The sequence below is a fragment of the Solanum lycopersicum genome, chromosome 11 (genome assembly GCF_036512215.1).
Source record: "Solanum lycopersicum chromosome 11, SLM_r2.1".
Lineage (NCBI taxonomy): Eukaryota > Viridiplantae > Streptophyta > Magnoliopsida > Solanales > Solanaceae > Solanum > Solanum lycopersicum.
Window position 1 is genome coordinate 23743820 of NC_090810.1, and position 72089 is coordinate 23815908.

The 72089-nt window shown below is 34.4% G+C and overlaps 1 protein-coding gene and 1 long non-coding RNA gene across 2 annotated transcripts in view; both read right to left on the reverse strand.

Moving 5' to 3' along the window:
- LOC138339313 (uncharacterized mitochondrial protein AtMg00820-like) overlaps positions 1–356 on the reverse strand; it is a 1941-nt gene extending 1585 nt beyond the window's left edge. Inside the window, exon 1 of the mRNA XM_069290905.1 lies at positions 272–356. Within this exon, the coding sequence (XP_069147006.1) occupies positions 272–356 (85 nt within the window). The remainder of the gene's footprint in view (positions 1–271) is intronic.
- Positions 357–30252: 29896 nt separating this feature from the next.
- On the reverse strand, positions 30253–49718 carry LOC104644594 (uncharacterized). Its single transcript, XR_011212469.1, has 4 exons — positions 49623–49718; positions 48903–49105; positions 46826–48330; positions 30253–30530 (listed from the first exon to the last, which is right to left on the reverse strand). It is a non-coding gene; the product is annotated as an uncharacterized lncRNA (long non-coding RNA).
- Between the last annotated feature and the right edge of the window lie 22371 nt (positions 49719–72089).

Consider the following 72089-nt stretch of genomic DNA (forward strand, 5'->3'; position numbering starts at 1 on the left):
AGACGGAGATGATTTGGTACGGGGCCAAGGATGGATGACTTGGCGAATGGAGAATTTTATTCATCAAAGCAAATATGTCAAGAAACATAGACATGTCCAATGATTGATCCAAACACGTCCAGAGTGATCTGGTTTGTTTGCATTTGCTTAACAACAGGGCTAAATGTTTCGTAGTAGTCGTGAACTTCCAGTTGGTGAAATATCCTTGCAACTAAGCAAGCTTTGTAGCGTTGTATCGCACCTGAAGAACTTTTTTACACGAAATACCCACTTGCACCAAGAATATTCCGTGAGGAATCATATGGAACCAAAGTCCAGGTGTCATTCTGCAGTAATGCATCCATTTCAGATGCCATAGTGTGGGAGGGGGTAATACATCTGAGGTAGTGGCCAAATTTGAAGACGGGCATATATCGAAGAACCATATGATGTAAATGCTGAGGAGGGGCTATGAGCTTAACAGAATAGGTTGGCGGAGGCAGCATAGTAGGGGAAGATTCTTGGAACATTTTGTTGCTTCTTAAGTCGACAACAAGAGGTAAAGCAGGGGAAGAGGTGTTGGGAACATCTTAGAGTGTAGAGTTGGTTGTGGAGTGGGAGCATCCAAAGAAGATATAGGAATAGCTATGGGAGTTGGACTGGTATTGTGATCGGGACTTGAAGAGCGAGAAGAAGGGTCTCCAAAATAAATATTAGGATGAGAGCTAGTGAGGGTGGAGGTGACTGAGTAGGATGGGGCAGCAAAGGAGGAAGAGATCTTATAGAAGAAGATTGATGAACTACTCGCGATGGAGGCATAGAAACTGGAAGGGAAAAAAAAGACATGGTAGACGGAGACTGATTTGGTACAAGGTCAAGGATGGACGGCTTGGCGAATGGAAAATCTTGCTCATGAAAACGAATATGTCAGGTAGCACACAAGGTTTTATTGAGAAATCAAACTTGTAAGGTCGAAGGTAAAGAAACCATAGACATTCGAAGACCTTAAGAAAATAATTTTTCATATTTATCTGTAAAACTAGTTCTCGAAGACATGCATCGCACGTGTATTTCATATCATTTAAAACTAAACGAACACACAATCAACTGTGAGCCTGTGTGCTCCAAACATAGTCCATGTCCAAATTTCAAAATTCAAATATGCAAAAGCATTCAGAGATCAACTTATATCTGAATTTGAGTTTTATTGCAACAAAGTACTTTAATAAATAAATATTATACGAAAAAAAGTGAACAACTTGAAAGCTTAACAATAATATAAAAAATGTTGGTCAATATTTGTAGCTGAATTAGTTATATTAGAATAGATTTACCTGAATTAGACTCTTTTTGAAGTAAAAATCTAACCAAAGAAGGCAAATGAGATAATTGGACAAACCCACCTTATGATACATTTTATAGAGTATTTAACAAACGTGTAAAGACTAATCAAAATAAAATCATTAAGAAGATTAAACTATGTACAACCAATAATAATAAAGAAATTTTATATTTTAAAATAGGAGTGAAGAATGTAAAAGAAGATACTATTGGAAGATGAAAGAACGAAAATTTAATGATTGAAATAATTTTAGAGTTCATACACACAAGAATTATAGGAATAGTAAATAAAAGTTTTTTTTGGTAAAGTTAAATTTATAGAACAAAATTACAGAAACATGAAAAGACACGTGAAAAATTGAAAGGTCAAATACTATTAAAATAAGTATAAAAAAGATAGAGATGAAATTTAACTTTAAAAGATACATGAATCCACTTTAATTTCTTGTCTTTAAAGAATAATTACTCATTTGTATTTTTTAAAACTTGTGAGAAATTTGAAAGGTCAAGATTTTGAAATGAGAATAAGAAGATTATATGAAAATTATAAAAGTTTTAATTTAGTGGAGGGGCAAAAGAGTAATTCAACTTTTTTACTTTGGAGCTTCCCACTTATAATAATACTAGTTTCTGATAACGTGCGTTGCACGTTTGTCCCTTACTATCATCACAAGTTTTTATTTATTTAGAAGTGAGTTATAAGGTATAGATATTGAAATTAATAATATTAATTTTATTATTTATTTTTATTCATTAAAAATAAATCATAAAATAGAATGATGCATTTGCTATCAAACCAGAAATATGTGAACCATGACTGTAAAATATGTTTATGAATTTATGATAGAAAAATAATAATAAATGTATGTAATGTCTTTAATGAAATAACAAAGGCGCGAGACAAATTTATCAGAAATATAAATTTCAATTACACATTTTACATTTTCTATAAAGAATATAAACATCGACGCTTAACGACAATACAATAAGGTTGTCTTGAGAATGCAATTACTTGTGATAAGTCCATGGGTCTATATGAAATATAGCACTATTTGTGTTAGTTTTTGATGATATGATGTTTCAGTATTCATGAAAAAATATCACTCTATTCAAATAGTAAAAATAATTAATATCTTTTAGTTTTCAAATTTAATTTTTAATACAGAAATGAATTAACAAAGTAAAAAAAAAACAGACAAACCAATAATAACATTATAAACATGCTTGTGATGAGTCATGTATAATTCGAAGGAAAAATATTACAAATTCAAACTAAAGAGAAAATAATATCCAAGACATACTAAGATTAAAATATATTCTCTAACTAAGATCTTAATCTTGAATCTCCCAAAAATTAAATAGGAGAAGGAAAAACTCTTGTAAGAGAAATGATGATGTATACAATTTAAAAGCCTATATATGAAAATAAGAGAACAAATGTATTGCATAAAAAAATTATAGCTGCGAAAAATACCATGTGTGAATCTCAAAGGTAAAATTATTTTACTATTACCTGTCAATTATATACTTTCATCATATTTATTGTTGAAATTTCACCTTTTCAAAAATGAAAAACAAGCTAAATATAAAAGTAAAAAGGGTAAAAAGGAACAAATAAAGACTAATAAAATAAAGAAAGAAAAAAACCAGTGAATATCCGATTGAAATTGCGTTATAGAAATACTCGGATAAATCAATATACCTTGAATTTCAAGAGCACTTCAAATTTCATCACATATAAATCTAAGAAGAGTCATATTCTACAATAAGAGGAGGGAGGGGTGGAGTGGGGGGAGGGGGGTTAGAAGAAAACAACAACAAAGAAATAGTGTTAATAATTTGAAACCTTCCTGTTTCAAAAAAGAAAAATGATGAAGGGAAGGGGTTGTTGGAGGACTATGAAATTTTGTAGGAACACAAAATCAGTTTCTCACCGTTGTCGCTGTCGAGAAATCACCGCATACACCACACTTCATATGTTCTTCATGATTGTCTTAAAGTCTTCGATTTCTTAACTAAAATAGCGTTCCTATATCTTCCATGCCTTTTGAAATGTATATGAAGATGAAATGATTTACTTAAAGAAGAAACATAATTTCTTTATTTACCTGAAAAAAGTCATTATTCACTTGGAAAAAAGATTTATTACTTTCAATTGCCTTTTCGTTTACCCTGTTCATGGTTATTTAAATGTAAGTTTTACTGTCTTTGCAATTATCCTAATTATTGTAATTGCAGTGTTAATTTATTTTCCAGGTCATTAAAAATGAAAATATTATGCTTTTGTTTTCATATAATGTTATATATATTTAAATAATGTTCAAGTGAAGGGCAAATTCGTAATTCAACTTTGAGCTAAAGGACTTCCCACTTATAATATAATATGATATGATACCTTGAATATTTAGATATATAGAGCCCTATTAATTTTCAATTTTTTTTATGTTTTCTGGTAAAATGCTCCAACTTTTATATAATAGAAAGTGCTAGTAATAAAAGTTCTTACTAATTTAACATTGAAGAAATAATAAATTACCTTCCCTAGCAAAAATATTGCATCCTTACTTATAAAACTGACCAAAAATATACTAAAACAACTATATGTATTTCAAATTCTGTTTTCATATATGAAGGAACCATCGATAGCTCACTTGTTTTGGAATTTAATCTTTTGATCTAACAAATGTTGAGATTTCATTCTTTCTCGCCTCATCCATTTGGGCTCTCACTCGAGTTGCTTCAATCTAATAGCCTATTGTTAACTAATAAAGATGGTTAAGCAAGCTATATGGTTGAGTTAGTTAACTAATCAGTAAAAAGTTAGTTAGAAAGATGCCATGTTGGCATGATTAGTTATTGGAATTTCTTGTAGTATAAATATACACTATGTACAAATACATTGTATCAAGTCATATTATACAATCAATACAATCCTCTCTTCTTCCTTTCTTCTAGCTATGGTGTTTAAGATTGAGCTATGAAGCTTACACGGTATCAGAGCCTAAGATCATAGAGAATACCTAGGTACTTCGATCTATCCTTCCAAAAAACAGGTGAATCAAAAGAGAGGTTTAGGACTCTCATGTATGGAGGTGCAACAGAAGGAGCTGAGAGTCAAGCAACCAGTACTGGAAGTGGTTCTCGCACAACCACATTTCCTGTCCAGGTAGTTCTCTAATCTCTATGCAATTAACGGATCAGAAATATATGCCTTGTGGAGTAGGTCATTTAAAATTGGTCTAGTAGGTCGAAGTAAATTAGGATTTGTAGATGGAAGATTCCATAAGTCTATGTTTGATCCTGAGCTACATGATCATTGGGAAAAGTGTAATACAATAGTTATGAGCTGGATTATGAATGCAATGAGACCTGGACTTCTTAGTTCTGTTGTGTATGTCTCTGATGCTTGAAAGGTGTGGCTAGATCGAAGAGAAAGGTTTGACACTGTGAATGGATCCAAAAAATTTCAATTACATAGGGAGATTCACTCTCTCACTCAGGGTACAATATTGATTGCTGACTATCACTCAAGTCTAAGAGACCTCCGGGATGAGTATGATGCTATAATTCCATGTCCAAGTTGTCCATGTCATGAGTCCAAAAAATTTGGTGAACACTGTGATTATCAAAGGTTTCTACAGTTTCTAATGGGGTAAAATGAGTCATATTCCCCTCATAGAAGTCAGATCTTAATGAGGAGTTCAACTCCTTTAAACAAAATTGTATGCAATATTGATTGATCAAGAGAGTCAGAGAAGTCTGGTAAGCAATAGTTCCAGTGGTTTAGGACTGATAGAAGGCACAACAATGTACAGTTACAGAAATCACACATACAACAATGGAGCAGGATCATCAAAAGTACATTCATCAGTGCATTCTCAGGTGTTGGTGATCATGGTGGAGGATACAACAATAGTACTAGCTCCTAAGGAGGAAGCTACAAGACTAGAAAGAATTTTCAACAATGTGAAAACTATGGATGCAAGGGACATTCTAGGGAGCAGTTCTACAAAATAGTTGGATACCCTGCAGATTTCATGTCCAAGAGGAAACCTCTGAACATAGGATGTATGCTAATCAGGTGGATCTTGATAGAATATATGCCTTCACTTATCAGTCAATAGACCAGTCCCTTGATACACTAACAAGTATAAACAGAAAGTAAATGCAGTTTAAACAACACAACAATTTTACGTGGAAACGTCCTTGCTTAAGGGAGTAAAATCAGGAACTGTCTCACGGGATTTTCACAGCTATTTTACTAATCTTTGCAAGCAAAAGTAAAACCAGTTACACAAATGTGAGAAAAAGTTTTTAATCTCACGCTCAAGCAATAATCTCTATCGCTTGACAAGCCTAAGTAGAAGTTAATTTACCCACTAAGCTATCGCTCCTAGACAACATAGAATTTCACCACCACACACTGATTCCTTTATAGATTTAGGAATAGTTTACAATGTAAGACCAAGAGAATATATTATTAAACAACTACACTAAATGCTCCAGAGATTTCAGTTGTTGTTTGAATAATTCTGCTATTTGATTTTCGATAGCCTTTGCAAGTGTTCTTGAAAATACTTTATCAAGTTGCAAAAACTCAAAAATAAGGAAAGTGACTTTTATCTGGACAAGTCCCTTTATTTAAACAATTGCCATTGGTTGGAGAAGTCTAACTTTACTGACACCCTTGGGAACTGTGCACCCACTTTTTGTACCTTCTCCAGCTGGCAGTCAACATACTAGTCACCTTGGGGAACCTGATATCTTTACGATGTCCCTGAGTTTGTTACATCTTCAAAACTCATGTTGAGAACCTGGTACCTTTACAAGGTCCCTGAGTTTTTCATATCATCAAAACTACAAATAACATTTTCCCCTTTTTTGATGATGACAAACAGTACTCAGGCACCAGCTTTTTAACTAGTTCCCCCTTAATTACTAGTCTATGCTCCTGAAAAGAAATTTTCCACCTCACTGTGTTCCCCCTCACACACACGTCTACCACTTATTAGTCAGTTATAATTCCCCCTTTTGGCATCATAAAAAAAGAGATATAGTAAACCAGCAATATCAACACTAATATCAAATAAGATCAGAGCTTGATAGCAATCAAACAGAAAAGAAAAGCATTCACAATAGATATTAGCTAGAACACCAGGGGAATAAGATAAATAGCATTCCAAGATAACATTTAGTTCATGAAAAACAAACTGATAATCCAAAGACACAAAGACAAGCCACACAAGGAAGACACAGGAAATGATTGGGACAGACTAAGAAGGGGGAGGTTGATGAGAAAGGGACTGGATAATGAGAGTGAGTCCATCATTTGCAGCATCATTATCCTTAATTGCCTTTTCTTGCAAGGCAGTGACCTTGGATCTCAGCTCTGCATTTTCCCTTTCCAGGGCTTGAATGACAGAAGTACCAGGTCCCTCAATTTGTGCAGTGAGTAGTTCAGCTTTGAGTATTGCAATTTCAGCATCTTTTCCACTCAACCATACAGTTAACTTCTCAACCTCATGCTTGAGTTGATTCTGATCGTCTATGAGTTGAGCCATCTTGATCTTGGGATTGACTTTCCTTTCGATACACTCACATTCGACCAGGGTACTCTCCGAAAAGGTTTATTTCACAGTCCCAACCATGCCAACGCTTTAGAGGAATTTTAAAATGTTTAAATACTTTAGTGAGAAAGTATCTGTATCCCATCCCATGAATGCCTTTCCTCTCAATGACAGTTTTGTACATGTGCTCAAGCATAAACCCTGGGAGATTCAGAGGTTCGAATATGCACAACATCTCCATCACAAATAAATTAGCAGAAGTAGCTGAAGTCCTCTTTTTAGTCCGAGGAAGGAGAGTTTTATTTACAAACTTGAACACCAACTGATACTCGATCTTCCTGACCTTCTTTAAAACCCCAACAACCTTTGTTGTAGGAAGCTTCGAAATCGAGGACACAAACTCAATCGAACAAGTTTTCCCAATGACAGACCCGGTTCCCTCTTTAGGTACCATGAGAATTTTTCCCAGCAGAAACTCATCCAGATGCACTGCAATATCATTTACTCTTGTGAGGACACTCCCATCTTCCTTAAATTGAATGTTGTTATAGAAATTCACGCACTTCTTCTTCGTAAAGGATAGGAGATTTCTTGTTGAATAGATGCATCCATGATTGAATTTCCACCATGTCATGTAGAGAGTCCATGCCGGGAAGATTGATTATTCCCATGTCAAAGACTCTTCCAGCCAGCACAGCCTGGGTTCTCAAGTTGTCAATAATTTCCTACATGTTGACCTCCTCTTCACCCCTTTGTTGGGTACCAGGTCCCTATGATCTCTTCCGTTTTCCTGTAGAACTCTTCTTCGTGGGTTTTGTTTTCACAACCTTCTTTGGATCCTTTGACTTTGTTTTTCCTGACTTTTCTTCTTGTTTTTCTTGTCCATTTCTTCGGCAGACACACTATGACAACAAATTCAGGGATTCTAAAGTTTGATACTTTGAAAGTTCTGGCACTCCTAATTTCAGCCGTAGATCTTGCACTAGCCTTTAAGGCATCAGCCATCAACTTCCTAGCATCAGACCTAGTAGTAGGTCTTCTTCTAGGAACCTCTTCCACTATCTTTTCTTTTCCCTTTCTTGACACCCCAACCTCCCTTCTTTCAACCTTCCATTTAAAGGGTTCCTCATCACTTTCAGAATCTGAGGAGTTAGAAGAAGGATACCTCCCAAAATCTTGAGTTTTATAGAAAATGGGTTGAGTGTCTCTTACCTCTTCACCTTGTAAAGGCTCATTTTGTTCAGCCCTAGCTTCTTCTCTCATCATTGCAAGACTTTCGATTACCAGTTCTTCACTTGCTGCCAAAATGTTTGACTCAGATGATTTATTTCTTGGTAAATCTCCTTCAAATAGATTGTCTGGTAATATCTCATGGTAAGGACCAGGTACAATAGGGATACTAGTGCTGTTCAGATCTATGGAATGGAAAGGATTTTCAGGAGGTTCTTGCTGAGAACTCGAAGGAACACTAGAGTTGGACTCTACTGCTGAAGGAGAGTAAAAAGCAATAGGTTCAATCTCACTGAGTGTAGTGAGCAATTGCTTAGAGGTTGAAGAAGGATCAGACATCTTGAACAGAATAAGAACAAAAACAGCTTTTCGAAGACAAAGAGAAAGGAATAAAAAAATTCGTCTTTAACTTTTCCCCTTTTTTTTGAGTGAAGGAATGTTGAGAGCCAGATGAGAAATTAAAAGGAGGAAAGAGGGTTTAAAATGGATTTGAAACGGTGCCAGGTCCTTGATTTGACTTGTCGCTTGAAGAATAAGCGATGGGACTAACGGTCAGAATGACCGATGACTGACATGTGGTATTATCAACAGTCATATTTTTCCAGTTTAAACTTAATGTACAAATGCTAACCTGGACAGGAACCAGGTCCCATAACATAGTTTTATCATCATTCCTCAGCTGTTCTAGCCATGTCTTTGCTAAGCTAGTCCTTCCTGAAAGTATACCTACAATAGGTACAAAAATGATCTAATCTAGATAATAAATTATTGACACAAAGGATACCTGTACTGCAAATTTAGCCATCAAAGGAATTCAACTGTTGAAGCTCCGGAATTTAGTTAGAGATCATCATGCCCAAATTTAACCTATTTCTTTCAAATTGATCTTTACTGAGAGCCTTGGTGAAGATGTCTGCAATTTGTTCCTCCGTTGGACAATATGTAAGCACAATGTTCCCTTTTTCAACACTGTCTCTCAAAAAGTGATGTCTAACATCAATGTGCTTTGTTATATTATGGTGAACTGGATTTTTTCCCATACTAACTGCACTAGTATTGTCACACATAAGAGGAATACCTTTGATATTTATACCAAAATCTTCCAAGTGTTGCTTGATCCATAATAACTGTGAACAATATGCAGCAACTGCTACATACTCAGCTTCAGCTCTTGAAAGAGCCACAGAATTCTGTTTCTTAGTTCCCCAAGAGATGAGTGAAGATCCAAGGAAATGAGCCATTCCAGAAGTACTCTTCCTGTCAACTTCATAACCAACAAAAGCAGCATCTGCAAAGCCAACTAGATCAAAAGTGTCACCTACTGTATAGAAAAGGACCAGGTCCCTTGTCTTCTTCAAGTATCTTAGAATACGTTTTTTAGCCTTCAGATGTAAATCACGAGGACACGCCTGGAACCTAGAACACATTCCAACACTGTAAACAATATCAGGTCTGCTAGCAGTCAGATACAACAAGGACCCAATGATTCCCCTATACATGGTTTGATTCACAAGAGGATCAGATTCCTCTACTACAAGCTTGGAGTTTGTTCCAATAGGAGTATCAATAGGCTTTGAGTCAAACATATTGAATTTCATCAGTAGCTTTTTAATGTATTTCTCCTGACTGATTGAGATTCCATTTGGTGATTGCATGATTTGTAGGCCAAGGAAGAATGTCAGTTCACCCATCATGCTCATTTCAAATTCCCTTCTCATTAATGATGAGAATTGTTCACACAATAGTTCTGAAGTAGCTCCAAAAATTATATCATCCACATAAACCTGAATAATAAGCAATTCTTGTTCTCTTTTTAATAAGAACAAGGTATTGTCTATTTTTCCTCTTTTGAAACCATTTTTCAATAGGAACTTTGACAGCCTTTCATACCATGCTCCAGGAGTTTTTTTCAAGCCATACAGAGCCTTATTCAATCTGAACACATGATCTGGTAGCTCAGCATCTTCAAACCCCAGGAGTTTGTTTAGCAAATACCTCCTCTTTCAGATCTCCATTCAGAAATGCACTTTTGACATCCATTTGATACAACTTGAACCCCATGAATACAGCAAAAGCTATTAAAATTCTAATGGCCTCCATCCTTGTAACAGGTGCAAAAGTCTCATCATAGTATATTCCTTCTTCTTGATTGTATCCTTGAACCACTAACCTAGATTTATTTATAGTAATCACTCCATTTTCATCGAGCTTGTTTCTGAAAACCCATCTAGTTCCTATCACTATTCTGCCAGCAGGTCGAGGAACCAGGTACCATACCTTGCTTCTTTCAAACTGGTGAAGTTCTTCTTGCATTGAGTTGATCCAGTCTGCATCACCTAATGCCTCTTTCACATTCTTAGGATCAATAGATGATATGAATGCTGAGAATGCAGCTAGATTTCTTGTTTTTGATCTAGTGTTAATTCCAGAGTTCAAAGGAGAGATAAGATTATCAAGAGGATATGATGAACTATGTTTCCATCCTGGTCTCAAAGCAGACTGGTTGAGCTGATCAACATATTCTTCTTCTTCTTCAATGATGGCATCATTTTCTGGAGAGCTTGAGGTACTCTGACTGGAATTCAGAATGGTACCAGGTACCTCATCACACTTTTCAACTTTATCAGTCTTTTCAGATAGACTATGATTGTTATTATCATAGTCATTTCTCAACTGATGGTCTGCACCAGCTTCACTTCCTTCAATTTTCTATGAATTGAATAGCTTAATCACCTCATCTTCATCATTTGATCCATTGCTTTTCAAATTTACATCTTCATTAAACACAACATGAATGCTTTTTTCAATACATTCAGTTCGTTTGTTGAAGATTCTGTATGCTTTGCTTGATGAAGAATATCCAACAAACACTCCTTCATCACTTCTAGGATCAAATTTTCCCAGATCATCCTTTCGATTGTTCAACACAAAATATCTGCAGCCAAACACCCTAAGATAGCTCAATATAGGCTTTCTGTTATTTACCAACTCATAGGGATTTTTATTCAAAACAGCCTTATCAGACACCTATTAGTAACATGACATGCTATGTTGACATCTTCAGCCCAGAAACTTTGAGGAAGATTTGACTCAATGATCATGGTCCTGGCAATGTTCACCAAGGTTCTATTTTTTCTTTCCACCACTCCATTTTGTTGAGGAGTTCTTGGAGCAGAAAAATTGTGACTAGTACCATTTTCTATACAAAATTGATCCAGTTTTGAGCTTTCACACTCAGTTCCATGATCAGATCTGATCCCAACAATCACTTGATTCAATTTAGTTTGAATCAATTTGAAGAACACTACCAATTCTTCAGGTGTCTTCTTTTATTCTTAGGAATCTTGTCCATGTGTACCTTGAGTAATCATCAACAATGACCAGAATGTATTTCTTACCATTTCTGCTTTGAACCTTCAAAGGTCCACATAAGTCCATGTGTAACAGCTCCAGTACTCTTGATGAATTTACTTGCTTCTTTGACTTGAATGATGATCTGATTTGTTTCCCTTTAACACAAGCTTATTTTGTTTTCACAGAACTTTAACTTTGGCAAATCTCAAACCAGATCCTTAGAAATCAGTTTATTCAATAAAGATGAGCTTACATGCCCTAGCCGACGATGCCAAAGATCAGCATATTCATTTTGAGCACTAAGACATGTCAGATCATCTCCATGAGACGTTTCTAAGTTGGCCACATATATCTTTTTACTTCTAAAGGCAGTGAAAATCACTTTCTTTGTGGTTAGACTGACTAGAGTGCACTTCCAGAAGTAAACTTGACTTCATTTCCCTTGTCACAAATTTGAGATACACTCAAAAGACTGTACTTCAACCCATCTACATGATACACATTGTCAATTGATTCTTCAAGAGACTTTCCCACTTTACAAACTCCCAAAATGTAACTCTTCTTTCCATCACCAAAAAAGACACCTCCTCTCTGAAGTGTCTTGAGTGAGAGGATATTTTTGATGTCACCAGTCATATGTTTAGAGCATCCACTGTTCATAGACCAACATTGACTGCTGCTCCTCTCACTCACCTGCAACAAAATTAACTTGTTAAGCTTGGGAACCCATTTCAATTTGAGTTCCCAGAAGGCAGACAAGGGAGTGATCAGATTGTATCTAGTCCAATAGGGCAGTTTTTGAATCTTTCTAACAAAGGACTTTGGAGCAGAAACAAATTTTTCTTTGAAAATCTATAAGTTGAAACATGTTTTGGAAGACCAGGTCTCTCTTTTGATACTCTTTGCCTTTCAGTATAATTAGAGAGTCTTTCATGAGATTTTCTCCAGCCGGTACACTCTCCCTTTAAATGCCCATTTTTACCACAGTGAAGACAAAGCAGATTGTCAGACACAAACACATACTTACTGTGAGGATTAAAGGGAGGAGTGATATTCAAACTTCCTATACCTTTCTTGAAATTACTCTGATTTGTTGCACTTGACAGCAAATTAGAAGATTTTGTCCACTTAAGAGATTTTTCAAGTTCTTCCTTAAGTTTGACAATATCCTTTTCTAAGTTGTTGCTCTTCTCCAAAGCCAATCCCAGATTTTTCTCAGTGGTTTTCAGTTTTTCTTCAGTTTCAACTTGTAAACCATTAGGCCTTCCATTTAGCTTTTCAGCTTCTTCATTTATCTGAGACAACTGTTTTTTAAGTTCAGTGTTGTCAGACTCTAGAGACAGCATTTTATCTTCCATTGTTGACATTTTCTCCTCCAATTTAACCTTATTTTTAGTTAAACTGTCAAGTTCAGCATTCATAATGTCTCTTTCAGAGGTTAACTCAATTACTGAATCAATCATAACATTTGCTAATGTTCTCAATTTTTTAAGAGAATAATTATTCAGATCATATTTCATATCAAGAAGAGTTACCTTGTCATCCTCTTCTTTATTTTATAGTATGAGCCATGAAAGCAAACATTTTATTGAATATGGTTTCCTCTTCATGAACCACCACCATAGACACGTCATTTGGTTCCTCAGGATCTTCTGAGTCACTTGAAGAGTCTCCCCATGCAGCAAGAGCCTTTTTGATCACATAGTCAGCAGCAACTTTGCGATCATTTGTACTGAGTACCAGGTCCCTTCTCTTGTCTTTGTCACCTCTTGGTTTTTGATGTTCTTTATTTTCAGTTTTGAGTAAAGGACACTCTCTAATAAAGTACCCAACTTTTCCACACTTGTAACATGTATCATTTTGAGTTGCAGTTCAAGGACCATTTGTTTCCCTTCTAAAGCCTTTGTTCTTTCTCACAATTTTTTGAAATCTATTGATGAGATAAGTCATATCATCATCACTGTCCTCATCAGATTTGTATTTCAGCATAAAGGACTTATTTTTTTTGACTTCCTTCTTTGACAGATCATGATTTCGATTCATCTCATGAGTCTTCAGATTTCCATAGAGAGCATCCATTGTCAGCACTTTCAGATCTTTTGCTTCATTAATGGCATCAACCTTGCTTTCCCAAGACTTTGGAAGAATTCGAAGCACTTTCCTGACTTGCTTGCTCATGCTGATTAGTTCTCCAAGACTTTTCAACTCGTTGGTAATGGAGGACAATTTTGTGAACTTCTCATGAATGGCTTCTCCTTCTTTCATCTTGAAATTTTCATACAAAGAAGTGAGCATATCAATCTTTGACTCTTTGACTTGTTCAGTTCCCTCATGAGCTGTTTTTAAGCAGTCCCAGATTTCTTTTGCAGCCTCTGTGACTGAGACACAATTGAAGTCATCTGGCCCTATCCCACACACAAGAAGAGTTTTTGCCTTGTAACCCTTTTCGATCTTCTTCCTATTAGCTTCATCATATTTTTGTCTAGGCTTTAGAACAAGTCTGGTTTTCTCTCCATCCTTTTCTTCTATCATCGGAATAAATGGTCCATCTAGGACGATGTCCCATAGCTCACTATCTTCAGCCATTAGAAAATCATGCATTCTAACTTTCCACCAACTGTAGAAGTGTCCATTGAAACGAGGAGGTCTGGTTGAAGATTGACCTTCTTCTAGATGAAGAGGAGCAGCCATTCTAGAACAAATATCACTTCCTTGGTGTTAACCAGATAGAAAGTGCCTGCTTTGATACTACTTAATAGAATATATGCCTTCACTTATCAGTCAATGGACCAGGTACCTTGATACACTAACAAGTATAAACAGAAAGTAAATGCAGTTTAAACAACACAACAATTTTACGTGGAAACCTTCTTGCTTAAGGGAGTAAAACCACGACCTGTCTCACAGGATTTTCACAACTGTTTCACTAATCTTTGCAAGCAAAAGTAAAACCAGTTACACAAATGTGAGAATAAGTTTTTAATCTCACGCTCAAGCAATAATCTCTATTGCTTGACAAGCCTAAGTAGAAGTTAATCTACCCACTAAACTATCCCTCCTAGACAACTTAGAATTTCAACACCACACACTGATTCCTTTATAGATTTAGGAATAGTTTACAATGTAAGACCAAAAGAATATATTCTTAAACAACTACACTAAATGCTCCAGAGATTTTAGTTGTTGTTTGAATAATTCTGCTATTTGATTTTCGATAGCCTTTGCAAGTGTTCTTAAAAATACTTTATCAAGTTGCAAAAACTCAGGAATAATGTTTAGGAAAGTGACTTTTATATGAAAAAGTCCCTTTCCTTAAACTCTTGCCATTGGTTGGAGAAGTCTGACTTTACTGATGCCCTTGGGAACTGTGCACCCACTTTCTGTACCTTCTCCAGCTGGCAGTCAACATAATAGTCACCTTGGGGAACCTGGTACCTTTACGAGGTCCCTAAGTTTGTTACATCTTCAAAACTCATGTTGAGAACCTGGTACCTTTACAAGGTCCCTGAGTTCATATCATCAAAACTACAAATAACAGATCTTCCTCCCAACCTTGGACAAGAAACCATAAGATGCAACAACAAAGGGAAAAATGCCTCAGGAGCAATTCCAAACACTGAAGCCTTTTTCACTTCTACTCAGTATCAATAAATTCTCCGACTGCTTTCCAAACCTGGTAATGAGAAAACTACAGTTGAGCCTTCTGCAAATATTTCCACTACTGATGATGCAGGTTTGACTCCTCCTATTACTTTATCATGTAATTATGCCAATAAACAATGGATAATTGATAATGGAGCGTCTCATTATATCACATCTGACCTTAGTCTTCTAGACAAAGTTAGAGAAGTTCATACTAATGGAGATATTACGGTACATTTACCCAATGGTAAATTTGCTGCAATTACTCACATTGGAAGCACTTGTGTACTAGCTGATCAGTCTATATGCAATGTGTTATTTCTCCCTGACTTCAAGTTTAACTAGTTATGGTCTCAAAAATCACAAGAGAGTTACCATGTATGTTTGTTTCTTTCCTGATTTTTGTCTTTTTCAGAACCTCTTCACCGGTCTGGTGAAGGGGATTGGTAAGGAGGAACATGGCTTATACATACTACAAGGGGACCAAGTCAAGATCCAGATAAGCTGGTCACTAGTAGTAATCACGTTCAGATGTCTAAGTCTGTTAATTTTGAAGCTCAATCTGAGACTAGTAGTATATGGCACAAAAGACTTGGTCATACACCTACTGATATAATAAAGAGTCATGAGTGTCTCAAGACATTAAAGAGTACTGATCAAATTCATTGTACTGTTTGTCCTCTAGCTAGACATACTAAACTTCCTTTTCCTTCAAGTACTCATATTACCAAAACATGTATTTGAATTGTTGCATTGTGATATGTGAGGACCTTACAAAGTTCCTACATATAATGGAAAGAGATTTTTTGGTGACAATTGTGGATGATTTTACTTGGGTGTTTTAAATTGGATCTAAAGATGCCACTATGGTAGTACTCAAACACTTTCTAATGCAGGTTCAGAATGTATTTTCACCCACTATGAAAATTTTGAGGGCTGATAATGGATGTGAATTCTTTAAAGGTTCACACATTACTAAGTGAACTTGGCATTGCTCATCAGAGTACTTGTGTTTATACACCATAGCAAAATGGTGTTGCTAAAAGAAAACATAGAACGATCCTTGCCATTGACAGATCACTCAGTTTTCAAGCTTCAATACCACTGAATTTCTGGGGTAACAATATCTCTATTGCTGTGTATATCCTCAATAGGCTCCCTTTTAGAGTCCTCCCATACAAGTCTCCATATGAAAAGCTCTAACATCATTCTCCGTCCTTATCCCACTTAAAGACTTTTGAGTGCTTGTGTTATGCTGCTTCTCCAAAATTAGTTGATAAATTCTCCTCCAGGGCTATTCTTGCAGTTTTTATGGGGTATTCATCTACTCAAAATGGGTATGTTCTATATGACATTCATGCTCATAATTTCTTTGTAAACAGGCATGTAGTGTTTGATGAAGAGTAATTTCCATTTAAGAACATGCAAGCTTCCTCAGAACCTATCTTTCCAGTTCTTGATATTACAACACCTGCTGATGAGTGTGCATCTGAGTCAGTAGTACCTCCTTTTGAGCCTCTTATAGCATCTTCTGAAGTATCTTCATATCATAGTCCAATACCACCTCCTTCAACATCGCCTCTCCCAGTTGTTCAATATCAGGTTCCTGTTGCTTCTCCTAGAAGATCAGGCAGACAAAGTAGACTACCTCTATGGTTACAAGACTTTGTTACTAAGCCCAAAACCAATACTTGTCTTTATCCACCAGAAGATCATCTCACTTAGTCTCATTTGTCTCCGTCTTATTATAGACATGATCTGCATGCTTATTCATCTATTTTTGAGCCTGCATCATTTAAATGGGCTGTTGATGATTGTGAAAGCTATAGATCTAGAGATCGTAGCATTAGAAGCTAATAAGACTTGGAGCATTGTTGACCTCCCTCCTGGTAAAATACCTATTGGATGCAGATGGATCTATAAGGTCAAATACTTGGACTTAGGAGAAGTATAAAGATTCAAAGAAGGACTTGTTGCTAAGGGTTCAGTCAGAAGGAGGGTCTTGATTATGGTAAGACATTTAGTCCAGTAGCTAAGATGGTAGCTGTCAGGTCTATGGTTGCTTTGGCTGCCTCTAAAGGTTTGTACATTTATAAGATGGATGTGCACAATGCTTTTCTTAATGCCTCTAAAGGTTGGCTGCCTCTAAGGTCATATTGCATAATATTTAGTAAAGTTTGGAGATGCTTTAGGGTCTTCGAAATCTATGAAGTAAGAAACAGTGTCAAGAAGTTCAGTTGAGGCCTAATACAAACAGAGATTACTTGGTTTATTGGCTTATACAAAAAGTTGGGAGTATGTATAAATCTGCATGTACATATGATGTCTGACAGTAAAACAACTATTCAAATAGCTGTCAATCCAATTTTCCATGAAAGAACCAAACACATAGATATTAACTGTCATTTGATGAGGGAAAGAATTTGTCAAGGAATGCTGAATACAAAACACATCAACACCAAACATCAACTAGCCGATTTGCTGACTAAAGGGTTGGGAAAGGAACAACACAACTGGTTATGAGTAGACTTGGAATGACAAATGCTTTTCAATCATAAGCTTGAGGAGGAGTGTTAACTAATGAAGATGGTTGACTTAGTTAACCAATCAGTATTAAGTTAGTTAGAAAGATGCCATGTTGGCATGAGTTAGTTACTGCACCTGCTTGTAGTATAAATACAGACCATGTACAAATACATTGTATCAAGCCACATTATACAATAAATACATCCTCTCTTCTTCCTTTCTTCTAGTTATGGTGTTTAAGATTGAGCTATGAAACTTACACCTATCTTTCGGATATCAAATAGAAAAGAAAGTTTTCAGATGAACATATCATTTGATATAAAATTGATGCAAAAGGGAGAAGCGGATATTAACAACTTTGAAGAATCAGCGAAAACAATATACTGAACTACAAATACAATAATTGAATAATCAGGAAATTAAAATACTATATGCTAAACTAATAAAACGTGTAAACATTTAAGCTATAGAAAAAAAAAAGGCGCATATACCACGAGCATCTTCTTCAGCTAAAAAACTAATGATCCTTAGGTTTGAAAATATTTGAATCTAAAGGAAGTTTCAATTAAGGACATAAAGTTTATCACATCAAAACTTGAGGGAAATGAAATCCTTTTTATCTCTTTTTTTGGATTTATTTTCTGTTTTTGAATTGATAATTTTTAAGAACTGAAAGTATTTAAGTATCATACCCAATTATCACATCTCCTTAAAAACATACATTAAATTATTATACATTTAAGTAAATTGAAGATGAAAAACAGAAAAACTTTTCATTTCTTATAATTGTTTATACATTTTGCCTATAAATTAAAAAAGATTTGAGCATTCATAACCAACAACGAATCCATGATTTCACTTCTTCTTCTTCTTCCATTTCTTCTACTTCTTCACATTTACCAGTTCAAACCAAAATTAAAAATTGATGTCTACACTTTTGTTAGAAGTGAATGTGAACATTTGATACTACATATCTGTTCGCGTACATAATTCTGAACTCTGCAATCATGTATATATTGTACCAAGAGTAATATAAATAGTACATTATAATGGGGTCCCATTTGTCATACATTAATGACATATTCCATTAACACGTGTATTGCTCTTAATTCATCAACAAAAATATAGTTGTGTTGTGATTTTCTATTTGATTTCTCACGTCCCTTGAGATTCATATTTTCTTTTCCACTGGTAGTATACGGTTTCCTTCCACTGTGTGGAACCTAAGCGGACATCGATTTATTTAATTTTATGTTATTTTTGTTTTGCTTTTAGGTCAATTTTTCATTGGATCAGTTTGAATTTTCTTTCAGTTTTGTTGATTTATTGGGTATTTGCGTTTTAATACCATTGCATGCACTATAATATTTTAGAGTCTATTGCAATTTGTAGCACTGGTCCTCCTCTTCGACATGTCTATTTACGAATTTGTATATATAAAATTTCTGATTTGAATAAAGATTGTAACAACAAATTTCTTATGGGGTGAGTTCACTATTTTGTGATCTAGTACACGAGTTACATTCTGATATCACAACTTATGAAGGTGCTCCAAAACTTCTTCTTTTGTCGTGATTTTAGAATGGTGAAAAGTTGAGTACTCAATTGATGATTATAGCTCTTATTTACAAGAATCATATTGTGCACTTAAGTTATTTGATGAATATTACTTGAATTGATCTTTCTTTTTTGTACATGCATTCACCATTAGCATACATCATGTATTAAAAAGATTCTTTCCGCTTCTTTCTTATTAAAACATGGTCAATTGAGAGCGAGATTTTTATTATATATTCCATCTAAAGCTAATGGTTTATTTGCTTTCGTTTTCTTTTTCTACATTGATTTTTCAAGCCTAAGAAAGAAGAAGTTGAACCCTTCTACTGAGAATTTTGTGTAGAATGTAATCTCTACATTGAGACATTATGATTGAACTTGTAAGAATTGAAACAATACTTGGAATTAATCATTTTTATGCATGGACTACTTTACTTGACAAGCCCTTTGTATTTCAAATAATTTCTCTGAATTCATTAATTTATGCAAATGTTATTAGAATCCTTTAACTCTAGATTTTGTTGATTTTGAATGTACAAGTTCTTTACATGTATTATTGTGTCTATATAATACAATCAAGTATATTTATGTATACAAATATACAAATATAGAAGTGCATATATAACATTTAGGTTCAAATAAAACTATGTTGTACTTGTGTACTCAGGAAGAGGTGTGCATCTTTACTACAAGGGTCTGACTGCGAAAAAAATAAAATAAAAGATCAACTTATTTGACATAGAAGAAGACCGAAGGCAGTAGCACTAGCTCAGATATTTCTTTCTCTATTTTATGTTCTTTTATGCAAATCATATACTGTAATTAGCACGGACTAGAAAATATTATTCAGAATCTAGTTTTATCTCTCGATTACTTCAACAAATTCGAAATGACAAGCATGTTATACCAATTGATGTGTAAGTATCCCACAATATTTTGATTGAAGGATAATATTGACGTACTAGAATTTGTAGTTCATATTTGTAGTTCATATATCTATAATGTTTAGTTCATCATATTTCCTATTTATTTACTGTAATAAAAATATCCAACCATGCACATATACTTCAATAAAAATATCCAACCATGCACATATACTTCAATAAAAATATCCAACCATGCACATATACTTATTGGTCACTATATTTATTTAGGAAACTTTTACATATAGCCACTTAAAAATAATCTAATTAAACTTCATAGCTATTGTTTGATAATTACAATTCGTAATTACATGTTATATGGAGGAGAGAGACGAGCGAGACTGGGAGAGAGAGAGGAGAGATACAAGAGAGGGAAAAAAGTGAGAAAAAAGTGAATTATATATGTATATCAGTTAGATAATTGTATATTATATATATGTATTTGTATATATAGTAAGCGAGATTGTGAGAGAGAGGAGAGAGGTGAGCAAGACTTGGAGAGGAGAAGAGAGGCGACCGAGATTAGGAAAGGGAGGAGAGAGGCGAGCGAGATTGGGAGAGGGAGGAGAGAGATGAGAGAGACTTGGAGAGGGAGGAGAGAGGGCAGAGAGTGGGAGAGTGGTGAATTGCATATGTATATCGGTTAAATAATTGCATATTATACACATATATATTTATATATTATGGCAAATTATACATATACAAACGTGACTAATTATTCAAACTCGAAGTCAACCCACATAATTAATGTATAATGTTAGTAGTGAGTGGTAATTTAGCGAACTATAACTATGATGACTAATTAAATAGTATAAGTTTGCTTGACCGCGTAATTTTTTCATTTATTTATCCTTCCATATAAAAAAGTTTATCAAACTTGAACATGTTGCCAAGGGTCTTCTCCCATCTAGTATATATATCCCCTTATTTAGAAGAGGGAGTTGTGAAGGACTAACACATCTCCAAAAAGTTGTACAGTTCTATAGTAAGAACTTGTACGAAAAACAACCCAACATGTAGCCTTTCACAAAGACACGTATACATAAATACATGGCAGTTGGCCAAGGATATTGTAGGAGCTTGTGACATACATTTTTCCATTATGATATATTCCTATTCCTTTCAACAAGGAGCTTTAAGAAAAAATGCCAATGAAACTCATGTTAACCTAGGTATCTAATTCCGCTTTCTTTCTTTCTTTGTTCTCATTTTAGTTTTTGTCGATTTTTTTTATTTGATGGGTTTGGATAATCGTTTTTTCAATTTTGGTATTTGGGTCTTGGTAATGTTGCAGGCATAAAATTTAAACTTGATCAGATGTTGTTGTTGTCGTCATTGTCTCCTTCTCTTCTCCGTCGTATCCTGTTTACATTTTTATATTTCGATTCTTTGTTATTGAAGTGTAGTGTTTCTTATGTAGATGTTTTTTCATTTTGTTAAGTTTTTCAAGCAGGTCTTTGCATGTACCTGGAGAAGAAAGTAATTGAAAGAATTTGAACTGATGAGATACTGGGAACATCGAGCTCTCTCTACTCTCTTCATTAATTTTATATATGTGTAATTTCCTTTGCTTTGGATAAATTGAGCACCAATTTAGGTTACTTTTAAAATGGTTTCAGCATGATTTTGATTTTATATAAACCTGTTTCTATAAATGATTCTAACAAAGGATCTTTTATCTTTGAAAAAATATTATTATACCTCGTCTCGCTAAATACAAAGAAATACTCAAAATTTACATGTCATATGTGGGTATGTCAATAAAGCAACAAATCCATATAGAAATGACAGCGATAGTGGTCAAATGACATTATCACTTGCTATTCTCTCCAATGGTTGAATCAGATTTGGGAAAATCACTTCAATTCGGCATAATCAACCATTTTTTGTGCGAGAGACAACTCTTTGTCAGTTGAGTGTGTCTGCATAACACACTCTACAAGAATATTGGAAAGAAATTGAAATCTTACCAAGTGTTTGCTAAGTTAAATATTTATATTTTCTATGTAAAAATAGGAAAGCCATATTGCTTATAAATATTTTCTTGCTTCTGTACTCCCAAAAGCACATTCGAGTATATACATTGTTGTATGTGAAGAACCTTTTTTTTGGTGATCCATCAATTGAAATGTGTGTTCATTTCTCGAATGATTGATTGCCTCTCTAGATTGTTTGACATGCCTCCTGGTTTTGTTAAACCTTTTAGCCAAATGTCTGTCTTGTGTCATGAAAAACATAACAAATTGAAAAAACACCCACATAAAAATCAAAGCACAAGAAACACTACATTTCAATAACAAAAAATTGAAATATAATGTTGTAAAGTTATTAGGCTTCTTGCACTGTTGGAGCAATGCAATCGTAAGTCTAATACTTGATCTATTTAATTGTCAAATGATACTGCAGTCTCATTTGTTTAATTGATGGTGATAGTGATAATTTTGTATCCTTATTGTCTCGCCATTGCAAAGATGTGCAATGTACTTCATCTTACTCATGGATCATAAAGTTCTCCACCCTTACAACCTTTTCGGTTTTTTAAATTTATTCATTATTCATTCATTAGATTGCATACATATCGTTTCTCTATAAAGGCTACATTTGTGCATGACAGTTTAGGTTACATTTTATATTGTTTACCTTATAAAAGTTTCTACAATTCTTACAATTTGGCCTCAGATCCTGTACATCAAATCAAAAGTTGGCTTAAACCTTGAAAATTTAGGTTATACAGAACAATTCACAAAAACTCTTATTTGAAAAGCTCAACTTCTTCAAGTGCCTTATAAAAATGACAAACTTGATCAAAATGGATGAAAATCTTAGAAAAATAATTCAGCCAGAGATATAAGTCAATATGTGGTATTATTATGCATTATATTTGCCTACTGTATTTTTTCATTACAATGATTTCTTAATGATGATTACAATATCAACTTTTTGTCTACTTTGTATTATATTTCTCCGGTTGTAAACTTGAATAGTAGTTTATGATTTCTCTTTATCTTAACAGGCTATATATGTGTGCTTCTCTGTAGTTTATCCTTCTTTTAGTAAGATTTGCTATAGCTCACTTTGTTTGTACTTAAATAGATAATAGTAGTGAATGAACTCTTAACGGTTATCTTCAGATTCCACATTCAAATCATAACCACTACATTTCTATTTCCTGACGACTCAGTGAAAAAATCTAAATTCGTCGTTATATGCAATTAATCACTCAAACCTGGAATGTTTGATAGAAGCAAGCTATGAATTGAATCGTACTTGGTAGTGTTTCTTCAACTGGACACTTAAATCATGGCCCGGTCCTAAACCCTTCCCTGGGTACATGTATAGGCCTCCGTAGTTGAACTAGGACCAGCCGTCAATCCTCTGTATTTCTTTTGTCATGCTATTCTCTATATTATGATTCATATGCACATGACATATATTTTGGATCGAAAATGAATACCCATTTAGTTGAATTGAGATCTCATTGAATTTTGCCACATTTGCTTATTTGGTGTTTGAATGAACCTTAGCTGAACTATTATACAATGATTCAATTGTATTGAAAAGTTGAGGCTAAATTTGATGTTTTTATTGGGTTTATATTAAAATCGTGAGTTTGAGCTATAATTTATCCCATCTTTCGTTATTCTGGTTGCTTAATTTTGCTTTCCTTATACTGGCTTCTTCATATGCATGTCCTTTCTATTAGTCTTAACAGGCTAAATATGTGTTCCTCTGTAAGTTACCTTCATTAATATGATGTTGTTATAGTTCAAATTTTTTTTGTACTAGAACAGAAATTATAGAATTCTCTCATCAACCATGTACCATTAACGTTAAGCTATATTATTCATTCTTCAAATGCACATATAATTTCTTGGAGTTCAGTGAGAAAATGGGCGACAGTCAAAGGAACTGCATATTCTCCCAATATGTTGGTGTCTCATATTGTGAAGTAAGAAATAAATTATAATTCTTATCGTAATATTTTCTTGAAATATTGTTATTATTCCTGGCCCAAATCCACTATATTTTTATGAAATTCTTTGATTTTTGCAGGTTTATTTGCTTTTGGCTACTAACAACTCTTGATATATTGTTGCTACTCCTAGCTCAATTCACTATATCTCTGATTCTCTGTGAAATGGTTTGAATTGTAGGCTTCAAGTGATTTACTGATACATTACATGCGTACATTTTGGTATCTTCATGGGAAGAAATTAGGGTGATCGTTCTTTTGTTTAACCAACAACTAAGATTATCAATTTCATTTTTATTGTGAGCTCTCAAATATTTAACCTATACTCCTATCAAAATGAAAAGCAACAAGCGGAACATTGGTATTTAACTTTGTGATAAAGTCTGCTGACTTTCAAGTTTTCTGAATTTGACTCCTTTGTGATGCAAATACGTTTGAAATGATTACCACTTAGTACTTTTGGATAGGTGCTCACTTTAGCATTGTTGTTGAGTGAGGTAAATGACTGAGCTAAAAACAGAACAACATGTTAAATCATGAAAAATGATTGATTTCAGATTATCTGATTTTCATTCCTTTAGGTACAATTTTACATTGCTAAAGATGAAAATTGATCTTGATAAACAACAAAAGATACTTGTTTTCGACTGTTTTTGATGTGTTCTCTTTTCAATAACTTGTAGGAACAAGTAGTACTAATGTATGAGCGCGGAGAAGTAGATATATACAAATAGTTGAAGAGTCGATGTTCTTCATGACACATAGATATGAATGACAGGACGCAAATGTAAAATATTTGCAACAACTTTGACCATGCCTGCTCTTACTTGATTATCTCTTTCACTGATATACCCACATAACTTGAATAAATTCTTTCCTAGCAATTTGTAGTTTATCTAACTGAAGAACTTTCAGCGTTCTTTATTACTTATGAAGGACAAACCAAGCAAGCTCCTCTCTGTCAACATGCTTGTTTGGCATAGGGGCATTCTCGGTATTTGATGATTATTTTGCTACAAATCTATTGTACCTTTTTCAAGACATGCAAAAAGACTAGACTCCTATTTCATTCTCTGTGCACTTCAACTTTATCTTCAAAGTATGGGCCCTACTGCAGTTTTAATAAAAAATGGGCTAATCCATTGGTGGCCCCCTAAAGTTGGTACCATATTTCACTTAGACACTTTAACTCAATGATGTTCATTTTAGATACTTTAGGTAGGATTTCGCTATATCATTTTGACACCTTTTGCTTACATGGCTTAATGAGTGAGATTAACCCAGTGACTAGTGCATAAATGATATTTAGTTAATTTTTTATTATCTTTTTTTTTCTTCTTTCCTATTTTTAAGTCACCATTTTTCCCATGTTAAATTTCATTAATTATGAATGAAGGCTTCTAAAAAAAATGACGGTGTGAATTCGTTTAAATTAAGCTAAAAGATTTTCTTGAATTAAAAAAGATCTTCCATTCTCTATCAAATGACCAATTTTTTTTTTTAAAGTTTCAAAAACAAATTTTACCTGTTGAATTGGGAAGAGTAAAAAATGACATAAGGAATTAAATCACCAAAAAATTAAGAGCAAAAGTTTTAGCTGTTGAATACTCTGAAACCCCATCCAATATAGGAGATAAATATTTTTTCTTTCCGAATACAGGAGATAATTTTTCTTTTCGAAAACAGGTGATATAACGAAGGTCATTAGTTCTTGTTAATGTTAGGTAATTGGCCTAATCCATTGGTGGCCACCTAAAGTTGGCACACTTAGACACTTTAATCAATTTTTGTTCATTCTAGACACCTCATGTCATGCCTCGTTGTGTCAGTTTGACACTTTTTGCTGACATGTCATAGCGAGTGAGATACATTCACTACTAGCGCGTGAAAAACTTATTTATTCATTTTTGTTTTTATTTTTTTAATCTTTTCCCCCATTTTTAACCACCATCTCCCAAAACTTAAATTCCTTCCATGGAAAAGTAGATTTGATTGTGTTAATTAGTTAAAACAAAAAAATCATTATAGTAGATCAAGATATAATTAATTTGATTTATGAAAAAACATAGAAATAGTAGAGAAAAAAAATTGAGAAAGATTAAACAACAGAATTTTGTATCTTAGTTCTTAAGAGAAGAACTAATTATAAACTTAAAAGAAAGGATTTCACCAATAAAACGATTTGAGTAAGGGAGTGGAGGGAGTTCGAGGGTTGGGGCTGATGGTGAAAATAGTTTGGATGGGGGAGGAGTTTGGGGATCGGGTGGGGGGAAAGGGGGTCGGTAATTGGTGGTTGTGGGGTGGGGGGGGGGGGGTGTGTGTGTGCCATAGAAGATAATATATGATAGTTTTTTTAAAAAAAATATATAAGCTTTAAAAATGACATATGTCAATTGAGTGACTGCCCATTTTTTAAAATTTAAAATTCATTATTGAAATATTATTTTTGACATTTATGTCACATATCTTTATTTAATTCGTCACTTTGACATGTCATCAGCGAGCGTGTTATACATACCTTACACATTTGGCTGATTTTTTGAGAAGAGTCAAAAAGATATTACGGGGTATGACATGAGGTGTCAAAATGAATAAAATCTAATTAAAGTGATAAGTGAAAATCTCTGTCAACTTTAGGTGGCCACCGACGGATTACGCCTAGATACTAAAATCAACAGTGCACTAAGATTAAGTACAATATTCATGTTATCTTACAACAAGATGTTCAATGAATTGTGAATTCTCATTTTAACAAAACCCCAAGAAGAAGTTCAGATATTTGTTTGTATTAGGAGGGGGTTTTTTTTGGGGGGGGGGGGGAAGATTTGGTGTGTTTGAGTGGTTAAAGAAGACAACCCGCGGTGGCGCTGTGGGCTATTTTCTGCAAAAGGAATAGGGTAGGAAAAGACAACGTTGTGGCTGGGGGTGATTTTTTTTTATTGATTTAAATTTTATTTTTGGGTCATGAGTCCTTAATTTATTGGTTAATTTTTATTTTTACTTAATATTTAATAAATTAAAATTACTTTTGACAGAAATGACAAATATCATTATTTAATTTGTCACTTTACATATTATTTGCAAGTATAATATATACATTGTATATTTTAGTTGATATTAAAAAAGTATCAAAATAACACACTGATACTTTAGATTAGGTGTTTAAAATGAACATCACTTAATTAAGATGTCTAACTGAAACATCATGCCAACTTTAGGAGCAACCGACGAGTTAGACCTCAATAAAGCTGCTGCCATGTTTTCTCTTAAACTTTATCTTCGATTTTATGGGTCCTACTTCAATTTTAAAGTAACTTATCATTATGTTAGCACCAATTAATTATATGAATAAACTAATTCTATCCAAAAATGTAAGAAAAAATCAGTGTACTATACAAATTTCCATTGTTAGTAAACACAAGAGATAATTGTATAGAATCGCAAATTCATATTATAAAATAAATATAGTAGCTAGTGTTTGATTTATTTGTGTTCCATAGTAAACTGTTTGTCAGTCCCTTTTTCCCCATATCCTCGCTCGCCATTCTACCCACTCGCTCGCTTCCTTCGCTCGCCTCTATCGCTTTATACAATAAAATTGTATAAATTGTGTAAAGCGAGAGAAAATTGTATATACACATGTAAATACATAATTTTTCGTCTTATATACTTGTAATTATACAATAAAAATACTTCCCTGCTCAAGTCTCTTTTGTCTTTCTCTCTTTCTCGTTTTATTCAAATTCAAATTGTATTTTCTTGTTTTATACAATTAGATTCAATTGTATATTCCCTGCCCAAATCTCTTTTGCCTTTCTCCCTTTTTCGTTTATACAAGTTCAAATTGTATATAATCGTCTTATACACTTATAATTATACATTTAGTTTTATAAACTTCTTTATATATATTTCTCTTTAGAAGTCTCTTTCTCATTTTATACAATTTGCTTCAATTGTATATGTATAATGATTTATACATACATACATACATTTGCTATGGAGCACAATCATACAAACTTTGTTATAACATACAAATATAAATTTTATGTTTTCTATATGTAAAAGTTTCCCCAAACATAATGAAATATTTTTATGGGCCATCAAAATTTAATTATTCTATATTTTAAGAATGAGTTATATATGATTTACTTAAAATAAGTAATATTAGACAAATAAATAAAATTGAGAAAATTTTATTATACTAATAAAATTTTAAAGACTTAAATTAGATGACAACCTCAAAGCAACTAAGCTCATACTTAAGGGATAACTTCGTTGAGAGACAAATTGTATACGGATTAACATTATAGATACTATTGTAAAAATCAAACCAATTTAAAAATTATTGTTGCATAAATTAGTAATGCAACAATATCTATATTTTCGGATAACTTACTTGATTTACGAGAAAAACAACCAAATCAATTAACAATTATTATTTTTATATATGTCTTTCAATTTTAGAAAATAAAGGACTTTTAAGAAAAACAAGCATGATGTTTTACTGCTACACAAATATCTATAATTTATTTTATATTTAAAAAATTAAAATTATTTAATCAAAATTAATAAATATTATAAAGTTAATAATATTTATCCAGCATTTATATTGTAATATGGACGTCTACTACCATATATATATGTACTCCCTCCGTTTAAAAAAGAATGAGCTCCTTTCATTTTTAGTCAGTTAAAAAAAGAACGTCTTCTTTCTTTTGTAACATTTTAATTTCAGCTTTCAACATGACAAGATTAAAGGGCGATTTTATTATTAAAGGGCGATTTTATACATTTGATATAACTTTAATTTAGGACCATAAGATTCAAAAGTTTTCTTTATTTTCTCAAATTCCATACCAAATCAAACTGAACCATTCTCTGTGAAACGAAGAGAGTATAATTTATTCAGATTTAAAACTTAAAATCATTAAAAAGGGAAAATATTCATAAAGTCAATATTTTAGTACTTTGTAGGAGTCCTTAGCCACACTTTCAATATTTATTAAAAATGTCAATATTTTAGTTTATTATATATCTTATTTATGTTTATATTATTTATTTTAATTGAAAGAATACAAATATTTATTAACAGAAAGAAGAAATTTAGGGGAGAGAATACTTTAAAAAAGGAACATTTCACTTAGAATTGTAATCAGTTACAAAATAAAAAAATGCACACAGTGCAACATCCCCTAGTTGATGAAAATTTTCAATATCAACTTTAGAGTTTCAATTGATAATACTCAATCTCTAATGAAGTGCATTCGCTTCAATTATTTTTTTCTGTTTGGGAAGAAGATTCAAACACAAACAAGTCCAAAGTTCGTTGACAATCAAATTTGTAGAATGAATTTGCCACTGGAACTTTGATATAATCGGTGACATACAAATAATTTTGATAAGGATACAAATATTTTAGCGTTCATATAATACAATTATAATGACACATATATAATTTTGATCAAACAGTTACAAGTAGAGTAGCAAATACAAACATTTTGTAACTTGAATACAAATATGGTTACGAAACGTAAAACTTAATGATGTGTTTAATATAAATTTAAGGTATATTATTGTGATAATTGACTAATTTAGAAGAAATACAAAGTTCTATGATTTAAAAACTGAATTTCAAAACAATCAAATACATAGAATACAAACCTTGTTTGTATATTGTTTGGATGAATACAAAATCAAAAAGAACTAACCCTTTTTGACATACAAAGTTAAAACTTAAATACAAGATGAACAAATGAAATACAAAACTATTTGATATACAATTATGATGAACTGGAATCCTTTTTGGCATACATTGACGACCCCAACTTGTTTTAATTTATTTTCAAACCATAAAACCAATTGTAATTAGTACTCTAATGGCTTCGGCATCTTTCTTCTACTGTCCATAGTTTCAAAAAAGTGCAGCGAATTTTGACCATATAAATACTGCATTGAAGTTATCGGATAGATATATGACTGAAGCATGTTTTTCAACAAAACTATCTATATTGATGCTCGAGAGATGATCACTCAAACTGTCACGACTCAGACCTTCGTGATTGACACCTACACTAACTACTCAGTGGGAGAAGTGTTACTACCATCCAACCTAAGCAAGAAATTTAAAACTAAGGCATTTAAGTTGCGGAAGCAAGCTAAATAACTAAGTCAAGTTCCATTACTTAATCAAGATCTAACAACTAACTAACAGTGCAGAAAATAAACCTAGAATCTGAAATTTAGTGTACCAAAACTAGAAACAATAACCAAGTCTATCAAAAATTCTATTGAACTTACTAACACAGTAGTCTAAATCAAGAAACCTTGGACATAGACAAAGAAAATTCCATGGTAGCCCAAACTAAGTAGCTCACCCTTGAAATCGAATTAATCACTGATCTTCTAAGCGAGGTCTGTCAGCAGTCGCATGAAGATGTGCTGTACTCAACAAAATAAAAGCAAGTGCAGAATCAGTACACAATCACCGTGTACTGGTAAGTCACATAGCTATCCCACTAGTGTAACACAAATAAATCAAACAACATTTTAATAGCATGTATATATATTAGCATATTCAACATCATCATAAGGAGTCAACAACACTCTTCACATGGTAAATCACACAATTGGTTCTCTCATGAAATTCAAACCCAAACTATTAGCATGTCAGAACGTGGCAATCTGGTCCAACTGTTAGCATGTCAGAACGTGGCAATCCGATCTCAATCACACATCACAAGAACACATTTAAGTCATGATTTCATTATTCAACATCTATGATCAATATTGCAACATCCATATATATATACGAGTATCACAATGAATAACAACTCTCCCCGGGACGAACAGTAAAGGCACATGAAGGTATTGGCTCTTACTATCGATCGGATGGAGCTCAAAACAGGCTTGGAACCCTAACAAACATGATCCTTCCCCTTTCGGATATGTTCCGTTTTTTCTTGGTCTACAAACAATCAACAATATACGGGAATCAATAATTTACTGAAATTCTAACAAATTCATGAACCCTAGGTCAAACCCATGACCTAGACTAGCCAAACTGGCGTTGTTCCCACCATGAATTCTATCAAGAAACACTTCCCTATCAACTATGACCCATTCTAAAACGTTCTACGGATCAAAAAACAAAAACGGAGAGTGAATAACTTACCTTTAGCCTTAAGAATGGTGGAAAATGAGTTAAAATCGCCCAAGAGTCGTTCTTTAGCTTTAAAAGTCAAAAAGTGTCATCCCGTTACAGTGACACCCATCCCAATGTAGTTGTGTCACTGTAGAGTCACCAATTTCACTACTGCGGCACATTTTGAACCAGTGAGCTCTGTATTGAAAACGCCCAAAAATATTACAAATCCAACCGCGTCTCATCTTCTACAGCGACACCTATCCCACTGAAACGACATAAGGGAGGCAGTGAGCTCCTTAAGGGAGTTTCAATTCTCCCTTTTCACAGCACACTCTTAACTCACTATACTAAAAAAATATCATTAATGGTATGATAGATACCCAAAGATGTATTTATCCAAATTCAATTTCATAAAGTTGTACGAATTTCTTAACGTACCGATTATGTGATAATTGTTACGAGATTTTTTAATACCTTGATGACTCTGATTTTCTCCAAATCTGGACAAGGTTGGGAAAATCATAATACTACGAAAAAGTTTTTGCAGCCGAATTTTTCACCGTTGACGTTTCTATAACGACGATATTCGGTCATTACAATAGATGCCAATTTACCCATCACTCGTTCCCGAGTGATCAAATTAGTATATGTAGGCCAAAAAGGAACATAGTACCTGATTCGACGAACAATTGGGGATATTTGTATCGCATGTCCTTTTCAGTCTCCTAAGTAGCTTCCTTAATTGGACGATTTTTCCATTGAACCCTTACGGAATCAATCTCTCTGGTTCTCAACTTACAAACATCACTATCAAGAATAGAAATCAGTTCCTCCTCATATTGGAGATCTTTGTCTGGTAATACTGAGTCCCACTTAATGATATAGTCACCATCGCTATGATATCTCTTCAAAATAGACACGTGAAATACGGGATGTACACCGAAAAAGTTAGGAGGTAGTGTCAATCTATACTCTACCGGTCCTACACGTTCAAGAATCTCAAAGTGTCCAATATAGCGCACACTCAACTTGCCCCTTTTACCAAATCTCATTACCACTTTCATGGGTGATACCTTGAGAATAACATTCTCTCATATATGAAATTCTTTATCTCTTACCTTGTGATTTGCATATTTCTTTTGTCTACTCGTGCGGCTAGAAGTTTACTTTGAATGCTCTACCTTATCTTGAGCATCTTTCACTAAGTCCACCCTAAATTTTCACATCTCTTGACTCAAACCAACTTATGTGTGATCAATATCATCTCCCATATAACGCCTAAATGATGCCATATCAATGTTTCAGTGATAATTGTTATTGTAAGAGAATTCACATAGTGGAAAAACTTATCTCAGTGCCCTTAAAAGTAAATCACACAACCTCTCAACATGTCTTCCAACACTTGAATAATCCTCTCCGATTGTCCATCCGTCTGGGGATGAAAGAGTATACTAAAGGTGAGTTGCACGCCTAATTCATCATTCAACTTCCTCCAAAACTTGGAAATGAAAAGGGTACCATAATCTAATATGATGGAAAGGGGCACACCTTGCAACTTCATTATCTTCTTTACATAAATCTTAGCCATTTGTTCAACATTGTAATCTACCCTAGTAGTTGGTACACCATCCGCATCTAGAGTAGTTCCTTGAGACCTACTTATCACAATCTTTGATATAATCTCATCTAAATATCCATCTTCAAATTGCTTGAACTTGATTTCTTCCATGAACATGGACTTATCTTTAATGCTAGCTAACAACCCACCTCTTTCGAAAATGCCCAATTGCATGAACTTAGACTCTAAGTTCTGAATTTCCTTAGCCAAAAGGTGTTTTGTTCCACTCATGTAAGCTAAGATATCCATACTTACCGCTTTCCGATGCAAAGCATCTATCATAACATTTGCCTTACCCGGATGGTATTGAATGGTCACATCTACTGAGTAATTACATCCATCTTCGCTCTTTCAATTCAAATTCTTATAAGTGAAAACATGTTGCAAACTACGATGATCAGTAAATACCTCACATTTAATGTCATAAAAATAATGTCGCCAGATCTTAAGATCAAATACCATCGCTGCCAATTTTAGATCATGTGTCGAATAATGTCTCTTGTGCACCTTTTATTGACGCGAGGCATAAGATATAAAATTCTTATCTTCCATCAACACAACACCCAAACCAGAATGTGAAGCATCACAATAAATAATGAAATACATACTCAATTGGTAATGCTAGGTAGGCGCGGTGGTCAAAAGAGTCTTAAGCTTTTTGAAGCTCTCCTCACATTTTTTAGTCCATTCAAACAATACCTCTTTTTTTGGTCAGATTGTTCAAGTGAGTAGCAATTGAAGCAAAATTCTTAAAAAATGGCATTAGTAACTAGCAAGTACCATAAAACTCCTAACTTTAGTCACCGAACTAGGTCGTACCCAATTCTCGACTGCTTCAATTTTTTGGAGATCTACCCTTACTCATTCTTTTGATACCAAATTCCCCAAAAATGCAATCGACTTCAACCAAATGTCATACTTGAAAATTTTGCATTTAAGTTTTGCTTCCCAACAACACCCAAAACAGTACGGAGATGGTTAGCATGTCCCTTTTTGCTTCTCGAATAAACCAAAATATCATCAATAAAATTATCACAAAGGAATTTAGAAATGGCTTGAACACCCCATTCATCATGCTCGTGAAGGCTACATGCGTATTAGTCAATCCAACGAAATAACCAAAAATTCATAGTGTCCTTAACGAGTCCTAAATGTTGTCTTGGTACATCTTCTGGCCTAATTTTTAAGTGATGATACTCGAATCTTAAATCAACCTTAGAGAAGACCGTCGCACCTTGCAATGGATCTAAAAGGTCATCGTAGTGAGATGAAAATGGTTGTTGAAGGAAGTTGGGAAGTCTGACCAAGTGTGGGACTACAGAAGCTCATGACGCACCGTCATAGCCACGAAGGTCCATCCTGCATATTCATCGTGGTTGTCGTAGAGTAGTTCCAGTACCCAATTTCAAGAATTTTTTAAGTGTTGTCGAACGGAACCCCTCGACGGACCATCGTGCTTGCAACGGTCCGTCATATCTGTCTATCGAGGGTAAAAGAGAGTTTGATGAAGAAAGCAACAGAAAATTATGCCAAGTATGGAATAACGGAGCCCACGACTATCCGTCGTGTCCATGATGGTTCGTAGTATGGATCGTCAATTCAGACGCGTTTTGGACAGATTTGCGTTAAATAGAGTCCTTCTTTTATTAGGTTTTATTTTATTATAAATAGTTCAAAAAACCTTGTTTTTGGGGTTAGACTTTTGGATATCTTTTAGTTCTGTTGTTTAAGTATTGAACTCTTGATTTTGGTATTTGATCATACTTTTCTAGAATCAATTGTTGGTACTTTTGTAAATTATTTAAGTGAATTTCTGGATTTTCTTCATTCTTATAAAACTAAGTGCATGAATTCTTATGTTATCAATATGAATTGTATGATTATTAGCATAGGTAAGTAATATTAGCATAGGTAAGTAAACTCCATAACTAGGGTTGTGGGAACCATGGGTAAATAACAAGGTAAAATCTAGCTAAAATAACAATTCTAGAATAGTGTCTTGCATGTATTGCTAATTCTTTTGCTTAGAAAGTCTTTTTTAACGGATGGCCAACGTCAGAACTCGCCTTATTGCTACTTGCCGGACCAAGGAGATAGATTATAGGAAAAGAATTATCAACATAGATATAGTGTATACTATCTAATAGGCTAGTGTCGGTTGGTACAAAGTAACAACTTAGTCAAATATTGAATATGATGCTTAATATGAGGTAAAGATAAGGTTTAATAAAGCAACACACGTAACCGGACCAAGGTGCGGAGTGAGATTCTCTAGATGCTGGACCAAGGATTTAGAGATACCTAACTTATCACTTTGCAAGCAAGATACTAGGAAAGGATTGTTATAGCTAGAATTACCGAGTTAGGAACCTGTTGGGAACACTTACGTCCTAGTTACACTCACTACTTGATTAAACTCCAATACTTGAACCTGTCACTTGTTTACTTTAATTTAGCTAATTATTAGCTTATATTAATCAAAACTCCCTTTAAATATTTATTTTTGGAAAATAATTGACTAAATAGAAGTAATAATAGAATAAAGTTAAGTCGAAACCATTTTCCTCGTGGGAACGATCCCAACCTCACTAGTTGGGTTCTTTACTCGATGCGATCGCTTTTACTTATATACAAGAAGTAAATTTGAGCATATCAAATTTTGGCGCTTGCCGGGGAAAGTGGCTTTAAGATTAACTTAAAGCTTATTACCGAAGTTTACTTTATATTTTCCTAATTTTACTTTTTATTTTTATTTTTGTCTCCTGCATGTATAACTTCCTTACATGCCAAACACACAGAGCAGAAGAATACTTGTAATTGAACGTGACCCCGAACTAGTTTGTACATTAAGAAGAATGAATCAAAATTTGGGCATTCAAGGTGATGAGGCCGACCCGCAAATATCACCATTGGTTGACGCTTGTGACCCTATAATACTTGATATTTGTGGGAAAGGTGAAATACGGAGACAACCTCCCGCTCCACGCCCTCAAGGGTACTATAATGGCTATGAAAATATCACAGATGGGCCACTCGTCTTTCCCCCTCTACCACACGACCACATTTTTGTGGTAACTAGTAGTCTGATGCAAATGCTCACTACCAGAGGTTTATATTCAGGGCTACCTTCTGAGGATCCACATGCCCATGTAGCTAAGGCAAGGGTAGTGTGCAAAAGTTGTGTAAGGAGGCCCAATTTGAATATGGATGTAATCTGGCTAAGAGTTTTTCCTCTCTCACGGATGCGAGAGGCTGCTATCCAGTTTACTAATCTCCCCTATAACTCAATCTTCACTTGGAATCAACTGAGGGATTCTTTCTTAGCACTCTAGTACTCGGTGTTAAAGAAACTAAACCACAAAGACAGAGTGAACAACTTTGTGGCACTACCGGGAGAGTCAGTTAGTAGTTCTCGGGATAGGTTCACTTTATTCTTGCGAAGTGTCCCAAATCACCGCATAGATGATGAGTCTCTGAAGAAGTATTTATATCGGGGACAGGATGATACTAACAAAGCGGTGTTGGATACAATAGCGGGTGGTTTATATGGGGAGCGTGCTTACGCCGAGATTGTTAAAAAGTTAGAGAAAATCCCCCAAAATAATAAAGCTTTGAGTACTAGGAAGTCAGATACTGGGAGTAACACCTTCATAGTCCAGTCGGCACACAATTCTATCGCAGATTATCTTCGTGACGATATGGCTCAAATGAGAACTGATCTTGGGTTGGTGTTGAAACATGTTGTTGGGGGTGCGGAAAAGGTAAATGCGGTGAACTACTTGTCTAAACCACCACCACCAAGTGATGAATATTACTGTGAGGAGGACTTCTAATGTAGTGAATAATTAGACGGGGGGGTTTTCGATCGAACGCCCAAGGCTCCAATTAGGAGAATTGGCGCCAAGGTCAAGGAAACCAAGGTAGGAACTTATAACCACGAGGGTCATTATGTCTGAGATGGGAATTACAACCACGACAGAAACTTCAATCGGGGTAACTATGGTAACAAAAATGATAGGAGTGGACCCTATGTTCCACCTCAAAATCGAGAAGTTGCTCCTAGGGATGGTGGAGGTAGTGTGGCGCGAGTTGAGGATATGATGCATAAAATGAGGAGGAGGTTCGATGCTAGTGATGAGCACACTAAAGAGTTAAGTAATCACTTAGCAAGTATAGGGCATAAAGTTGATACACATGCAATATCGATTAAGCATCTTGAGCTGCAAATGGCCCAAATGTCTGCAACTGTGAACACACGGCAACCCGACACTCTTTCTTGCAACACTATCCAAAATCCAAAAAATGATGGTCATTGTATGGCAATCACTACTCGGGGTGGTAAGCAAATCATTGATCCACCTAAGACGTTTGGTGTAGAAAAGGTGATAAGAGATGATGGTACAATGGTGAAGGTTAGTTGTGAGTTAGAAGATAAACCTATAAAAGATGTTGAGATGCCCCAAAAGGTGACCCCCATGCCTATACCACCACCTTCTTTCACACAAAGGTTAGTAAAAAAGACCAAGGATGGTAAACACCAGCGTTTTATAGCGATGTTATAATAGCTTTCTATTAATGTCCCTTTGGTAGAAGCTCTTGAACAAATGTCGGGTTATGCCAAGTTCATGAAAGATTTGGTTACAAAGAAAAGATCACTCACTTTTGAGGATGATGATAGAATGCAGCACTGTAGTGCCATTGCTACAAGATCTCTAGGGCAAAAGAAAGAAGATTTGGGTGCTTTCACCATTCCTTGTACAACCAGGCTGTTACATTTTGCGAAAGCATTATGTGATCTTGGGGAAAGTATAAATCTTATACCCATCTTGATTTACAAGAAGTTGGGTTTGGGTGACCCAAAGCCCATTGAGATGCGGCTATTGATGGCTGATCGAATGGTAAAAAGGCCCATTGGTATACTCCACGATGTGCTAATAAAAGTGGAGTCGTTCATATTTCCAACCGATTTTGTGATTCTTGATTGTGAGGCCAATTTTGAGGTGCCTATTATTCTTGGGAGGCCATTCCTTACTACGGGTAGAGACTTGATTTATGGAAGAGGGGCAGATGAAATTCTGGTTGAACAACGAAGAAGTGACCTTCAATATTTTTAGGTCCGTGAGGTAGAGTGGTGAGCTCCAATCGGTATCTACTATATCCTACAGAGTTGAAGAGTCATCTGAGGTACAAATTGAAGAGCATCTGGGTGTAGAAGCATTGGCAGCAGTGATCATTAATTTTGATAGTAATGGCATTGAAGAATATGGGTCATTGGTCGTGACACTTGATCGAGGTAATGTTCATTTTAAACCAAAGAAATTTGAGTTAGATATGGAACATCGTGAATCTCCACGCACGAAATCGTCTATTGAGGAGGCTCCAAAATTAGAACTTAAGACTCTACCACCTCATCTGAGGTATGTATTCTTGGGAAAAGATGACACTTTGCCGGTTATTATTGCATCAGATTTGTATGTGCATCAAGTTGAAAGTTTGGTAAAAGTGTTAAAAAAGTTCAAAAGAGATATTGGGTGGACTATTGCGGATATTATTGGGATCCCTCCCGGTATTTGTTCTCATAAAATCCAACTCATGCCTGATCTTAAGCCAAGTATTGAGCATCAGAGACGTCTAAATCCACCTATGCAAGAGGTAGTGAAGAAGGAAATTATTAAGTGGTTGGATGCTGGAGTGATATATCCAATCGCTGATAGTAGTTGGGTATGCCCTGTTCACTGTGTACCTAAGAAAGGGGGAATGGATGTGGTCCCCAATGAGAAAAATGAGCTTGTTCCAATGAGACCGGTGTCTTGTTGGAGGGTGTGTATATATTACTGGAAATTAAATGCATGGACCAAAAAAGACTATATTCCTATGCCCTTCATGGATCAGATGTTGGATAGACTTGCTGGAAAGGGGTGGTACTGTTTTCTTGATGGTTATTCAGGGTATAATCAGATTTCTTTTACACCCGAAGTTCAATAGAAAACAACCGTTACTTGTCCATATGGGACCTTTGCGTTCAAGAGAATGTCGTTTGGGTTGTGCAATGCACCAACCACATTTCAGAGATGTATGATGTCGATATTCTCCGATATGTTGGAGGACACTATTGAGGTGTTTATGGATGATTTTTCTATGGTTGGTGACTCCTTTCAACGGTGTTTGAGTCATTTGTCTGAGGTTCTTATGAGGTGTGAAGGCTGCTATCTAGTACTAAATTGGGAAAAATGTCACTTCATGGTGAAAGAGGGTATATTATTCTGTCATCAAATTTTAGAGAAGGGTATAGAGGTTGATCGAGCTAAAGTCGAGGTAATAGAAAGACTTCCCCTACCTATCTCTGTCAAATGTGTGAGAAGCTTTCTTAGGCATGCAGGTTTTTACTAGAGGTTCATCAAGGATTTTTCAAAAATTGTGCATCCTTTGTGCAAGTTGCTTGAGAAAGAGTGTAAATATTATTTTGATGAATCATGTCTTAAGGCATTTGGTGAGTTGAAAGAAAGGTTGGTGTCTGCACCTATCATTATTTCTCCGGATTGGAGCAAGCCATTTGAGGTAATGTGTGATTCTAGTGGGCTTGCTCTTGGTGTGGTATTGGGGAAAAGAAGGGAAAAAATCCTTCACCCATTTTCTATGCTAGTAAACCCCTAAATGAAGCCCAAAAGAACTACACCGTGACTAAGCAAGAGCTCCTTGTAGTGGTCTTTGCTTTTGAGAAATTTTGCTCCTATTTGCTTGGCACTAGGGTTATAGTTCATACTGATCATTCGGTTTTGAGATATTTAATGGCAAAGAAAGATGCGAAACCAAGGTTGATTCGTTGGGTATTACTATTCCGAGAATTTGACTTTGAGGTGATTGATAGAAAAGGGACCGAAAATCAAGTTGTTGATCACTTATCTAATTTAGAAGATGAAGCAATGAGAGTGTTGGGGGACAAAATTGAAATTGATGATACTTTCCCCGACGAGCCTGTATTGGCCGTCTCTCAAGACTTGATTCCATTGTTCGCAGATTTTGCAAATTATCTGGCTAGAGATATCATCCCACCGGACTTGTCCTTTCATCAAAGGAAAAATTTCATGTATTATCATGTGAAAAAGTTCTTTTGAATTGAGCCATACTTGTATAGAAGTTATGTCGATGGGCTTATTCGGCATTGTGTGCCAGAAGTTGAGATGTTGAGTGTTTTGGAGACATGTCATTCTTCACCCGTAGGTGGACATCATAGTGGTATCCGGACCGCTCATAAGATCTTACGACGTGGATACTATTGGCCAACTATTAATCAAGATGCTCATGAGTTTTCCAAGGCATATGATAGATGCCAAAGAGATGGCGGCAATTCAAGAAAGCAAGAGCTCCCTTTAAATCCCATTCTTGTGATTGAGTTAATTGATGTGTGGGGTATTGGCTTTATGGGCCGTTTTGTGAGTTCTCATGGGATGAAGTACATTCTAGTAGAGGTTGATTATGTGTCTAAATGGGTAGAAGCTATCGCACTCGCAAATAATGAAGGGAAGAGTGTCACCGTGTTCTAGAAAAAGAATATATTTTCCCGATTTGGCACCCCAAAGGCTATTATTAGTAATGGGGGATCCCACTTTTGCAACAAATTGTTTAAGGGATTATTGGAGAAATATGGGGTTCGCCATTATGTGTCCACTCCTTACCATCCTCAAACTAGTAGGCAAGTTGAGGTGTCAAATACAGAGATTAAGCAGATTTTTTTGAAAATGGTGAATGCTAGCAGAACGGATTGGTCAAGGAGACTTGGTGAAGCTCTTTGGGCCTACAGGACAGCATACAAGACTCCTATAGGTATGTCCCCATACCAACTTGTATATGGGAAGGCTTGTCAGTTACCGGTTGAATTAGAGCATAAAGTCATGTGGGCAATGAAGAAGTTGAAAATGAATTGGAATGAGGCTTCAGAGCAGAGGATAAATGGGTTGAATGAGATCGATGAATTTCGCCTAAAAACTTGTGAAAGTTCAGCTCTCTACAAAGAAAAGATGAAAAAGTACCATGAACAAAAGATTGAGAAACACGATTTTATGATTGCGGATTTGGTGATTTTATTCAATTCTAGGCTGCGCTTGTTTCCAGGCAAACTCAAGTACAAATGGACTGGCCCTTACTTGATCACCCAACTATTCCCTCACGGAGCGGTTGAGTTGAAAAACAAGGAGAGTGTGCGGTTTAAGGTGAACGAACAACGAATCAAAATCTATCTGGGGCATGTTGAAACAGCTAATGAAGTGATTGAGGCATACCATCTTGATGAAGTTTGAGTAATCAAGTGTCCTCCATCGTGCCGCTATGTAATATCAAGTGCTGGTTGGGAGGCAACCTAATTTGTATCCTCTAAGCCAACAATAGGTTTTTTATGACTTTATAGTAATAATTGCATTTTCGTTGATTTTCTTTTTTTGTTAGAAGTATTGGCTAGAGCGTAGTTTAGGGTCCGTTTCCAAAAAGTGTCCAGATGATACAAAAAGAATAGCTTCATGGGTGTTAAATTTGCAGGTAGCACATCACCAGAAAATTGGTCTGCAAAACTCATTGACGGACCCATCGACATATTGTCACGCCTGCGACAGACCGTTGCAAGCATCCATCGTGCCCAGGTAAGTTTTTCCATTTTTTCAAAATTATGTCACTCATGATGTACCGTCACACCTGTGATGGACCCCATGACGGACCATCACACCAGTGACAGACCTTCGACGGGGACTTGTCGGATCATTAACCGTAAACCCGTCCTGACCTGACCGGCGAATATTAAAAGTTTTTAAACCTTTTAACTTACCACCTCTTCATTCTAACCAATTCTTTCCCTTAGTTCCCCCATTTACTCCCTCTTCAACTCCCTAACACGGTCTTCCTCTCCCAAAACATTAGATTCCCCATCCCTTCCCAAATTCCCCTAATCTTCCCTCTTCCAATCTCCTTGATTCTTAAAGTAATCTGTCGGTCGGAGTCAACTATTCTTCTGCTAATCACCAGAGTTGTGTTCCTTACTTTGTTTTCATCTTCTCCAAATATCAGGTATGTGGTTCTGATCTCTAAATCATCTACATTTCTTTGTTGTTTTCCCATGTTACATGCTTGATTCTGAATGTTGGATCTTCGAAATTTGACCCCTATTGCATGCTACGAACTCCCCCACGTTAATCCTACATGCCTTAAGACCCTTCACATAGTAAACAGAATGGGGTGTTGTATTAAGTAAATAAAATGGGGGTGTATGTTTCTGATAATTGTTTCTGACCTAGGTTGATAATCCTCCAAATTGGCATGCTAAAACTCAAGAAACTATTGCCTTACAATTGCTAGTATGATGGGTCATTGGGTTAGAAATTGTGGTTTCATAAGTATTCTTTCAATTAGAATTTTAAGGGACGATTGAGGCATCCCAAGTTATATCACTGAAAGACATAAAGAGACCCCATCGATAGACCGTTGTGCCCTCGACGGACCATCATGGGGTCCGTCCCACCAATTCCTATGTATTTTCTCTAAGTGTCCATCGACGACCTCTACGACGGACCGTCGTGCCCTCAACTTTCCATCCCGTGCAACCGCCATGGTTGTCAGAGACCCTATTCCTAAAGGTCTCAAAATTTTCTCCAAGTGTCCAACGACGGACTGTCGTGCCCTCGACGGTCCGTCCGGCACAACCATCATGGTTGTCAGAGACCCTATTCGTAAGGGTTTCAAAATCATTTCTAAGTATCCTACGATGGACCGTCGTGCTCTCGACGGTTCGTCCTACACAACCGTCATGGTTGTTAGAGACCCTATTCCTCAGGGTCTCAAAAAATTTTCTAAGTGTCCATCGATGGACCTCTATGACGGACCACCATGCTCTCGACGGTCTGTCCTGCACAACTGTCATGATTGTTAGAGACATTCTTTAGAGAGTCTCCAATAAATTTTCTTAAGTATTTCATGACGGACCATCATGACGGTTCTTCATGCTCACGACGGACCGCAAACTGGACCGTCGTCCAGCACAGAAACTACAACAATACCATTTCAATTTTGGTTTTCCGTTTTTGTTTTCTTCTATACATGTCTTGTTTGTTTCTACTGGTACTGATTGTTGTTCTTTAGAAGTACTAACATTTATGGAACCAAAGCTAGATTGCGTGTACGCACGAGGTCTCTCAAAGTTCGTCGCCCCATCTGACCGACTGGTCATTGGCTCTAACGATGAGTGCAACCCCGAATACGTGCCCCTAGGCAGTGTCACTCCTGCAAGGGCTACACGTACCACCAGAGCCACCCCCACTAAGGTGGCGCCCAACGTAGTCACTGCCTCCTAGTCTGAAGAGGAACACATACTGACCGTCACACCTTCTAAGTCTGATACACACTCCAGATGCTTCCGGCTCTGAGGAAGTACCAGGTTCAGAAGAAGTCTCCAGTTCTGGGAAGGATTCTGCTCCAGCCACTACATCTTAGTCAGCCTAGTCTGATGAGGCCGATGATGCTGATTCCACTCCAGCACCACTAACTAGAGTCCCTGCCTTGGTTGCCGACCAGAACAACCGATGGTGTGTTGAGGGAAAGTTTCAGGTGTACTCTGACGCCAAGCTGCCGAATGATAAGGGGGTTATGACTCGGACCCTTACACTGGAGAGGCGGATCCTCACGGGGAGTCTCCCCACCATGCCGGCAATCCATGCCCTCTTCACCAGGCATCAGCTAGAATGGACGGTTCGCGATGTGGGACAATACAGTAAGGAATTGGTCAGAGAGTTATATGCCTCGTATGTGGCGACTCTCCAAGCCCAGATAGACAGGTGGACTGCCCCCGCCAAACAGGCCCCGCTAAAGCACATCCGAGTCTACGGCAAACGAGGTTGATGCCAACTGAACTCCTCTCAGTGCTGAGTTTCACTGCCGGTGGAAATTGGTTAAAGATGGATAGTTCCTGTGTGAGCTAGAGTTGAGAGAGACCACCAAGAGGTGGATTGCCCGATACTTATCTGTTGATGGAGAGGCTGCTGATTGGGTATTTGAGCCAAAGGGAGCCATAAAGAAGGATAACCTGACCTTCACAGCTAAGTTTTTGTGGTTGATAGTCCGCCACTGCCTTTGCCCCCAGTGCTACAGAAAATTTTGTCACTTGGGATCAGTTCTGATGGCGGCGATGATAACAGGGTTTGGTGGACTTCGCTTGGCTTCTTCAGGCGGTCATGCACGAGAGGGCCTTCATGATCACTACTACTTACCCATTTCCATGCATGGTGTTTGCTTTGTGCAGGTCCGCAGGTGTGCCTATTTGGCACATTGATCAGATCAAGACCCCGTTGGATACTCTTGATATAGGTCTTATCAAGGATGAGCTCAATGAGTTGTCCCCAGGCAGAGGGCCCCGCCCGAAGGTAACTCTGCTTAGTGAGAACCTGGCGGACATTATAGAGAAAGCCCAAGCGGCTACCCAGGTATATTTAAGCCTACTGACACCACCCCAGTTGAGTCTATCCGGGGTGGTAGCACCGCTCTACGCTCCTCCCGCTCGACTCCCTCCGCCACTCTGGTCCCACTTGCTAGGTTCCAGAAACTTCAAGCCCAAATGGCCACTCTTTTGCATCACATCCAACCTTGGATGGAGAGGTCTATTGCTGAGGCAGAGGAGCGTATGGAGCGGAAGATGGCCCAGCACACGGAGAGGAAGATCATAGTGTTTCATCAGCTTCTGGATGCTTTTGAGTTGCGTGTGCTAGCCTGGGCAGCCCTTCCGGTGGACGTGTAGATCCTTGAGGATGTTGTAAAGAGTCTGAGAGAAGACCTGGAAATGATTCTAGAGGCTAGGGTGCCCGAGTCTGAGGCCCCTTCTACATAGCCCGCAGAGGATACTATTTTAGAGGCCTTATTATCCACTGCTGCAACAGCACCACCTCCACCACGAGAGCATGACAAGAGGCGTAGAGGTCATAATGAGGATGAGTCTAGGGCACAGAAGAGGGAGCGCTGAGAGTTGGAGGCTGCGAGGAGAGCCTCATTGCTGATGAGGAGGCCCGTCAGTTGAGGGCTATTGAGTTGGCTGCTGGGGCGTCTAGCTCCAGAGTTGTTGAGGTAAAGAAGATCACTACTGATGGTGCTGTGATAGTTGGGAGAGGCATTTCTGAGGATGTTGTTGATGTTGAGGACACTACTGAGGGTGTCCAAACTACAGAGGGAGTGGGTTCTGGGACACCAGACCCACCAGCTTATTGATCGACTGCGCTTTGTGCCTCAGGTTTGCTTCACCTACCACTCTATTATTTTTTATTATTTTATGCATTGGGGATAATTGAATATCTTTTTGTTTGGAATAGGGTAAATGGAGAGTGAGTGCTAGGGTTGTGGAACCATGGGTAAATAAAAAGGTAAAATCTAGCTAAAATAACAATTCTAGAATAGTGTCTTGCATGTATTGGTAATTCTTTTGCTTAAAAGTCTTTTTAACGGATGGCCAACATTAGAACTTGTCATATTGCTCTTTGCCGGATCAAGGAGGTAGATAATAGAAAAATAATTATCAACATAGATTTAGTGTATTCTATCTAATAGGATAGTACTGGTTGGTACGAAGTAACAACTTAGTCAAATATCGAATATGATACTTAATATGAGGTAAAGATAAGGTTTAGTAAAGAAACACACGTAGCCGGACCAAGGTGCGGAGTGAGATTCTCTAGATGTCGGACCAAGGATTTAGATATACCTAACTTATCACTTTCCATGCAAGACACTAGGAAAGGATTGTTATAGTTATAATTACCGAGTTAGGAGCCTGTGGGAAACACTTACGCCCTAGTTACTCTCACTACTTGATTACACTCCAATACTTGAACTTGTCACTTGTTTAATTTAATTTAGCTAATTGATTTTATTAATCAAAACCCTCTTTAGTTATTTGTTTTTTGGAAATAAATTGACTAAATAGAAGTAATAATAGAATAAAGTTAATTCTAGACCATTTTCCTCGTGGGAACGATCCCAACCTCACTAGTTGGGTTCTTTACTTGATGCGACCGCTTTTACTTCTTTATGAGAAGTAAATCTGAGCGTATCAGACAACACGGGAATGGACCCAATGGATGTAGCTTCAATCTCATTATCCCTAACATGAGTTAAATAAGCTAAACAACCTTGCTCTACTAGTTTACTAGCCTGGATGAAAAATATAATTTTAGCTCTGCTTAGGCTTGTACCCCTTTCCATTCTAATTTTTCTCTTTCCCGAATTCCAGGAGTTACAGACTTAGTATTACAATTAAATACAACATAATAAAGAGAAAACCAAGTTTTGACTAAGATAATATCAAAATCAACAATATCCAAAATCACCACAAATCTGAAATCCCATAAACAAGATAGGGCAAACACAATAGAAATACAATCAATATTCTTAAAAATCATGAAATACAAAATATAAAGAGAATATTAATAAAGTAATATGTAACCTGGAAACCGCACAACACAAATACAATAAATGTACTATAATGAATACAAAACATCAAATAATAAAGTATAATACAACTGATATAACACCAACAATGTTAAAAATGAATACATCTAGATAAAATAAATATGCATCTTTAATTGAACGAATCCAAACAACACTCTACAATGTTCATAACTAGAAAAAAGAATATATATATATATATATATATATATATATATCCAAATATGTGGTTTAATATAAAAAAATAACCGTCCACAAACATAAGCAGAAAAGGAATAAGAAATATAATACCCACATAAAAAATGTCATATAATCCACCAACAGTAACCACACTATTTTAAATCAATACGCATACTTTTTAACTTTTAATACAAAGACAATTGTTACAGATATTTTACTCTAATAGAAATTTTGAATTTTTTTTAACGATTTCAACTGAACATGCAAATATTGTAATGATAATATATTCAATAAACTTAAAATTTCACTAATATAATAAAATACCTTTTCATCAACTATTTGGTCTTCGTCATTCTTTTTCAAGTTCTCCACTGATAGACGAAGATCCTATCGTCCTGTTCTGAACTTGAGAAATATTTTGCATATGGATTGGATCATGTATATACTTAAATCATCTCTCTTCCGTCATTTCAGTCGCCGATTCAGCATTATCTATCATTTCTTGAGTAATAAATAGATTAAAAGATGTAAATAGATAGACAATTGATGATTAAGTTGTATACAATCCTTTTAGATTAGGCCATTAGAGAGGGATCTCCAGGTTTTTAATATCCAAAACCCTAATTGAAAACCCTAATGAAATTGCAGAAGTTACTACTCAACTAAACAATAAATTTTTTGAAAGATTTAAACAAAATCAAAATCAGCAAACAAACCTCAAAATCAAATAAATATGCATACCTTAATTAAAAGAACTATTGTGCATATCATTGGAGATATATTTTTCAATTTCTGAAGAAAAAAAAGAAGAGAAAAGAACACAAGACAAAGAATCACGGGTCGAAAGAATGAAGAAAAAATAAAAGAGAAATTCGTGGGAGAGTTTGTTTTTTGAAATATATGAGAAAGAACTTGTTGGGAAACACATAACTAATGTAAGATAAAAAGGAACTAAAATAGTATACACATAACTAATGCATACCACAATCTCACAACTATAAAAGTAATTCAAGCTTTGATAATACTAACTACCATAGAATTGATATATTATATGGGACCAAAAAATAATTTCCAGATTCTCACATTATTCCAAAAAAATGTAGCATGCATTATTCATGTCGAGCTCTAGCTCATACTTTAAATTACAATCACAAATATATTCACACAACATGAGTTTAGCAACACACATTTATGTTGTGAATGAATGACATTTCTAGAAAAGTTGCATCTTTAAATGAGCTACTCCAATTTAAGAAGGATGAGACCTGTGTTAGGGCAAAGGAGAAAAGTTTAAGAAACAACATTGCACTTCAAAAGTTCTTTTTTCTATCTCCCATCTCATTCTTCTCTCCGTTGCCATCGAAACTTCAAAAATATACATGTTCGGATCACCATAATCCTACCAACCTCCATTAAGTAGATCTCCAAGCCTTAAGCCTTGAGCTTCTTATGATGCAACAATTTCCAAAACATTGGCATACCATATAGATTCAACTCTAAATTGACCAGTGGAAATATCTTTACAGGGTATTTGTACTAGCCTAAAGGAATTTCTTTATATCTAGTCTGATGTTTATTCCTTTAATCAAATTACTCGTTTTGATCTTCTTGAGCTACGAAAATATGTTGATTCGATACATGTTACCTACAACAAAATGCTCTTACTTCTCCAATCATATCTCTAGATTTGGAAGTCCAAACAGTTTGTTCATTCTTCATTTCATATTCAATCATTTTCACCTCCCTTGACTTTATTATGTATAAGTCGATTCGTTATGCAATATTATATCCTCTTTTGGAGGTATGTACTCAGCCTTCATATTTGCAACCTGCAAATTCAGCAATTAGACCACAGTCACATAGGAACAGTCAAAAAATTAGATTGTATATAGAAGTCAATGTAATTAAGCCTCATTGGCCTTCAATTTTTTTCCTTACTACAACCATTGACACCCTTTCATGAAAATCATCTTAACAAAAGCAATAGAATTTCCCTTGCGACACCTTTGAAGAGACAAACTTTCTCTACCGTCGGTAAAAAAACAAATGGTGCCTGATGCTTTTGCAAATTGTCTTGGAAAGTTGTTCAATCAATTCATGTCGGTTTAAACTCTCTACCCTGAATCTTAAACACATTTAAGCGAATATTTAGTCCTTAATTAACTATTGTAATCTTTCATCTTATTTACTACTTAGGTATAATAAAATATATTGATTTGGTGAAAATATCGAATGCATTTCGAGAGGCAAGTAGTCCATAGTACATACCTTTCTCTTCGACCAATAACAATCGTATAGAAAAACAAAAACCTTTTCTTGAAAGTTACAATGCCCTTCCAGTCAGATAACTAAATCCATTTGTGCTATAAATGTTTTGTTTATTCAAACATTATGCAAGTACCTCGATTAAAAGGAGCAAGAGGCATTATGCATATCCAAAGGTGAGTGATACTCGCAAAGAAACCAACTCAAAAGACGGGGCATTTAGGAGAGCTGAAACACTGAATCAGATGTCACCTTTAAGTTATCTTCCAGAATGTGAGTGAAGTAGTTCTGCAATTCAGTTCAGCACATGAAATCCAATGTTGCTTAAATTCTATTTGTCTGCAACATAGCATAACAAATAACTCATTTAGTGATCAAAATATTTGTACACACTCATACTGCAAAGTAAAGTGACAGAAATTAAAATGAAAGAGGATGTTTCATCGTAATTTTCACAAACAGGTAGAGGGCAAAGTAGAGTCGATTAATAATTTTTTAAAAATAACATGCTTTTTTCCCCAAATCAATTGAGAGAAGAACGAAAACAGTGACTCAGAAAAATAATCCAATTACTTCATTTCCTTAAATAATAGAGATCCAAACAACCCATTTGCAAATGTATGTTAAAATAAAAAGAGAAATCAATGATTTAGTTATTCTTGGATAGCACATGGAAAATCAACAATATTCAGGGACCATCAGTATTAAAAACACAGTATGAATCAAGGAATTGACAGTTTCAAGTTTCAACCAGAACAGAGCAAATAAAATTTAAAAAATCACAATTTTCAGCCAGTATTCACATCAAAAAACGAAATAATTTGAAACTCAACTCACAAAATTCATAAACACTCACCTAAAGCTCCAACTCAAACCATCAAGACCCCAAAATCACAATAATGATGGAGTATAACACAAACAGAAAAAGTATGAGAAGGAGATACCCACGTGTTTTTTCAAGTGTAGGATGAAAGCCACGTATTGTGTACAGTGAATTGAAAAGTCGAAGTTACCCTTAGCATAAACATTAATGACAAAAAACAAGAAGGTTGATACCTTTGCCATTACTCATACTTCTAATATATTACAAATTCATTACTCATGCTTCTAATATAGTACAAATTTTTAAAGTATGTATATTTTTACTAATTATTTAGGTTTTTGACAAGATTGCTAATTTTCCCTAGATTAATATCAATCAAAAATTAACTTCTAAAAAATATTAGGTCTGTGTGCTGCATGGACACTTCGTCACTAGTGTGTCCATGCAGAGCACAGACAAAATCGTAATTTTAAGTTTACTCCATCTGCACTATGTATAACACGTTTTGGCCTTCCATTCTCAATACATCTTTTTTTCTAATTGAATGTTAAATTTTTCATTTGCTTTCTTCTTTTCTGTATTGAATTTCGTTATTTTTAGAAGAGTTTTTCCATGCCTTTGTATTGTTCCTAATCTACTTCTTTTGAAGGGGTTAATATTTTTAAAAGTTTTGGCAAAAGAATTTCATATTTCACTATTTCTCTAATTAATGACACTTTGCGCACTCAAGGTATTCGATAATATTCCTGATAGCACTATCAATAGTTGTGTTATGTTTCTGTGTTCATAGATTTTTCATTATATTTCTTTATATTGTGCAATCACTAGAAGATGCATCATCATGATAAATTAGAGAGATCTAATTCCTTTTATAAAAATATGTCTACTAGAAGTTGTATATGCATGTTAGAAGTTGTTCCTCATTTCGACATGCATTATGTAAATTTGATGTATTTTGTGTGCATTAACAACTAATTTGAGGCGGATAATGCACCTAATGTATTTGATAATATGTTTATCAGAGATAGAAAATAAACTTTTAGATTCTATTTGATTTTGAATGAAACATGCAAAATTATTAAAGTGTGCATTTTTCAGGTTCTTAATTAATCAAGATCTGTTTATCAGCTTTTTAAATACTCAAGTAAAGACATTATACTCTTGTAAAGATGTATTATATTTTAAATATTGCAGTACACCTAATATAATTCCCAATATATTTGGAGTCTACAATGATGCTTGAAAATAAAGCTTACTTCTATATTACTTTCTCTTACGATAAGAACATAGAAGAATCACACAACAACACTTAAAGTACGAATAACCGATTGAAGTAATATTTATACTCCAGTATCAGATCTTAATGGATGGAGAAACAGATGATAGTAGAGTACTTTGAATAAAATACTATTTCTGCAGTTTCTCTATTTTCTTTATTTTAAATCCCCACATCCAAAAATTTCTACTATCAACCAAAGGAGTTAAGTTATATAGCATGTTGTATAGGTTATAACATTAGTTACAAATTTCTTAAAGTTATTTTTTCGTAACTTGATAATGCAAAATAAAAATTTATATACACATGCCAACACAATACATAAGAGATGAAGGAAGAAAAGGAGTGCGATGGGCAGAACATGAAGATTCTCAATCAGGACTAACATAATTCATAAGCCATCTCTTTTGTTTCTTGACAAACTTATATTTGATCTTAATTATCAAGTGTTTTTAACATTGTTGAAAAAGTGAAATATGTAACTAGAAGTGATAGCATAATCCTCATGATCATCCACTAACAGATTGCACATGTCTGGTCTTTGAGGTGCAAAAGTCACTTTTCTTAGTGCAATAGTTGGGAGAGCTACAGTAGCCTTGTAAGAAAGGTTTATCCTCTTTCTCAATTTTCAACTAATGTGACCTTTTTAGTTATGTGTACTGATATGTTCTTCATATAAAAGTCAGTGTTTTATCTACCTTTTATCAAAAATAAAAAAATACAAGAAATTGCTTACTTTTGTCCAAAAAGTTGATGGGAATGTGGTCCCTTAAATTTCTTTTAAGAAAATTCTCTACTTTAGAGGTTTCATTCAAGCTATCATTGTTAGCACTTGGTTTGTACTGGATCAAGTGATACTAGAATAAGGATTCTCAAATGACCTGACAAACTACTAATGAGATCTGAGTTTTCAGAATCTTTTCGTTGGACAAGTTTTCTTAATTGCCTCTTTCCCTTCTTAGTGTGTAATCATGAGCTTAAAGTTATCTAATATGGGCATGAATTACTTAACTCATACGAAATTATGGGTTAAACTACTTAACTCAAGGACTACTCATAGGGTTTATGCAAAATTATGAACATGAACCACTTAACTCAAGGACTCAAGCTCGACTAATAGGGTTCATGTGGAATTATCAGAATGAGCTGCTCAAATCAAGGAATTCATGGATAACATGTTATAGTGTCATGATTGTAAATAAAATCTCATAGGGGATTAAGAATAAATACTGAAGACTTAGAATTTAAAGATATTACTCTTCTCCATGATACTCATATTTATGGAGTACATGCGAAATTTATGGGCATAAACGACTCGACTCAAAGGTCTACATAACTACATGGAACTCATGTATACAACTATTCTCATTCTATTAGTTTCTTTCTCAAATCTTAGTTCAAAACAATGATGGATCTCAAAGAATTCACAATTAAACTTAAAAGCTTTCTTGAACTCTACTATTAACTCTGTCTCTTGAATGTGAATTATGAATTCAAGAGTTATGATTCATGATATGAAGGATCTCATGATGACAAAGTAGACTCATGAAGTCTCTTTCCTCATCCTCTAGTACTTATTTACTCGAGCCTTGAAACAAATTAGTAGAAGTTGTAGAAACTAATCAACATGACTTTCTTAGAATGTTCGAACGAATTCTTAACACTTAACTCTCAATTCTACCTTGAATTTGAATTATGAATTTAAGATTATGATCATGTTAGGAATGATTTTAGATTAAAAAAAATAATTTTTTTGAAGAATCTTGGATAAGAACTTGAATAGAAACCTTGAAACCCTAGCTTGAAGATAAATGATCAATAAAACATTTCTTGACATTCTTGAATTAGTTTCTTGAAACTTATATGGTCAAGAATTATGTTTTTCATTAGTAAAGATGAAAATATGATTGTTTTGAAGATTTTATTAATCAAGAAATTCGTTTAGAATTTTCTTGGAGGTAAAAAGACAAAATCGACTCTTTGTAATATTTTTTCCGTCGGCTAGTTCATAACAGCACTGTATAGGTTACTAAAATCGTCATAACTTCTTACTCAGAAATTGGATTGGCGCAAAAGGTGACATTGAAAAGTAGATTCAATTACCTTTAATTAAAATAGGTTATGACTCACGTAACTCTTAATTTTGAGATATATGGTCGTTTAAAGTTTACCCAAGTAGAATCTTAAATCAAAACTTAATGAAATTTCAAGAACACTTATCAAAAACTCATCAAGAACTCTAATCTTTCAACTTTAAGAATGAAGTTGCGCTGAATATAACATGATTGGCGAGTGTTTTAATAAACCGAACACTATGAAAGCTTACATACCTATTAGGAATTAGATCCATGGCTAAAATCCGTAACTAAACTCAAGAATGTCGACGAACATCTTCATCCTTTTCTCTTTTCTCCTCTTTTCTCTTCTTTTCTCTTCTTGTCTCTTCTTGAACTCTCAACTAAAACCTTACGTATATTATGATTATAAAACTGAACCAAAAAGGATTAGACCCATAAAATATTATTAAAATAAATAAAGTCTGATTGGGTAAGGAAAGGACCAAAATATCCCTCACAATTTTCCGCTAGCTTTCTTTCACTGGACAACCTAACTTCAAAAGGTCATATCTCGCTCATCCGAACTCGAAACATAGAAAGCTCGGCGGCGTTGGAAATTATTCAAAGATCTTTCCTATGGTATCTTGTAGAACACCTAAATCATCTTGTGCTAGAAGTTATGGTCGTTTGAAGTTGACCAAAAACTCATACTTAGTTTAACTTGCAGAATTTCAGATTTTGCTATTTCCAAGTTGGTTCTTTTTGGAACTCTTGGTGCTAAATCTAGTAAAATGACCGTAATACTTAAGAAATTTATAATTCCTTGATAAAATCTCATTCACTACGATGAACAGTTTGAGTCTTAGTTCGAAAATTTTCTGGGGTGCTACATGATCATTATTGCCTGTGCACCAAATGAAAAACTGCAAACCTTAGTAAATATGTAAAATTGACAAGTATCTTACATTTTTGGAGTGCTATTTGAATGTGTTTCAATAGTTTTTGCTAGCGAGTTTTTCCATTTAAGCATTTAGGTCTGCCAACTGATTTTTTATTATTATTTTGAGATCCTCTGAAGATTTAAATGACATGCATCCATTTTGGGTCTTTGACAAAGATTCTCTGCTTGCAATAAAATAAAAAATATTTAAATGAAAGCAATTGGGCCAAAAGGAATTCGGTTATGGATGATTTATATAGTTGTCTTCTAATTTTGTTCCTGATTGAAGCTTAGTGGAGTTCTTTTCATTTTGAAAAATTTTAACACATTGAAGGATGATTTATATTATAAATTGACTTTCACGGCTCTTTGGAATTACAACCCAGGAAGCAATTTTCATGAAACAAGGGACAATACTATGTTAAATTCTTTTTAGTAATACAAAATCTAATGGTGTTATTTTAATAGTCGTCATATTTAGATGAATTGTTCATTGAGCAGAAGAATATTGTTATGATATGATAGTTCAAAGTGCTTGGTCTGCTTGATAGTGTATCTGAATAGTTTAAAAGGCAGGGGAGCTGAGAACTTCTCAACTGCCGAGGGAGTCTCAAGTTCCTCTTTCTGTGTTTTTTTTTAATAAAGAAAGTATGTTAATTTATGTATCTAAATTGTATAATTCTGGTGCTATAAAGGAGACATCGTTTTTTCATTAAATTTGTTTTTCTTTTTCATTGTTAATTTTTTCAAGGAGACATCCTGTAAGGATAATGTAAGCCGACTATCTTAAGTTACTAAGTTGTAATGCGAGTGAGAGAAGGCAAACAACATATCAAAGTAAATAATCTCTTCACTGATAGTGTTTTTAACTCTGTTTTGATATATTTTTTGGTATTTGAATTAGCATTAAGACATAATAAATAAAACTAATTAAATTCGATTTCTCTCAAAATCCTTCTCCCTTAACCCTAAGATAATACCTTTATGTTGTTACTCAAGGGCATGGTCTGCTGCATAGTGTATTTAAATGATCTACTTGGTTATATTTCGTGGACCGCTCATACTAAGTGAGATAAAAATGTGCTTTATAATCATATGTGGATTGCTCATATTATGCAAGGTAAGAATGAACTTTTCAATCCCTTGATAAAAAATAAGGGACTTATTTTAGTTTCTCTATCAAAATCAACTTTTTCCAATTACTTTAATTGTGATATCAATTGGTAATGATATTTCATTAGCTGGTGTTTCAAATTTAATCATTTATTTAAGAATAGGATGCTCCTTTGATTGACAATGAGTTTGACTGAAAACTTCCCAAAGGAAAAAGGTTAAAGGGAACATGAATATAGTAGTGTATGTTTTTACCAAAAAAAACGAATATAATAATTTATGATTATGCATTTCTCTTATATAGAGTTTTAAAAAGTGAGATTCTACGTAAATATTTCCCTCCAAATTTACAACATATGAAAAAACAAAAGCCTCAACGTTTGACTTACTGACGAGTTCGATATCAATCATACAATTTGTCTTTGTAGACTTTTACAAACTTAATAGTAATGAATATGACTCTCGGTCATTTTCAGTAAATGTTCTTTCATTTTCTGATATTAAGTGTGGCTTTTGATACAGGATCATTGCAGTACATTCGAGGCTGCATAATAGATATGAATATGCAGGTTGAAATTTTTCATAAAATCATTCCTGAAGTATGATGTAAATTTAAAGTACATTCTTGTGTTATATAAGTGAACAAACAACATTTTTAAACTATTCAAAAAGTTCTAAGATTAATCCTTCTATCTATTTTTTTTAAAAGACTCACGCCACCAATAAAAAGTTAAATGTGTCAAGTCGAATAAATATATGTACACATGATTAAGCTAATCAAGTTAAGTGATTTTTTTAGAAATTGAGGATTTAAATCATATTCAGAAAAAATATATTTAAATTCTAAATATTCTTGTAAAAATATGGCCAAATAATACTCCAAACTTCAAGTTTTTGAGTACAATATGCACCCTAAATTTCTAACATTTCTGTACATTGTATAAAATACGAATTGCATTGTATTTAAAGTACATGTGCCCTAAATATTTCATTAAAGAAAATCTCTAAATAGTTGGATGTAACTTTTAAAATATTTTTTTTACATAATTGTTGTAACCTTCGAAATCTACTGTATAGACATTTCAAAACTTATGTATTGTTGCAAGTCAATTTACTTGATAATGCAAAAAACATATAAGCTTACAACATGCAAAATTTAAATTCCGAGAATGAAAGATTCATTTCCTATCCATATCCTTATTCTTTTTAGGTAACTTTAATCTTCTCGTCATAACAAGATATGATCAATTTTTTTATTGATTCAATTAGTTTCTTAACAAAATATAAATTGAAGAATAATTCTTGTCATTTTTAATAAAATATAAGAGTATTTTTTGCTCACTCAAATAATATAAAAATGTATATTTACAAATTCAGTTATAATCGAAAGATGATTCAATAACTCTGAGATTTGTGTGATGTTGACTTTTCTTTTCCCAATCAATTTTTTGTTGAATCCATCCCATTGTTTTAGTCAACTTTAGCTATTCAATTGGTACAAGCAATTGTTAAAAATGAATAGTAATTGAAGTTGAAAAGAAAAGATTTGGTAGTTGGCAAATTGGTAAGATTTGCAACCATTTTTGACTTTGCTATGTTTACATATGTCATTAGTGACATAGGTATGGTTTTATCCTTCTATAAATAGAGCATTCTTGCTCATTTGTCGAACACACCAAGTTAGAGAGAAAAATCATTTTGAGAGCAAAGTGAGGTATTCCATAGACTATATAAGAAAATAGTCTGTGAAGAAAAATAGAGTGTGATCGATATTTTAGTAAGACGGAAACCAAAAGAGTGTTGTTCCTTTTGAGTGTTGTAGTCACACTGAGTGTTGTATTCGTGACTACACAGTGTAAAATTCCTTACTATAGTAATATCAGTTGCTCCTCTTGGCCCGTGGTTTTTTCCCTTATTCAGAAGGGTTTCCACGTAAAATTTTTGGTGTCGTTATTTTCTCATTTTATTTCATTACTTTTACCATATATACGTTTGTTCTTGTCCGCATTTTCCTAACAAACTGGTATCAGAGCCAAGGTTTTATCTGAGTATGCTCTGTGGTTGCAGCACAGTCTAAACTTCCACATCAGAAAAGATTTACTTTGATTTGAGATAACTATATTTTTTGGGGAAAACAATGGAAGCCAACACAAGTAGAATGGTTACATTGAATGGTGTTAATTATGCCATTTGGAAGGGGAAAATTGAAGATCTGCTTTATGTCAAGAATTTTTACTAACCAGTATTTACCACTGTAAAATCTGATAATATGACAAATGAAGAGTGGAATCTGTTGCATAGACAGGTTTGTGGATTCATTAGGCAATGGGTCGACGATAATGTGTTGAACCATATCTCTGGATAAACACATGCTCGAACCCTTTGGTAGCATCTTGAAAGTTTGTATGCTCGAAAGACTAGCAACAACAAAATGTTCTTAATAAAGCAGATGTTGAGTTTGAAGTATCATGATGGCACTCCGATGATAGACCATCTGAATAATTTTCAGGGGATTATGAACCAATTATCTGCTATGGGGATCAAATTTGATGAAGAAATTCAAAGCTTGCTTCTTCTTGGTTCCCTACCAGATTCTTGGGAAACATTTAGAACGTCATTGTCAAATTCTGCTCTGGATGGTGTAATTTCTATGGATTCCTCCAAGAGTAGTGTCTTGAACGAAGAGATGAGAAGAAAAACTCAAGGTTCCTCTTCATCGGATGTCCTGATAACTGGCCCCAGGGGGAGAAATAAAACTCGTAGTTCTCAGCATAGAGAACAAAATAGGAGCAAATCCAAAGGCAGACTTAAGGATATTGAGTGCTATCATTGTGGCATGAAAGGGCACACAAAGAAGTTCTGCAGGAAGTTGAAGAGGGAGAACAATAACAAAGAGGAAACTAAACAAGATGGCAATGAAAATTGCCTAGCCACCGTCACCACCGAAGATCTTGTTACCGTTCTTGATGCAAACATGATAAATATTGCTTGTGATGAGTCAAACTGGGTTGTGGACACTGGTGCCGCATCTCATGTGACATAAAGGAAGGATTTTTTCTCTTCCTACACTCCTGGTGATTTTGGAACCTTGAGTATGGGTAATGAGACTGTTTCTAGGGTGGTTGGTATTGGTACTAGTGTTGGAACTAAACTAGTTTTGAACAATGTGAAACATGCTCCTGATCTTTGTCTGCACCTAATTTCTGTTGGTGTTTTAGATGATGAAGGATATGTTAGTACCAACGGTGATGGAAAATAGAAGCTCATTAAGGGTTCCTTGGTTGTGGCTCGTGGTAACAAACGTCGTGGTCTATACTGGACTACGGCCTCTGCTTGCGTTGATATGGTGAATGCGGTTGAGAGCGATAACTCTTCAACATTATGGCACAAGAGGCTTAGCCACATTAGCGAGAAAGGACTTAATGTTCTAGCCAAGAAGAAATTATTGTCAAATTTCCAAAGTGCTAAATTAGAAAAATGTGAGCACTACTTGACTGGTAAACAAAATAGAGTTTCCTTTAAGTCCTACCCTTCTTCGAGAAAGACAGAGTTGCTTGAGTTAGTGCACTCTGATTTATGTGGTCCAATGAAGACAAAGTCATTGGGTGGTGAACTTTACTTTGTCACTTTCATTGATGATTGCTCGAGAAAACTTTGGGTCTATGTCTTGAAGACTAAAGACCAAGTGTTAGGTGTCTTTAAGCAGTTTCAGGCTTCAGTTGACAGAGAAACTGGAAAGAAATTGAAATGTATTCGTACTGATAATGGTGGTGAATATTGTGGACCATTTGACGAATACTGCAAGCATCAAGGTATTAGACACCAGAAGACTCCTCCCAAGACTCCTCAGCTTAATGGTTTGGCTGAGAGGATGAACAGGACCTTTATGGAAAGAGTTAGATGTTTGCTTTCTGAAGCAAAGTTGCCAAACTCATTTTGGGGTGAGGCTTTATTCACCGCTGCACATGTTATTAATCTATCTCCTGCTGTTGCTTTGCAAAGTGATGTACCAAATAGTGTTTGGTATGGAAAGGATGTTTCCTATGACCATTTGAGAGTATTTGGTTGCAAAGATTTTGTACATGTGCCGAAAGATGAGAGGTCAAAATTAGATGCCAAGACAAGGCAATGCATCTTCATTGGATATGGCCTAGATGGATTTGGTTACATGCTATATGATCCAATTGAAAAGAAACTTGTTAGAAGCCGTGATATTATTTTCATGGAGAATCAAACAATTGAAGATATTGACAAAGCGGAGAAGGTAGAATCTTCAAATTTTGATGGTATAGTCCATCATGATGAAGTTCCTCACACAAGTGTGCATGATGTTATTGGGTTTGATAATCATGGTGACGCCTAGAATCATGTATCAAATCAACATGTTGATGTTGATAATAACAATGACATTGTTATTGATGATCCTGTTGTTCATGATGTTTTTGACGAATCAAATATTCCGCTTCGGAGGTCCACAAGACAGCGGTTTCCTTCCTCCCGTTATTCACCCAATGAGTATGTGTTACTCACTGACGGGGGTGAACCTGAATGTTATGAGGAGGCCATGGAAGATGAGAACAAGAATCAGTGGATTGAAGCCATGTAAGACGAGATGAAGTCTTTGCATGAGAACCACACTTATGAGTTGGTAAAATTGCCCAAGGGCATGAGAGCTTTGAAGAACAAGTTGGTGTTCAAAGTTAAAGTTGAAGAACACAACTTGAAGCCCAGGTACAAAGCTAGATTGGTTGTTAAGGGATTCGGTCAAAGGAAAGGTATTGACTTTGACGAAATATTTTCTCCTGTTATGAAAATGTCCTCAATTCGCACAGTTCTAGTTTTGGCTGCTAGTCTTAATTTAGAGATTGAGCTGATGGATGTGAAGACGGCTTTCCTTCACGGTGACCTAGATGAAGAGATTTATATGGAACAACCTGAGGGCTTCAAAGTAGATGGTAAAGAAAATTTTGTATGCAAACTCAAAAAGAGTCTCTATGGCCTAAAACAAGCTCCTAGACAGTGGTACAAAAAAGTTTGAATATGTTATGGTGGAGCAAGGCTATAAGAAGACTTCTTCAGATCATTGCGTAGTTGTACAAAAAATTTCTGACAATGATTTTATCATCCTTTTGTTGTATGTGGATGATATGTTGATTGTGGGCAAAAATACTTCCAAGATTGACGAGCTAAAGAAAGAGTTGTGTAAGTCTTTTTCAATGAAAGACTTGGGTCATGCCAAGCAAACTTTGGGCATGAGAATTACTCGTCTTAGAGATAAAAGGAAGATTTATTTGTCCCAGAAGAAATACATTAAACGCGTATTGGAGCGCTTCAATATGAAGAATGCGAAGCCTGTGAGTATACCTCTTGCTGGTCATATGAAGTTGAGCAAGAAGATGTGTCCTACAGCTAGGGAGGAAAAAGATAACATGGTCAATGTTCCATATTCCTCCGTTGTCGGAAGTCTAATGTATTCAATGGTGTGCACTAGACCTGATATTGCTCACGCAGTTGGTGTTGTCAGTAGATTTCTCGAAAATCCGGGAAAAGAGCATTGGAAAGCTGTGAAATGGATACTCATGTATCTTAGAGGAAGCTCAGATGAATGCTTGTGTTTGGAGCATCAAATCCAATCTTGAAAGGCTATACAGATTCTGATATGGCAGGTGACCTTAATAACAGAAAATCGACTACTGGATATTTGTTTACTTTTTCAGGGGGAGCTATATCATGGCAGTCAAAGTTGCAGAAGTGTGTTGCACTATCTACAACTGAAGCTGAGTATATTGCGGCTACTGAAGCCGGCAAGGAGATGATATGGCTAAAGCGATTTCTTCAAGAGCTTGGTTTGAATCAGATGGAGTATATTGTCTATTGTGACAGTCAGAGTGCAATAGACTTGAGCAAGAACTCCATGTACCATGCAAGAACAAAACACATTGACGTCAGATATCATTGGATTTGTGAGAAAGAGGAGAATGAATCATTTCACGTCAAAAAGATTCAAACAAGTGAAAATCCTTCAGATATGCTGACCAAGATGATAGCAAAAGACAAGTTCGAGTTATGCAAAGAACTTGTGGGTATGAGCTCTCTCTAAAGAAGTTGAAGATACCTTCTTCCAGTAAATGGGACTGGAGGGGGAGATTTGTTGAATCCATCCCATTGTTTTAGTCAACTTTAGTTATTCAATTGGTACAAGCAATTGTTAAAAATGAATAGTAATTGGAGTTGAAAAGAAAAGATTTGGTAGTTGGCAAATTGGTAAGATTTGCAACCATTTTTGACTTTGCTATGTTTACATATGTCATTAGTGACATAGGTATGGTTTTATCCTTCTATAAATAGAGCATTCTTGCTCATTTGTAGAACACACCAAGTTAGAGAGAAAAATCATTTTGAGAGCAAAGTGAGGTATTCCATAGACTATATAAGAAAATAGTCTGTGAAGAAAAATAGAGTGTGAGCGATATTTTAGTAAGACGGAAACCAAAAGAGTATTGTTCCTTTTGAGTGTTGTAGTCACACTGAGTGTTGTATTCGTGACTACACAGTGTAAAATTCCTTACTATAGTAATATCAGTTGCTCCTCTTGGCCCGTGGTTTTTTCCCTTATTCAGAAGGGTTTCCACGTAAAATTTTTGGTATCGTTATTTTCTCATTTTATTTCATTACTTTTACCATATATACTTTTGTGCTTGTCCGCGTTTTCCTAACATTTTTTTCTATTACCGGTTACTTCCCTGCAGAACTAGTAGTAGTTCTTTTCATTTTTTTTTCATCCGCATTTGTCATTTCAAGCCGAGGATAGTTCTAGATCGATGTAAATGGATATGTATTAGCATTAATTTCTTTTCTTCATGTTTGTGTATTTGTAAGTAAAGTGAGAATATAAATGACTTTTTAAGTTTAGTTGTGCATACTGTCATTCACATCCCTTAATAGAATTGTCAAAAAATATATAATGTACCACGGGCCATCCCCCTCTAATACTTTCTCCGTCCTTATTTAGTTATTTACTTTAGAAATTTTCGTCGTCCTTATTTAGTTGTTCACTTTAGAAATGATAAATATTTTTAAAAAATAATTAATAACATAGTAATTTTATTATTTTACTCCTATTTATTATGTCGTGGATAAAAAGTTTTACATTTTTTAAAGAAATTAGTCATTTAATTGAGAATATAATAAGTAAAAAAATTTATCTTTTTTTAATTTGTAAAAATAGATTAATAATTAGTGATAATTTTAAAATAAATATGAACGTATTGGGCCTTAATATGCCGGCTCTTTAGGAATTCTTCAAGCTCTAGCATATGGTACAAAAGTACTTTTGAAAGAGAACCTTATTCCATCTACGGCGCCCAGCTCAGCTGGAGAGGCCTAGCCTGATCTGAGAAGTACTAATTCGATTCGGATAGACTTCATTCAAGAATGTCATCGCCCCGAAATCTTATTTTCTTGCAAGACCTGTTCGGATAAGGAAAAACTCCAAAGATTGCTTCGAAATAAGATCAAGTGATTGGGAACGTAGGGAGTATGTAATATAGATATCACTTGACGGTGCAACAATCTTGAAACTATAAATAAGATAATTGTCATTTATCCCTTTTTATATAAAAAATAAAAAAATTCTTCTTTTTTTATTTATTTTTTTAAAAGACTAAAGATTTTACTTTACAATTTTATATTTGAAATAATTATATTTAATTCCTTGTTATAAATCTATTGGATGATCTATTAGAGTTATTTAATAATTAATTGGGTTCATGTATTAGTGATTTTAATGTGATAAGATTCCAAGGTGATATGAATCTTGATGATAACTATGTATAATTCCAAGGTAACCTTTGACTATGATATCTCAACACTATAAATAGAGATATCATTCACCATTGTATGATACACTTGAATAAGAAGAAAATTTATCTTCTTCTATCTACTTCTCTTGTCTTCTTCTCTTTATGATTATATTATTATGAGCATGATTTTATAATACTTTATCAGCACGAGTGTCTAGCCAATTACGATTGAGTTTTAGTTTTTCTTTAACTCATGTTTTGGTTGATCTCGCTATGAGAATCAAGGTATTATATACATAAAATCAGGTATGTATTTTCTAGAATATTTTTATGATTTAGAATAAAAATAGTATTCAGCCACAAACAATTATTAGGAACCGAAGACATATACTACTATTGGTTCAATATGACATGCTATACAAAATTTCTTAAATAGAAGAAGGTATAAATTTTAATAGCATGAGTTTGAATGTTATTTTGATTGTTTTGAAAGACTCAAAGGGTGAGTCATGTTGTACTTCGGTTTATTATACCGTTGGTTAAGGGTAAAACGATAGATTCAAATTTCATCGCACTAAAAGGGTAAGACATCAGGTTAAAGTCCGGATGCACCATAATGAAAAATATTTGAGGATAAGACGATAAATTCAAGTTCTATCGCACCAAAAGGGTAAAACATCAATTTCAGTTTTGATGCACCGTGATTGGGTTCAAGTCCCATAGAATTACGGCGTAACACGACTTATATGGATAAGATATTGAGTTTGAGTCAATGCACCATAGTGATGATATAATGATGACTAAGGCTTTGATGAAAAGTCTTGAAATTCGTCCTATTGAATTTGCTCCATTCCTTGAAAAGAATGTGGTAGCAATATATGATAATTTTGAAATCGCATGTTCACTTGCTCCATTCTATCGTATGAATGTGGTAGTAGTAAATAGTTAGTCTGAAAGATGACAAATGATTAACGATATGAAAAGTGGCATGAAATGACGGAATTATAATAGTCATCGTTGTGATAATTATAAAAGGAAGAACACTATTGGTTCTTCAAATAGTCCTTCAAAATGTGAAGGCAATTTTTATCATCAAAATGGTAGAAAGGTCATTAGACTTGTGAATGTTGTCGACCCAATAATTTGACAAGTTTATCAATCCTTCATCAAGAGACAAGAAGATAAAGTGATTGTCCAATTGATCTTTCAAAGTGAAGTTGAGGTGTATAATGGAAATATGATGAATTTTAAAATCATGACAATGTACTTATAATGCAAATTTATAAAGTATATATAAATGATTAGACCATTCCTTGAAGAGAATGTGACTTGTGATGAGTATCGTGAATGCTCAACCATTCTATAATCAAGATGTGATAAAATCATTATGGGTTGAATATATGCCACAACTCACCTCTATGGGAGGTTTGAGAAAAAATGATATACACCAAAATTCACCTCTACGGAAGGTTTGAGAAGGAAATAAATTTTATTTGCCAAAAATAGTTAATGATATTGTATGTTTATACGTCACTATGGTATGTTTATTGTGAAGTACCGAAAGGGCAAAAGAAAGAAATAGTTCTTGCCTATGAGGGTTGTAGTCATTATTGTGTGGAAATAAAAATTTGTCATTGGTTGTGTACCTATGGTACAACAAAAGTAAAACAAGAAACATGTCTTGCTCGTAATGATTTTCACCATGACAATGATAATAAAATTTCCTCCTTGAAGGAGATGCTCACCATAGGGATGGTATCATGAAAAATATGATAGTACACAAAATTAAATTGCAAGCTCTAACGAGTTGTGCTATTATCAAAGGAATAATATTGGTTTGTAGTAAGTCTCAAAAGAAACTTTTTAAGTTTCGGATGAATTGAAAATAAATATCGAGACTATAAATTACTACAACTGAAGCGGGTTATAAATATTACCCATTTTTTCCTCTTGTTTGTTGCAGACAAACATCAACATACTGATGAAATCACATGTGAAAGTAAATTATAAGTGTACTGAAATAAATATTAGTTGGCATGACCGGTTGACCATTCTGATTTAAATGTGATGCAAATGTAATTGAGAATTCATATGGATTACATGATGAAGAAATAAAAGATTCTTCAAGAATTCTCATGTGTTGCTTGTTCTCTTCATAAAATAATCATTGTACCAGTCAAGATTGGATTGTAATTCCCTAAAATCTTTTAAACATATAAAAGGTGAATATGGGTCTGTTCACCTATCATGTGGATCATTTGCAACTATATGATCGATGTGTCTATGTGATAGTCACATGTATTTCTTTGTCAACTTACAAATTGGTTTTTGTAAGATTGTTTGTTTGAATTTTTAAAATTAAGAGCACATTTCTAAACTATGAAATTATATTGATAATGTTGGTTGATTTAGCAGAAATTGTATGCCTCCAATTATATCTAAATCATGGTTATGAGAACAGAACTCCAAATGAGATTTGGTATGAGATAAGTAACATGTATCAACACATCTATACATCAAGACAACAAGTATTCCTATTAAAATTGGTTCAGGGTCAGGAACCAAATAATTTTCATCTAAAAGGTTAAATGTGCGGTTATGATCTAATTTCTCCACCACGCACAAATATGAATTCTCAAATAAGGTTGGAATGAATGTTAGATTTGCTAACATTAGGAGGAGAGATGATTGACAACTGAAAATTATGTGTCAGGTTAATTATGAATTATCTAGATCCTCGCTAAATAAATATGTGAACTTAAAGTTCAAAGGATAATTCATTTGCATAATGTTGCAAATCAATTGTCACATGAATGTACTGACCCTATGAAATAATTCAGCTACACATGCTTTAATGTGAAGTCTTTGAAGGATAGAGTCTATGATACGCCGGAAGCGTAATAGACCACTCCGTTCCAAATATAAAAGTTCCTTGAATAAGGAAGGACCAAATGATAAATATGGTCATGATAATAAGGTGTAACGACCTGTTTAGTCGTTTTGAGCAACAAATGTTATTTCTGGAAAATTGGCTGAGACGACGGATCCCACGACGGACCGTCATGGGCACGACGGACCGTCGAGGGGTCTCGTTTCAAAACACTTAGAAATTCTGAAAAATGGGTACTGAAATCAACTCTCTGAACTTCGTAACGGAATGGCAGGACGGACCGTCACAGGCGTGACGGACCGTCACAGACTCTTCAAAGAAATTTAGTCTCTGAACTCTGTGACGGAGCAGCAGGACGGACCATCGCAAGCACGACGGGCCGTCACAGGCTGCGTAATCCCAGGCTGAGTCAGATTTCTTTAATTGTTTTAAGAGACGTTTTTGACTATTCCTGCTTTAATTATAAAGTTAGTGGATTAATGTTAATAAGTCTAATTACTTGGGGGCTAAAAGAGGTAATCTTAAGTTAATTAGTGGGTTATTATTGCCATCTTGTATTCTTAATTATATGCTAATTAGGATAAAAGAAAGAGGGTTTGAATAAAGAAAATAGAAAGAACAAGAAGAGAGAGAGAGAGAGAGGATCGATCGAGAAGGGGAAAAACACAAAGCTTCGGGGAATTTTCTTGCTTGATCACTAGTCTTCGGTGGGGTAGGTTATGGTTTTTATACTATTCATAGTAAACTCTTAATAGCGAATGATATGTATGGGTAGTATTGTAAATCCTTCTATATTCTTAATTGTATGCTTGCATGAGTGTGATTATGTAATTGTGATATAATAAGCATGATGAAGCTATTGAATCCTAAATCTTAAAAAGAAACCTTAATCTACTTTGTTAATGATGATGCCTTAGTGTAAAAGAAGGCTTGATGAACGAAAGTAGTGAGATTAGGGGATCGGGTGCCACGTTCCGGTACCAGGATAGTATATGAGGATCGGAGTGTCACATTCCGACACCAGGATAGTATATTGATCGGGTTCCACGTTCCGGTACCAGGATAGTATATGAGGATCGGAGTGTCACGTTCCGACACCAGGATAGTATATGGATCGGTGCCACGTTCCGGTACCAGGATAGAATATGGATCGGGTGTCACGTTCCGACACCAGGATAGAATGAGGATCGGAGTGTCACGTTCCGACACCAGGATAGTATATGAGGAGGGGAGTGTCACGTACCGACACGAGAGGAATAAAGATAATGAATCTTGAAAGATGTTAATATACTCAATCTAATGAACCTAATTCCCAAATGAGTATGATGAGGAGGCGTGAGTACTCATTTATGTGTTTGGTGTTGTAACCAAGGGTTATGGTAATTGTAAATGTTGCATGCTAAGGATATTAGTTGATTTTATGATGTTATCTGATATATACTGTTTTCTATTTTGAGTTGACCGATGATATCTACTCAGTACTTGTGTTTGTACTGACCCCTATTTGTATGTTTCTTTCTTTGTTATTTGTGGAGTGCAGCAAACGTACCGTCGTCTTCAACTCAATCGCAACTCTAGCCAGTCTTCATTACTCCGGATATCAGGGTGAGCTGATGCTTCTAGCTTGGACTGGATCCTCCTCTTCATGTCTTGATGCCTTGAAGTTTCGGCATGGACTAGCTGTTTATGTATTTTAGCTTCTTAGATACTCTTAGATTTAGTAATTTGAAGTAGATGTTCTTGTGATGATGACTTCCAGATTTTGGGGATAATAATAGTTGTTGAGTTTTTAGAAGTTATTGAAGTTATTGAATTGGTTTTTATTAATGAGTTTAAGTCTTCCGCATTACTTTCTGTTGATATTATATTGAAATGTTAAGGTTTAGATTGGTTGGTTCGCTCACATAGGAGGGTAATGTGGGTGCCAGTCGCGACCTGATTTGGGTCGTGACATAAGGCAAGTGCTATAAAATAGCACATTGACATAATACTTCATAAAACGTCAAAAAAGGTTAGGTACCTGGAAAATGATGAAAAATGAAGAGATCTCGATAAGTTATGTCATATTGGAATCGACATCAAATAACCGTCGACGATATCTTTGATATGAGGTAGCACTCAATGATATAAATTGTGACGAGGATCTTGAATTCAAATATGTCATATAGTGTGGACAGATAAACGGTTGGTCAAGTAAAATGCATGATTCAAGTATATTGTTTCACTTACAAAAGTGATGTTTTGGACAGATAGTCCATAAATCAAGGTATAATGTCAGTGGGGTATAAATAAATTATTATGCGATTGTATAATCATAAGATATCAAATACGATTTGTGCCTTGGGGCACAAAGATTTATCGCAAAAATTCTAACATTTTTGGAAATGTTTTTCTCCTATGGTGGATGCAATGAGGTTTGTTTTGATCCGGCAACATATGAAAAACTTGAATGCATGTAAAGAATAATTGTAATGTCTAGCTACACAACGATGGTTATATAAAAATCTTTGAAACGATTGAGGTGTCTGAAGCATATAAGAGTTTGAAAGAAACTTTTTCAATAAAACTTAAAGAATCCTTATATGGATTGAAATAGTCAAGGAGGAAAAGGGTACAAAAGAATGACCCTAATTGTCCTTGTATTTTACGAAAAGGTATTGGTAAGACAGAATCTTGTTTTGACCTACGATCGATAATTTGACAAATGAAATATTTGTCTATCAGTGCACATACACAAATATGTTTTGATGCGTTTTATATGGATTCACATTTATTGAGTACCCCAATGATTATGAGATCGCTTTACATAAATGATGATTCAGTTTGATCTCAGAAGAATGATGAAGAGCTTCTTGTAAATTTACTGGCAAGATTCAGTTTCTCCGCGATAAAAGGACATTGAAATGGTGTTGAGTACATGATTGAATATCCTCGAAGGACCATGGCTATGGGTTTATTCTATTCCGAGGAATCTAAGACAAAATTGATTGGTTGCGCAAATGCAGAATATTTATCTGATCCGCATAAATCTCTATCTCAAGCACGCTATTTGTTTGCATGTGGAGGCACAATAATATCCTGGCGATCAATGAAGCAAATGTTGCTATACAAGAAATAAAAATCCTCCATGAAGCAAGTCGAAACTACGTCTGGTTGAGATAAATGACACACCATATTCAGGAAATGTGTGGTTTTCTATGAAAAAAGACTATATCAACCACAATGTACGAAGATTGGAGACATCACCACAAGAAATTAAGTGATGTTTTAATCAGAGGAGGTATAATACATGTTGTGCTCTTTTCCCTTGATCGAGGTTTTTTCCCATTGAATTTTCCTGACAAGGTTTTTAATGAGGCAATAAATAATACGTATCAAAAAGATATGTGTACTCTTTTTCCTTCACTAGAATTTTTTCCCACTGGGTTTTTTCTAGTAAGGTTTTAACGAGGCACATTATCTATGCACATCCAAGAGGGAGTGTTATAAATATATTGTGTTATGTGGATGATCCATTAGAGTTATCCAACAATTAATTGGGTCCATGTATTAGTGTTTCCAATGTGATAAGATTCCAAGGTGATATGAACCTTGATGATAACTATGTATAATTCCAAGATGACCTTAGACTATGATAATTCAACACTATGAATAGAGATATCATTCATCATTGTATGATACACTTGAATAAGAAGAAAATTTCTCTTCTTCTATCTACTTCTCTTGTGTTCTTCTCTTTATGATTATATTATTATGAGCTTGATTTTATAATATTCCTTTCATTATTAATGTTATTTATCTCTTTTAGTTTCTACATTTCTCAATTTCATGAATATTATTTATATCACTCCCTTAAATTACTCATATTCCTTTGGGTTTTTTTATCTTCCTTTATTTATTCGTCTCAAGGAATTAACTATTATAATTTTAACAGCATTGCATTTTATTTTTTATAAAATCCGATTTGTCATTCTTTTTGAATTTTTACCTCATTTATTCTTCTAATAAAGATCTATATTTATATATAATATTAAAGTTGAACAATTACAAAAATGACGTGACGTGTCTCATTGGGAAGTATAACCATTTATATATCTCTTCAACATTTTTCTTATTCCATTTTAAACAAATTATAAAATTATTTAAAATATGTGATAAATTCATTGAAGAGAAAATACATAATTATTCCATTGAACTAACACATGTTTTTTTGAAAAAGACACTTCAATCTTGCGGGAATCTTATTATCCCCTTTAAGTAATTTTAAAGTGTTATAAATATTTCACTTTTCAACCACACTTAATTGCAAAAAAGAAAGTGCACTCCCGAACCAATTGTTATCTACACTCCCGACCCAATTGTTATCTGTCATGTGTAACTAGTGAAACTATTCGCGCTTCGCGCGACTATATAAAATTTTATAAGATAATAATATGAAATATGTAATATTTAGGTTAGTATCGAATATATAGATAATATTAATATTTCTCCTCGTCTGCGATATCATAGACTTTTTTTAAACATATAAAATATGTTTATTTATTTGTGTATGTATATATTATAACAAGATATTCATCGTGGCGAATTAAATGGAATAAGAGATAATATGTTGAAATAGTAGTATTTTGTATTAGGTTGAAAACATTTTATATGTTTTAATTTTCTCTATATTGTGTTGGAGTATTAATGTTCTATTCAAACTCTGATTTTGTCAAAACAAAATTGATTTTTTAATTTTATTATTATATTTGCTTATTATAATTTTTTAAACATAAATTAAAGATTTTTAAGACTTACAAAAAATTATTTACAAGTAAGTTGAAAAGACTTAAGTTATAAATCATTCGAATGTATAATTTTATTAGCCATTAAATGTATTACTAGTTATGTATTAATTTAATTTGTAAAATAAATAAATAAATAAATATAAGGGGTGAAAACACAAAAAATGAACAGAGAAAATATAATAATTGGTGATTAGATAGAAATTATAAATACATTTCAAAGTAAAAAGAACGGTGACAAATTGTTACATACACAAAAATGACATCATGAAAATAATATTTTATTTTTCAATTACTTTTTATAATTATAATAAAAATGAAACTAATCATCATAAATTTTGTTGTCGTTATTAAAATGAAATAATTATATTAATTCTTTTTCATAACAGGGAGAAAGTAGAATATTAAAGGATCAAATGATTAGCATTGACAATATCATACATTTAGCTAAATTATTTATATAAATCAAAATTCTAAAAACTCTAGCAAAAGTAACTAAGTTGCTAATACAATTCAAAGTGAAAAAATAATCTCTAATTATGCTTCTTTTTTTCCTTCTACCATCTTCCTTTGCAAAGATATTCGTCATCATGTTTTGATCTAGATGTCAAACTCTTCTTTATATGCAACCAAATAAATAAAAAAAATCATATATCAATCAAAAATAATTATGTCAAAAGAAAAAATAAAATATAAACTATATTTCATGTATCTGTATTTTATCTTTTCAATAGTACTAACAATACTAAATAATAATTATTTCTTGAAATCTAACAATAATGATAATCAAACTATATTATATCAGGAAAACTAGTTATTAGAAAGAGCAATTGCATATGAACAACACACTGTTAAGAATCACAGAGATTTTTTTAATCATACTTACTTGATAAATTATAATACAAACATAACAAAAAATATTAAGAGAGCATGTCTAAGTACATAAAAAAAATTAGAATGAAATATATCTTACCTTCATATACTTTTTTTTTACATTTAGCTAATTCACAAACAAGTATGATGAAAAAGAGAAATTATAACTTTGTATCTGAATCTTCATGAAAATAAATATGAATCTATATAGACAAAATAACGGAAATGAAAAAATAAGGACTTGAGATGATATATTTATTGAATTCATGTACTTTTTTGGTTACATGTTAATCTCATTCACAAACCAAATACAAATTTATATAGACAAAAACAAAAAATAAAAATTTACAATGAAATATTTCTTACATTCATGTACTTCTTTTTTGTTACAAACCAAACATATAATATGAAAAGAAAGGATAATTGTGAATGTGAATCTCCGTGAAACTAATATGAATTTATAGGAAAAATAAAGGAATACCATAAGACATCATAAACTTATAAATTTAATTTGGAGGTTATGGACATAAAAATTATGAGAGTTATGAATATTATTAAAAGTAAAATTTAAGAGGGGCAAGTCATGAGTAGTAACTCCTAGTGAATAAATTAAAAAATAAAAATAAAAATAATTAAAATGTAAAAAAAAAATTATTATGATTTCATGATTAGAAGTGAGATAAACAAATAGGAAAAAATATATAGTGTTTTTTTTTTATAAATGTTCCTACATTAATAAGATATTTATTTGTATAAATAAAGTAA